General features: G+C 41.9%; 1 protein-coding gene across 1 annotated transcript; it reads right to left on the reverse strand.

The window, feature by feature from the left end:
- Positions 1–11198: 11198 nt before the first annotated feature.
- Positions 11199–48323, reverse strand: NOL10 (nucleolar protein 10). Its single transcript, XM_035109856.2, has 21 exons — positions 48216–48323; positions 47194–47239; positions 46690–46788; positions 43998–44075; positions 42665–42702; positions 41737–41873; positions 41003–41068; positions 40399–40459; positions 39035–39120; positions 38791–38869; positions 36878–37027; positions 32696–32762; positions 31115–31167; positions 22984–23110; positions 22001–22080; positions 21817–21915; positions 20816–20902; positions 18651–18824; positions 16575–16822; positions 12717–12819; positions 11199–11414 (listed from the first exon to the last, which is right to left on the reverse strand). Exons 1-21 carry the CDS (start codon positions 48279–48281, stop codon positions 11295–11297), a joined length of 2064 nt encoding a protein of 687 aa, XP_034965747.2. The 5' UTR covers positions 48282–48323; the 3' UTR covers positions 11199–11294.
- Between the last annotated feature and the right edge of the window lie 2200 nt (positions 48324–50523).

A 50523-nucleotide genomic window follows, 5' to 3' on the forward strand; every position in this document is an offset into this window, starting at 1 on the left:
AAGTCAGAGTGCAAAATTAATGTGTTCCCGTTAGACCAACAGTTCAATTTCCAACATACCCTTTGGTGACAAAACTTGCAGACCCATGAATCTACAGCAATGTCCAGCTAAAGGTTCAGAGCCAATCAGTCTCTGACGCCCAGCCGGTTCTAAACAAAACACTGTACGCCAAATGCCTCCGCAATAAACCAATTGCCACTTTTCTTGAAAGGCCAAACTAAGTATTAATCATTTGTAAATTATCTTTTATTTTTAAGTATGCACATGTCAAACAGCCAACTAACACCAAGACCATGAGAGTGGTAAAAAATACGGGGGGCAAACTCATGACACGTGGAGGGGCTTTCTTAATTTACTGAACATGAGGAAGCTTTAGATTTTCAATTTCATTTTAAAATGAAGGACACATTGGGGGGTGGGGGTGGCAGCTATTCCTTCCATATACTGGGAGCTATTCATCATATACAGATGAAACAGAGAGGGATCATCATTATTGTCCACAAAAGCTTCCCCTCTTCTTTCTGCAATTTCCTTAACTTGTTCGCTTGATCCCATTCTATCTTCCCCTTTGTCTTCTATCATTTATTTGGTTTTAGTTTCTTTAACTCATTGGTCTCTCAGTTTCCAGGTGAATTTACTTCCATCTTTAAGCCTAAAACTCTCTCTTTATCTACCCAGTTATCACTGCATTTATTTTCCTTAATTTCCCCCCTTGCATGTGTTTTATTCCTGTTGCCTTGGATATCTTACTACTTTCTAATTGATTGTTAAAAATATTTATACACCGCTGTGTCATGAAAATATTTCAAAGTGATTTACAGCAATAAAAAACTGCAATAAAAATATATTACAAAGTTTTAAAATTTCTTTTAAAATTGCTCTTCTTCTCTCCGATCTGGATTTTATTCTCTTCAGTCTAATAATATTGCCCTTACTAAATTATCTATCACACAAAGAAAGTCAAACCCCTCTTCCTTCTCCTCTTTATTCCTCTTCCTCTTGATACTATTGACTGTTTTCTTTATAATTATCTTCTCAGCCTTCATTTCTGCTATCTTGCACAGAAAAAAGTTTTAAAATGCTAAGATCCCTCCAGACTGGTGCTTCATTGCGGGTGGATTCTGGAACTTGTCAGGTAATGATACAGTAATTGTGTGCTAATGGTGGATTTGTGCTGGACTGCCAACACATCTATCTACTTCATTAGTTGTTCTGTGATGCTTCCCCAGTGTTACTACATTATTGCTTTCTGAAAGGTCACTCCTGCACTATAGTGCAATAAAAGTGGGCCAATACCCCCACTCCCAAGCTGGAATGTTTGTGGTATTAAAAAAAAAAACCACAGGATTTTGGCAGGAAGCTACAGTTCATTCACCAGCTGGAAATGAACCCTTGCTATGTTTAAAAGTGCAGTGAGATAATAGGTTTTGTGTGTGTTTTTTTTCTTGAATGGGTCAGTAAATCTTTGAAAAAACAAAAGTCAAGGATGAGACGAGCTCTCGTTAGAAAAACGAGATTGTAGGAGAAAGTAAAAAAACAAACAAAACACCATGCAATCCCAGGATAGTCCCCTTAAGGTCATTAACTCAGGTTCATGAAGTGTGGCCACAGATTTTAAAAATACAAATTGCAAAAATACATAGAACACACACAAGCAAAATATACGATGCGAGCACATACCCAAAATATAATCCGAGTGCATTCACCGCCCATGAGCTATATGTCACCCAAATCCACTACATATAAATAGGTTATAAGTGACCATGTATATTTTGGATTCAGCCGAGAGATCATAGGATGCAGCATAAGTAGAGAAAGACCTGATCTGCCATGAGATGGACCTGATGACATTAGAGATCCACTGATACAGCTGCAGAAAGCTCCTTTGGTGTAGACAGCAGTATTCCATTCCTGGTGTGGGTCAGAATGGGGCAATTTGGGGGTGGAGGTAGTTGAGGTCCTCCTCTGTGGGTCTTCTGCTGGTTCCCTCACTGCAAAAAGCAAAGTTACAGGGAACCAGAAAGAGGGCCTTCTCGGTGGTGGAACCCGCCCTGTGGAACACCCTCCCTTCAGATGTCAAGGAGATAAAGAACCACACAACTTTTAGAAGACATCTGAAGGCGGCCCTGTATCAGGAGGTTTTTAATGTTTGTCATTTTATTATGTTTTTATATATGCTGTAAGCCACCCAGAGTGGCTGGGAAAATGCAGCCAGATGGGCGGGGTATGAATAATAAAATTAGTAGTAGTAGTAGTAGCAGCAGCAGCAGCAGCAGCTTTGAATCTACAGACTCCCAAGCTCCCACATTCCCTGACATGCCCCTCCAGACAAAACATACTAGTGAGGATCTGGGAATCAGAGATTTTCAGGGGATCCCGGTTGTTGCTCCTCTTTTGTTTATTTGCATATTTATATCCTACTTGTAAAGGTGAGCATTCACAAAGCAGCTGGCAGTAACTTAATGAACACAAAGCAATAATAACCCGCTTTATTTTCACACCGCCACAGGCAGGTATGCTGATTCGGTTTCAGATGAATAAATGCTAGCAATGGTTTTAGGAAACATATGTCCTCTTGTTGGAAATCCCCGTCCTCCAATACGGAATGCAGTTATCTTCCCTGGACACTTGGTATGTGGAAACATCTTGAGAAAGGAAGCGTGATCCCAGCTGAACTGATAAACAGCTCCCTTTACCTAATTTTTTAAAATACACACGCACTCACACAATCACACCGTCATCATCCCTTTCCGATAGGATTGCCAAATTTTAAGTTTCTTCCCTGATTTGTATATCCTGCAGATGTGTCTCCTTGAATTCCCCACTCTATTAAACTTTTGGCATTATATTAAAGGAAACAAGTATTTACCTGGACCAGAAAGCTAGCCCCTTTTTTACATCAGTAAGAGCTGACCTAGTTTTTGCTGAGGAAGTAAGCCTGTATCAGGGCTGTGCCACTTCAGACTGAAGGTGTGGCCTAGATCAGAGATACACAACCACATGCACCCTGCATAGAAAAATGGTACGTCTGAGAGGAGGTTACACACTGGAACTTTCCTCCCGAATGTCTAGTTTATTATGTGCAGCAAAATGTTGCATGAAGGACAGTCCAGTGAGCCTCCGCAGGCAGTCTGAATTGGTACAACCCAGACACCTCTCTGTGAAAGCTAGGCCACAAATGGACGCATCAAACAGATGAAATGTTGCACGTGAAATGCCAGAAATGATTTTTTAGCCAAAGCTAAGCACATTTATATCACACTGCTTTCAGTAGGAGAAAGCTACACATGTGCTTAACACTTCCATTGAAATTAATGGTGCTGAAAAAGCTTAACTTGGGACAGGATCTTGTCTGCTGTACCTGCAGCACTTCAGTTAAGCCTGTTAAAAGCTGGAACAAAGCCTAAAATATACATAATGATTATTGGCCCATGGTTATTTGCAGCACAGTCCTGTGCATCCTGCTAAGTTCAATAAGAATTAAAGGTAAAGGTAAATGTGTATAGGATTGCAGTCTTCTGGTGCCTCCAAACTGCCACTGTTTTGCTCTCATCTAGTTCTTACCTTTCTTACAGGGAATGGGGAACTAAGATCATGTTACGTAAAAAGAAAAATGAAAACATTTTCCCCAGTCCCATCTTTATTTTCATCTCTCTACTTAATTCTGAATGGAGCTCCATCAATTTGTTTTGTAAATATGAAGGCAAGAAGCTTGGGGTTGCTGTTCCGCTATGTCCACAGAGTTTGGGTACCATGTGGTTTTAATTGGAATTTCTCCCCCTTACCGCCTTATCTGCAGATTGAGGAAATTCAAATAAATGTGGGGAGAACTACCGGCTGGTAATTGGATGAGGACAATGTTGTGTGGACGGCGTGAAAAAAAACACACACACGGGAACCATCGGATCCACTTTAAACTGTTGTACATATACAGTGGTACCTCTACTTATGAATAACTCTACTTACGAATGTTTCTACTTACAAACGGAGCTCCATCCGCCATCTTGGATGTGGTTTAGATAGGATTTTTTCGACTTACGAATTTTTAGATAGGGTTGCTTTGACTTACATTTTTTTTCTCCCAATGCATTCCTATGGGATTCGCCTTACAATTTTTTTCGACTTACGAACGCATTAAATTCGTAAGTAGAGGTACCACTGTACAGCCCAAGCGAGCAGGCAAGGAGCTTGCCCAGTACATGTATTCCAGCTGGTACTCTGTTTGGATAGGTGCCGCTCTGATTATGTGAGGATGATAGCATTTCTGCTGCTATATTGCAGCATTTGTCTGTGTGGGGGGTGAGCAGGTGTCAGGCAGAGAGGTGTGCAAGCAACAGTGAAGCACTGAAAGGGCATGGTTGTGTGTGCCAGGAGGTGTCCTATCCTGCACTCCTCAGATGCAGTGAAAGACACTGTCCTTTCTCTAATCTTGCAAGTAAGACTGGAATGCCAGTCACGCTGCCTTCCTTAGGTGGGATGGGCGCTTTGGGTGTCCTCTTCTCCTTCATCCCAGGCAACAAAATTTATGGGGCACATTTCCAATTTCACTGTTACATATTTTTAAAGTCTCTTTTAGGACACCAAGGCAGTCACATAAGCAGGGAGATTTTGGCAGAGTAAGGCTCGTTCCACATACCAATACATTAACACAGCATTGCCTGGAAGCAAGGGAAATTATTATTTCCCCCCAGGATTGTTTCATAGATGCCTGCTCAAGGGACTGTGATAGGGGTCTAACCATGATAACATACCACGAGGAAGGAAGCAGCTGGGGCTCAGGGCTGCTTCAGATCTTCATAAGCTCAAAATACACCCAGAACTAACAGGCAGTAAATACCAAAGACAACCATCTCAAAACAAATTTAAAGAGTTTGCATTGCACAGCAGGACCTGAAGGCAACGGACCTACTACTTGCCATGGGAAAGCAGTCAGCTGCATTATATAGCTTCTGAGAAGCAGAAGAGGAAGCAGCTACACATGACAGCCACAGGAACAGGCTAGTACTGAGTAGGACCATTGGTCCATCCATTGCCCAAACTGATTTTGAAGTGACTCACAGGGCTTTCAAGTCAGGGGGTCTTTCTCAGCTGTGCCTGGAGGTGGCAGGGATGGAAACTAGGGTTCTGTTTTTAGTAGCATGGGTCTCACTGGTGGCAGAAGGGGGCCTGTGGGTGGAGGGAAAATGAAGGGACAGAGTTTATGTTGTATGCTTTGTATGTGTTCTTTTTATAAAATTAATAAAAATTATTATATAAAAAAAATGGAAACTAGGGTCTTTTGCTGGAAAAAAGATACCACACAAAGATACCGCACAAAGGGGAAAGATAGGTGAATCCAGACAGTCTTGGAGAAGACAGCAAGCCAGCCACCCAAGATAGCTCAGGAACATGAAGAAAACTTGGGAGATGTACACTGTCACTCAAAAAGTAAGCTAAGTTTGGGATACTGGATGCATTACAACAGCCCACAACACACTAAAAAAACATGGAGGGTCGTAGCCAACTAAATTTTACTAAAAGTAGACCCAATGAAGTTAATGGATTTTGTTAATCATGCTGATTACAGTCATACCTCGGTTTAAGTACGCTTCGGTTTGAGTACTTTCAGTTTAAGTACTCCGTGGACCCATCTGGAACGGATTAATCCACTTTCCATTACTTTCAATGGGAAAGTTCGCTTCAGGTTAAGTACGCTTCAGTTTAAGTACTCCGCGGACCGTCTGGAACGGATTAATCCACTTTCCATTACTTTCAATGGGAAAGCGTGCTTCAGGTTAAGTATGCTTCAGGTTAAGTACAGACTTCTGGAACCAATTGTATACTTAAACCAAGGTACCACTGTAATTGCAATTGGTTCAGTCTGAGTGAAACTTAGTTGGATACAGTCCGGCCACTCCAGCAAGAGGTGTTTAACAGTGAGGGGAATGCCACAAGGAACGTACAGGAGGGATGATGGAGCAATCCTGTACCTGATCCTTCACTTGAGCCACTCTAAGCTTATCAATTAGTAAAGCACCTTAGTTCTATTAACTTTACTGCTTCAGAGGTACACTCAACATTCAACAAATCAGTAACATTTCAAAGGTACCGTAATAAATCTGTTGGCTAAACAGATAACTTAATACTGTTGCTAGACATTACTGTTCTGTTTAGGGACAGCTAACATGGTGCCCTCTGGCTGTTGTTGGACTCCAGCTCCCATCAGCCCCAGCCAACATGGCCAATGGTCAGGAATGATGGAAACTGGAGTCTAGCAGCATCTAGAAGGCATTACATTGACTACCCCTGCTCTGATGGCTTATATCTTTCGGCCTTTGATATTCATTTCTAGGCAGTGTCTGTTACCTAATTTTTTTTAAAGGAGCAGATAGCAGCTCAGATGGGCATGGAAAATAGAAATGAATGAGATTTCATTCCTATTTACATGGGACAAAATAAGAGACTGTTTTATTGAAGAATGGAAGCCTTTTTCGGACTATTCAAATATAATATTATGAATATGCAAGCAGGATTTGAAATATGAGCAACAGAAAGAGAATTACGGTAGAAATTATTGTATTGTGATTGTGATATAAAAGAGGGAAGATAGGGTGCAGCAAAGGGATTAAAAAAAACACCCACAGAAAATGGGATGGGACATCACTATGTATTGGAATTATACCGGTATGTGAAATCTGTGGATAGATCTGAAAAAATGAAAACAGAGTGGCACTGAGCTCCAAAGGTGGGGGGCCTTATAAAGGAGGCACCTACCCCCTTCCCTTCCTGCAGTGACCCACAGGAGACCCATTCTGCTCCCATTTGCAAAGGGGTCCCAGGGCCTAATTTGACCTGGAACAAGGCCAAGGTTTACAGCAACCTCAAGGAAGATGCAGCTCTCTCTTTCTACAAAAGAGCTTGGCTCCTTCCACACTAAGCAGCTTACAAGAGTCATAACACTAAGGAGAGATCATGGTGCAAGGTGACAAAGTAGCTTCTTAAGTGGGGCAAGCTGGTGCCGGGTGCTCCACTGGACAGCTGCCTCACGTGGGTGCTTGTAACATCACACGGTCAACCAGCCCTGTGCTTTTCTGGGTTACGGAATGACTGTGACCAATTAATCATGACTTGGAATTAAAGCAGATAACGGGTGATAATCCACACTGAGGAAACCATTAGAAGGAGGGATAAAGAGAAGCGAAACATGGAAGGAGAAGTTTAAGCAGCAACTTGAATGAAGATGTTAAACGCAGAACGTGAGGGTTATAATTTTAGGGGAAGTATCTTAAGCACAAAGCTCTAATTGCCCATCAACATGCACAAGAACCGCAAAGCTGCATCATGACCACTGATTTGACACAAGTGTTGGTTAATGCTCTGGTGGAAACAAATTCATTTATAAAAGGAACACTACCCCAGAGTCTTGGGGTTATTTACAGCATCACCCAGAAGCATTACAAACTGGAACTGGAAATAGTTTTAACGCCAGTCATTACCAATTCATCTCCCACATCACATTGCTCCCACATCACATAAAAGGGGGCTTGAGGCCATTAGTTCTTCCCACATAAGCATATAATCATAGCCACATCAATCTGTTAGTCACAGATGCATAGCCCATGGCAGCCAAGAAGAAAAGCTATATTCATTGATACAAACCTATTCAGCGAGATTAAAGTCTCAAAAGAGGATGTACAAAGGGAGATCTCAGAACCTGAAGGGAAACCATTAAAGAGTTTGGGTTGACACACTGGGTACAACTACCAGACAGCCATTTTAATATCCCTTCCACATTGTACAAGCCCAACGGTCAGGCAGAATTAGACATCCAATTGGTCATTATTTAATTCGGTATTACTTTCACTTTCACTCCGAGTGCGGCTTCTGGGATTTTCTACCTCAGGTGACAAAATAACTTGACCAGCCTTGTGTACTATTCACCAGTGTGGAGAAGAGTGTCACCATTTGCCTTTTTGCCTCAGGCTGTGAGGTGTCTTGAGCTTGGCCTGGGGCTGCAAACACAGAGGGGCTGTCAGGAACCTGGCAGGCCACAGTATTTACAGCAGAGATAAAGCAACTCAGGCTAGGGAGCCAAATGCAGTCCTCCAAGTGCATTTTTCTGGCCCTCAGGACTCTCCCCACAATGCCCTCTCCCCACAATGCCCCCTCTCCCCAGTCCTGCATTACACCAACCTCATGTGTGTGATTTTTGGCTGACTGTAATGTGTCCTTGACCTCCAATAATTTATTTTGCTTACTCTGGAGGCAGGATAGAGGGGTGAGAATGCAAAATTCACATCCGTTGTTCTGCCCATTTTTGCCTTGGACCTGCCCATGACTGGCAAGTAGGCTCTGGAAGGGTGTCAAAAGGGAATGTGGCCTTTGACTCAAAAATGTCCTTGAGTCCTGAATGACAGCTAGGCTGCTTTGTTTAGCTCATCTTAGTGGGCCACAAATAGTGTAGCCCTGATATATGAAGGTGGACCCTTCCATGTGCAGTTTCTCATCATGGTGTGTGGTAGGGCTGGCACAAAAACAAAAGGAAAAACAAACAGAACTACCTGTGTATGCATTTGCACCTGTTAGGAGAAAGCCGCGCCAAAATTTCAGTTGACAGGTGCATCTCACACACACACTTATAGAGCGGGAAGGAAATGGAAGCAGTGAGGTCAGGAGAAAAGGAAACAAAAAATAATACAATCTATAACAACTATGTTAAAACTTTTAACGCATGCAGAAATAAGCATTATGACTATTCACAAGGCCAGTAACTGATATCACAAATATCCTAGGTTGCTAAGTTACAGTGGTGCCTCGCTTAACAAATGCCCTGCTTAACGAAATTTCCGCTTAACGAAAGGATTTTTTGAGCGGAGGTTGCCTCGCTAGACAAATGCGTTTTACAAAAAATTCGTCTAGCGAATCGCGGTTTCCCATAGGAATGCATTGAAATTCAATTAATGCGTTCCTATGGGCAAAAAAAAAAAATCAAAAAAAATTCAATGCATTCCTATGGGATTCGTTAGACGAATTTTTTCGTTAGAAGAAAAGACCCGTGGAATGAATTAAATTCGTCTAGCGAGGCACCACTGTAATTAACTCTGGTCATCAAGTAAAGCCCAATGAGAACTGATCGTAGACACTTTAGTTTTCGTCTTTGGAGTTTGTGACACAACTAGATTTTTTAAGTTGTCGGTGCTCATTTTATTTCACTCCATGTCTTTTTTATTTACCATATTTTATTCGATTTTTACTCTTGTACACATTTGAATTTGTTTTATGTGCTTTTTTTTTTTTTTGCTTGGCGCTGCTTATTCACCATAACAATTAAGATGTGATTTGAGTCACCCACTAGCAGAGGGATAAAAACCCACTGGCACAATTCAACCCAAAGGTGATAAAATTGAACTTACTGACCAGCACAAAACCATTGAATTACAACTTAAGGCTACCTTTGAATTTCTTTTGATTTGAGAATGGCCAGATTCAGGCCAGTGATCTGAGTGTTCTGGGCCGGCTGTGCTCTCCCTGCTGGTTTCTGATTACTGTCAGACAGTTACACTCTAAATAATGTTAACTCTGGTTTTCTATTTGCAAAGATTTGATTAAAAGTTTCCGATTGCAGTTAATAGGGAATTTAGTGTTAGCTGTAGCTAAGATAGTTACTGTACCCTTTATATTATTACCATAAATGTAGGACACACACAAAAAGCAAATGATTTCAAGTGGCGAAAACAAAACCACAAGTTCTCATTTCAATGGTTTATGAACAAAAAAATTATCGCTCTGTAGATGTAACCAGTGATGTTACTTCTTTTATAACAGAAGTAATGTACACACAGAAGAGTGAACACACATTTTTGAAGTGATGTGTTCTGTGTTCCGATTTTTAGTTTGAAACCTCTTGCCCAGGGGCAGGAATGCCTCCTGAAAGCATTCTGGTACTAAGTGTCGCTAATAAATTCCAATAATTAATTCTCATAAATGTCTCAGCTAAAGGGGAAAAGCAGCGAAATGGAAGAAAAGCACCCATTTCTTGATCAGCAACAACCCACACCGATGCATTATTTTTAAGGGAGCTATTTCATAATACCTTGCACTTTTAATAAAGAACACCTTTTGGCTCAAGATGCCATAGGCGACTTCATGTGTGAAGTGGGACTCTCTCCTATGTGTGGGGCAGGAAACTGGTTCGGTGCCAAGGACTGCCCTGAAAACTTACCGTGATGCAGATTGCTATAACACGTTTGATTATTTTAGCGTACTTCTTAAAAGACCTTGTTTTCATTCAGACTTTTTGCAGGATATACTTTGGTGATGGTGGCACATCATTAGATTGCAGGAAACCATTCCTGACCTGCTGAATTGTCTTTTTTTCTTTTTTTATAAGAAGTCCTCCTGTTTGCTGACTCTGGGTCTAACATACACATGGATCGCTTGTTATCCTTCACTAGGAATGGAGAGCTGATGGCTTTCCCAGCTGTTGGTGGGACTGCAACTCCCATCACCTCTGACTCTTGGCTAAGACGGTTGGGGCTGATGGCAGCTAATTATAGTAATAATTTATTTTTTAATACGGTGCCATTCTATATGCACAGCACTTTTCAAAGACGAAATACAACAGGGTGAAGTGGATGAGAGTGTACGTGACAGGAAGGAACATAACAGAGGGAAAGCACTGCGACATCGTGGAGGATTTTGAGGACAAGATGCTTGGTACAGGATCCAGGAGTAGCTAGGAAGACATTGCAGGGATTTAAGGAGGAGTCACATGATCATAGTTTGAGAATTTGAGTTCTCTTCATAGAATCATAGAATTGTAGAGTTGTAGGGGGACCCTGAGGATTCATCTAGTCCAACAACCCTGCAATGCAGAAATATGCAGCTGTCCCATACAGGGATCGAACCTGCAACCTTGGCGTTATCAGCACCATGCTCTCATGAACTGCGCTATCCAAGCTGACAATAATTAATTATCTTTGTTATAGACTTCGGAATTTCTTGTCATATAATTCCCATTCCTACCCCTCTCATAATCTTGTTAAATTTTTCAGTCCTTTAAAGCTGGCGTCTTTTGAAACAGCACATTATTATTAAAATTTATTTTTTTTAAAGGTGGAGTCTACTCAGCACAGGAATGGTTGTATCTGAAACAAACACAAGGTTCTACAATCAGCAGTTTCTCCATTCCAAATTAGCGGCTTTCCCTAGTTTTGTTCTTTCTTCGCCACCCAGTTGTGCCGTGGACAGTTCTTCTCTGTCAAATGTATCTTGAAGAGTTTTTACTTGTGTCTATGAAAAGCAGAATTGTCCCATTAATGGAAGGGCCGCCCTCTTCCTCTTTTACTTTTGAGATGGCCAGCTGAACGCCTGAGTTTTCGCCTTTCTTGATGATGATGTTTCTCTGCTTCCTGCTGCTTTTTCTGTTGCTCTGACTGAAAACAATGTGGAAAATACCCATGTGAATACTGCACTTCCAAACCGTACTGATATACCAAGAGAGATGGAGAAAATATTACTTTATTCTAGTCAAATCCCCAAAAAACACAATTTACTAAGTAGTCACCCAAGAATTATTACTGCTGCGTTGTCTGTTAACTTTATCTTCTAGTTTCATGTACAAGCACATTTAATTATATTTAATCCTGTTTGCTCTGATTTTTAAAATAAATAAATAAATAAATAAATAAATAAATAAATAAGTTCATTTTGGGGGATATATATATATATATATATATATATATATATATATATATATATATATGGCGCTGTGGTTAAACCACTGAGCCTAGGGCTTGCTGATCAGAAGGTTGGCGGTTCGAATCCCTGTGACGGGGTGAGCTCCCGTTGCTTGGTCCCAGCTCCTGCCAACCTAGCAGTTCGAAAGCACCTCAAATTGCAAGTAGATAAATAGGAACCGCTACAGCGGGAAGGTAAACGGCGTTTCCATGTGCTGCTCTGGTTTGCCAGAAGCAGCTTTGTCATGCTGGCCACATGACCTGGAAGCTACACGCCGGCTCCCTCGGCCAATAATGCGAGATGAGCGCGCAACCCCAGAGTCGGTTACGACTGGACCTAATGGTCAGGGGTCCCTTTACCTTTACCTATATATATATATATATATATATATATATATATATATATATATATATATGGAGAGAGAGAGAGAGAGAGAGAACAAGCTCAATTAAGGGTGCAATCCTGTGCCCACTTATTTAGGAGTAAGCCTTATTGAACTGAGCAGACATGTACAAGATTATACTGCAAGGCACTTTGTTTAAAGATACCCATGTTTCCATTTGTTCCCAATTTCCTTCTCACCACCAGTGTGTAGTCATTGGGGATACCACTAACAAAATATTTGATGCAGGGTGGAACATTCCTCCGCCCCCAACTTGTGCCTTGTGTTTGTGCTAGAGCTGTGCTGGGTTCAAACACACACACCCCTCACCATCCCATATAAATGACTGAATAGAATTCCTAGCTTCCTAGGAGAGTCCTCCAGCAGCTTACAGAGATTCAGCAGCTTGCCTAGCTCACTGTTCCTACCCACAGCCAGAAGGAATGAAATAAATTATATAAACCAAGTAGAGGTATGCAAATCTGCTGAAGTTGCACAACACAAACACAGCCCAGCCCTTGAAACAATCCAAGTCGTACCAGAAGGCTGACTTAGCCCTTCCATTGCATTGCAATTAACACTGCATTAACTTACACCATTAAGACTTTAAGCTTACCTTTTTTAATTTAAAGGTAACTTGTTTACTTCCTACAGTGGTGTCATGCACGCTAAGTGCACCAACTCTCTCTTCGAGCTGCAAACGATCTCCGAGTGTTTTTCTGCAGGAGATACAAGAGGGGGAAAGTCAAATCTTAATTTTTTTGTCGGCATATTAAAAGTACATAGAGGGGAAAAGATAACTACCTCTGTGTGCACACAAGTTATTTCCTGCCATTCCAAATACGATCACTAAAACATTTTCTGAAAATTTCACTCTTATTTTCCCAAATATTACACACATACGAACATGAGTTTTGTATGCTCCACACACGCTGTATGTTTAAGATTCATTTTTACAGAATGCATAGGTTTTCCAGCAGAACTAGTATATGCAAAACAGACTACAAAATACGCTTTAAAAAACCCAGAGCTCTACATAACCACACTTCTAATCTTTTATATGCCACATAAATAAATCTCTTTTCTGTTTGGACAAAACAGAAAGCAAATTTTAGGTGAAAGAGAAAAAATCAAGTGAAGCAGCCTGAAGCATAGTTTATATACCAACATTTGTACCTCAGATAAGAGGATACATTAACACTAAGCAATTTTTGCACAAATCTTTTAAGAGGGACTCTCACATGTAATTTATAGGGTACAAGAAGCTAAGACACTGCAATCCTGCATTTCCAAATCCAGGTGCTAAGTTTAATCAAGGAATACCCCTAGAATATGTACATACCTGTTTCTGCAGATGAATGCAACCCCTATCAAGAGCTGGCCATCTACCCAATTCCGAGATCCAAGAATCACCAAGACACACCATCTCCTCCTTTATCAGGGTTCAGTGTCCATTTACTGGCCTGCATCCAGCTCATTACAGCAGCCTGGCACTAATCTAGATACAAACCCCTACCCCAACTAAGATGGTAAGAAGAAGTAGAGCTGGGTGTCATCGGCATATCGGTGGCACCCTACTTCAAATTTGGCTTCAGCAAATGGTTCCCTACAGATGTTAAACAATATTGGGAGCTGGTAAACAACATGGGGACCTTTGTGGGACCCTGTAGTTCCAAGTGCCATAGAGTTGGAAGAGAAGAACACCCCCATGCTGCTTTCTGAAAGCAGTGGAACCACAGTAACCCCATGACCCTTACTTCCCACCCACAGAGCCAATTCAGTAAGATATTGTAGCTGATGGTCTCAAAAGGTACTGAGAAGTTCAAGAGATTCGATAGGATCAGACCCCCCCCCCCAATTTCGCTTCTGAAGGAAGTCATTTGCCGGGGCGACCAAGGCAAATTCAGTTGTGTGTGTAGATAATCTGTCTTCTCTACAAGCTTCTCTACAAGTTGGCTAACCACCAACCTCTTGAGCACTTTGCTCAGTAAGGGCAGTAGCTTTGCAAACTGCTAGAATACGGGATACTTTTGCCATTGCCACCCCCCTCCCCTTGTCTTCTCCCCTCCGTACCACTGTTTATTGTTCAGTGTGTGTGTGTGTCTGTGTGTTTTACGGTTGTTAAGGGAAAACTTAATACAGTATTAATAAAAGCTTTGAGCAACACTGAGTCAGGAATATGATAAAGCAACACCCAGTCTTATATAAAAGAGTCATAAATCTCTTCAAAATGCCATAATAAAAAGCAAAATGTCTAGCCATTAGGTGGATTGGGGAGACATTAAGACAGTTAAGATTTGGGGTGGGGGGTGGGGACTGGCCCTGTTAGCACCTTAACAAAAAAAAATGTGCCATAAGCTTCTCTGGATCAGAGTCTACTTCATGCCACGATACATTAAATTAGTTACAGGGCTCTTGTTGTTTTTGCTACAGCAAACTAATATGGTGGCCCTTCTTGGAGACTGAGGAAGTTACGTTACATATGCTACAACAAAATGAAAAAAATAAAGATATATATATATATATATATCTGGCATCTACTAGATATCCTGAAGAATACAACATTTTGCCATTCAAGAATGCCATCCTCAGCTGGAGTAACATGATTTTATACACCTGAAGGTGGGACTTTACTCTCTGAAAGGACATTCCATGCAGCCACTAGGTAAAAGTGCTCTCATTTGGCTTCCACTTTTTAAAAAACCTAAGTAGACCACATGAAATTACTCTTCAGTTTTGCCAATATAAAAATTGCCATGTTTCTCTTTCTTACTGGTTCTCAGCCACAAGAAACCTGTGTGTTTTGCTTAACTTTTGAGACAGATATAGAGAACTTTCTAGATGTTATATGTTTTAAGAATGAGGAATCAGCCGTTGTGTATTTCTTCATCCCAATATCCCTAGATGTAACTGCAAACCTGCCTAGCTTGTAGCAATACCTTAAGACTGATACTAAAATGCAGACTTTAATGGTTTCTATCACCAAGCCAGTTTTTCTACTTCCCTTAATAGCCAATTTGATGAAGAGTTCTAGAACTTGAAAGCTTTCTCACTATTTTGTGACATTACGGTTGGTCTAATAAAAGTATAGCCCTCTTGTGAATCCTGGAATTATGAGTAACCAGAAGTTCTTCTTTCTGTGTGACAGGTTTCATGGACAGCAGACCAACTAATTAGCACCTAGTTTTTCAGGTAATTATTCGGCTAGCATAAGGGGGAAGAGAAGGAAAGGCCCATCTAAGCTCATCATTCTGTCACCAACAGTGACCAGCTAGATGCCTCCTGGGATGTTCCCAAGCAGGGCGTGTTTGCTCCCAGAGTTCATAATTACAGGAAAACTGTATATGGTGGTTCTGTTCTTGAGTACCATGGCTAACAGGCACTGAGACACCTGTTTTTGCCATGAATTTGTCTAATCCCCAAGCTAATACTCACCATTACACCTTGCAGCAATTAATTCTATAACTATAGTAACCACGATACTCCCTATTGTATCTTTGCTATTTAAAGCAACCATATTCAGAAGCTGTTTCTAGAACAGCCTAAACCTGTTTCCTTCAAAACATGCAGGTGACCTGAAGAATACTAATAAAATCCTTTCACTTAAAACTTAGGTTGATCAAAGGTGCTATTATGATAATATGAAACATAGTAATGTAAGATATTACAATCATAGGTAATAAGTTGTGGGGATATATATATATATATATCTATAAACTTTGTTAATAATGATTATACTCCAATATAAATAATGAAATCTACTGAACTTTCTTCAAGACAAACTTCACTAAGAACTATTGTTTAATGCTAATAGCAAGTTCCTGTGGTAGACAAAACTAAGAGTGAAAAATTGCTTGTCTTAACAACAAAGAAAAAAAAACTACCAAGCCCAAAGACTAAAAAGTCAAGCCCTGTTCTAACAAATTCATAAGCAATTCTAATCGCTAATGGTGTTTTTTTTGGGGGGGGGGCAGCACTGGTAAGCTTCTGGTGTAGAGAAATTAAATTATCCACCAATTCTAGCAAAAATTTGGATATGGATTGCAAAAATTTGATTGCTGCTTATAAACAGAACAATATGAAGTTGGTTAATGAGGCAAGGGATGCAAGAAAAGTTTGGAGATATTCTTTAGACTGGTTCAGACAGGCTGACAGCTAGCTGGAAACAGGTCTTGTGACCAATCCGCATGGGTGCACATTAGGGTTTAAGGGGCTGCAATCCATTCACAATGACACAACACACTGCTGAGTCTCTCTGGGTGTAGCCCTATGTTGTATTTTTAGACAGCGGACTGGTGTGTGTCCAAGAGGGGCACCTCCTTTGATCCTTCCCCAGCACCATGTCTGGCTGTAGAAACAACCATCCCCAGAAGAAATCAGTGCAACATCCAAATGAGCCTCTCAAACACAATTCAAGGGGAGGGGATGGAATTAACTGCAAGCCCGGTGAATGAAACAGAGGTGTTAGCCTTACTTCATTAACTTTTGCCTTTTGGCGGTGTCCTTGAAACTTCTAAATTCTTCTCCAGCTTTAATCTCAAAGAACTTAGGTTCCAGGACTGTTTGCTGATCCTCCTTGAACCACTTCTGCTGTTTTAATTTTTCCTCTTGGCGTAGAAGTCTGCGCTGTTTCCTGACCTCTTCAACCCAACCTTTTTCATCATCTGAAGTCTCAGAACTTTCTGCATCACTTGGTTTTCCTTCTGGTTCTTCCTCTTCTTCCTGCAGACAAAAATAACTACTTTAAAAAAAAGAAAGAAAAACAGCAACAAGCCACCACCCCCCTCCCCACAACACACTAGTTAATGTTCCTTAGAAGAACAATTTATCCAATTAGAGTACGTGACACTCTACAGATGCACTCTTTGGAGAGGGCTATAATTCTAACGGTGGGGGTTGGGGTGGTTAAATGGCATGGAACACAAGGGAACAGAAGGCATTTGCAACAGTGTTCTTCATAAAACTACATTATTAAATAAACAGTTCTAGTTCGGATATATACAACTCTCAGAAAGAAAAGGAGCAGAATAAATTTAATAATTTGGATGCAATCTTCATAGAAGAGAGGAACACACAGCAACAAAATCTCTTTTTGTCAAATATTCACTGATCCCATCCCCAGTCTCGCCCCCACACCCGTAGCATGTGATTTAGCCTGGCCCCATTTGAACATCTCACAACAACAACAACAACCAACCATTACTACTGGGTTACAAAACCACTTAGATCACAGTTACACAACTACCTATTTGCCTGCCTATAAGAGGAAAGGGACATTGGCAACCAGCTGGTAATAATTAAGATCTTCTGAGTCCAGAGTAGGCTTCTTCAGGAACAACTGAACCACTCCCTCACTCAAGGAGACACTGAACTATTCCTGGACCCAGCTGGTCAACCCCTCCCTGCTCACTGCAATGGGCCCTAGAAGGACAGGTAGCCACAAAGTGGGCAACACTTGGTCAAGCATATTTGTCCACATCCTCAGGCCTCAAAAGCTGAAATTTTTATTTTAAAATGCAAGACCAGATAGAAGTAGTCCAAATATGAAAAGAGAGTTGGAGTAAAATCCCCAGCTCAACCACCATTCTCATGTCTACCGGTATTGAAAAAACCAATTCAAGAGTTGGTCCTGCTACATGGATTAGGTCAGGCAAAGGCAAACTTGGCCCTCCAGATGTTTTGGGACTACAATTCCCATCATTCCTGATCACTGGTCCTGTTAGCTAGGGATCATGGGAGTTGTAGTCCCCAAATATCTGGAGGGCCAAGGATTAGGTCAACAAAATGTTGGGACAGCTTCCAGAGTCCTCAGCCTCCTCTGTCAAGGTAGCACTGGCATGAATGCTGAGGTCTTTCAGGACCAACATCCTGCGGTCCTAAACACCAAATCAGAGAGAACCTCTATCAGTTCAGGCTGAGAAAGGCAGAATCCCTTATCTGGCACAGCTGCCCAACACACCAAACACAAAGTGGAAATTGTGACCCATCTCAACAGGAAATCTGGAGAGGGAGAAGGGATTATTATACATGACAGAAACACCACCTCCTTAAGTCCTCAAGCTTATCCTGGCACTGAATTGAGCATTCGGGGGAACACAGCTGAAGAGATCAACTCCACCTAACTCATCCACCCAGGTTTGGGTGATCCAAGCTAGTTCAAGCTCATTATCCACGATTTATTGAAGCACAGAGTTTTTAGTATGTATATTCTTGCATGCTCATAGACATTTTAAAGCATAGCTGACTTGCACCCCGAATGCAGTGCCTCTCATATTCAGCCCTACCTGTGCCTTGCATGTTATCTGTGCTTAGAGTATAATTATGGAACATTCATCACATGTTATGTGAGGGAGGCAAATACTCCCCTTGTTGGATTGCCTGGATGTGTACCTGAGGGCAGGGTTAGGTGGAGAAAATAAGGCTATACAGAGTCCTATTGGGAATCCTCTGTATAAGGGCACTGAGTCCCCAATGTGATTGGATGGTGTTCACATTCTTGCAAATGTATGTTAGAGAACAAAAGGCAAATCCTAAAACCTCACAGATTTACCTCTCCTAGGGTTTCTTGGTGCTCCAAGATCTTTAATTTCTGTTTCCTTTTCTCACTTATTTTGGAAACAAGTGGATTAAGCAGTCTGAACTCTTCACTCTTCTCATCCACCTGGAAATCTGGGTTCTCAAACATGACTTTGAAGCGATCATCATTAAGAATGCTAGGCATTTTCTAGAAGGAAACAGAACAAAAACGAAGTCAAGAGCTGGCTATAAAGCTTACAACTTTCTAACAAACCTGGTTTGCCGTCAGGTTTCACAAAGCAAGAAGGCCTTCTGTAAAATAAAGGCTATATTTTCTTCACCAGAAGGGAAAGGGGAATAATTAAAATTGTCATTCTGCCAAGAGATTCCTTTGTCATTCAATGAACAACACTGGACACCACACACCAAACTTCATATTGCATATAGCACATGTTTCATATACTAGACATAACTATTGAAGTGAAAATATCCCAAAAAAGTTTAAAAACATTGGATGGAGACAAACTGTGACCAAGGATGACTCACCAACAGCATCAACCTAAATACTTTTCATGTACCACAGAGCCAAGTCATGGGAAGGGTAGGAAATACTTTGGATGTCTAACTATTTTAAGCTGTTGTCTAGAAATGTGAAATCAAAATTTTCCAGACTTGCTTATGATATGATCACAAGCTACTAAAATAGGATGGCAACCACACATGGAATGGAAAATACATCTGCCCCACAAAGGATGTCTATTGTAACTCTTCATGTACCTGTCAAACACACATGTATCCATGCCTGTTTCTACATATGTGCATTTCTGCATATCTCATCTGAGATATTTCAAAACTAAATAACGTTTGAAAAATCTACAGCAAGAAGAAGAATAGCTATGTATATCAGGCAGACATGGTGTTGGCAGCCTGCACAGACTTCTTTGAGGAACATGAAAAGGATGGAAGTCGATGCCCACCTGGTGCTTGGCAACATGTCTGTATGAACCATTAAACAGACATTGCTGGAAAGTTTGGAGCCAAATCTTTTAGTCACAGACACCATTAAATTAAGCAAGTCTAGTATGGGAAAACTTGGGCAGCTGGAATGTCTCACTTACGAACTTCAGCAAGCGTGGCAGCTTCATCTTTAAAGTGAGCCATATTTTTAATTAAGATTATGACGCTTTAATGAGTAGCTTAGTAACAAATGCTCAATTTTTTTATTAGTTAGGAAAATGCCATTTGACTGCTGCCGTTGGAAAAGTACTAACACCTGGGAATCGATCTGGTCCAACAGCATGTTTGTACAGCTGCCCAGAAAGGAAAATTCTTTGAGCAGCTATGGCAGGTCTAAAAATATGCAAAAAGAACAACTAAGAGGAATATTACTAAGGCCAGCTGCTTTATGGCCCATCAGGGAAACAGTCAGGTGCTGGCGCCATAAATTATTTTACATTTAAAGTGAGAAAGCTGTAAAGGCCAAGTTTAAAATGTCAGACGAGCCAAGGACGTAATGCTTATGTGATAAAAGCTGCTGCTTCTCCCACCCACTCATGCTGCCTAGGTTTTGACTTTCCTATGCAGAGAAGCTGGGTTGGAGTTAATAGTGATCAAAGCAAACTCAGGCTATCACGCATGACAACTTTTATCACAATATTAACTCCACGTCAACTTCTGCATCTTGGTACTCTTGATAATTTCCTCAATTACTGCACACAAAATTTTGCCTTAGCTCAATGGTAATATGCTTAGTAACAGGCTCAGGTTAGAAATATAGTAGACACAGAGGCTTATGAGCGAGGTAACCTATTAGTACTATTCAAGTGCTGATTAACTGCAAACAGGTTATGTTCTGCCAAGTCAAGTAAGCATATGAAGTGACCTTACACCTGTTCGAACTATTGGCTCATTAGTTCCAGTACTGTCTACCAAGGCCGGGGCTAGGGAAAATATCTTTCCTAGCCCTGCAAGCAGAGACCCTTTAACCAGAGATGTCAGAGTTTGAACCAAGGGCAATCACTGCAAGGGACATTATCTCTCATGGTTCTACAGCTCTCTACCCAACTGCATATAGAAATACGCTTACCCTGAAAACAGAAGCACTGATTCAATTTGGCATGTCTAATATTTGAAGGCCTCTCCCATTTTACTATTGCTGTACAAAAGCAATGGCAGAAACAGGGAAGGATATCCTCTTACCTTTTGCTTCTTTCTTCTTGTATTTTGTGGCTCTTCTCCTTCCTCGATCAACTTCAGCGCAAGCTCTTTATTAACCTTGGGAAGTTTCTAGTGAATGAAAGAAATGTTAAAATTATGGGCTACTGAACAAACCGCACTTAAGTCAAAGGACATTCTGCAGCCGTGGTTTGTTTCAGCATACTCTGCTCCGCGTCCACCGCTGGCTTGTTACCCTTAAGACTTTGCGGTGCCCAAATGCTGGCACTGCCTTCCATGCCCCCCTCCCCATTGCCCTTTTTGTTGCTTGGCTGTAGGAGCAAGGGTATGGAAATCTTCTTGGTGGTCTTATACAGCTCTTGTCAAACAGCCATTCTCCCCTTCCATTCCTCCAGGAAAGAAACACCCACACTCCTTTGCGGCTTGATTCTTTTATCTGTCAACCATCGGTTTTTACCATGTATTTAGACTTTTGAGTTTAGTAAGCATTGCTTAAGTTGGTACCACCTTCAACCTCCTTTCCCCTACACTCTGTGCTGCCGGGTGCTTTGAATTTTACTAATGTATTTTACTAATGCACACACAAGCAGCTTCATCTGTTAAGTTGTAATGGCTGTCAGAAATTGAACCTCTTTTAAATTAGATGCTTTGCAAGTATTTACTTTGGTTATTTCTCCTCACTTAATCAGAGTACCATATTCTGACAATATAGGAGAGGCTGTTGATCACGTGTGACATCCAACAGCGTCCTCCCCCCAGGGTGAAAGATTTCTGCACGGGCAATGGTAACCTCCTTTCTTCTTTTCTTCCCCCTCCAAATCTGCTCTGGAGGGGTCAGGGACCCTTCCAGAGGAGATAAGTAAATGTGCATAGCAGGGGGAAGAAAGGGGTCCGTGGAACACTAAATATCACCCAGTGTGTCTCAGAGCATCACAAATGTACAGGATTGGTAGAGTAACTCCTCCATCACTCCATAATGGACTGTTTATGGAAACTTCATTGAACAGTTAAAACTGCACCTTTACCTTTAGTTGCACTCTTTGTGCCCGCGTTTCTTCAATCTTCTGCCTAATTTTCTCTCTTCTGTATTCCTCATAGGCAAAAGGATTCACCATCATTTTTACCTGCAAACACAAAACAGTAAGTGGCGAAAAGGAAAGAACTCATAAGATGCCCTATTTCTAAGCAGCCATATTTTGCCCAGTTCACCTTGTGATACAGTCGTATGTCCATGAAAAAGCCATGCATATATGCTCGGAGAAGTGGTGATCCAATAAGATGAGCCAGCCCTGAGGTGGAGAGGGGCAGGGGGAAGGGAGAGAGAGAAAGAGACACGACAGAAAATATTAATGTATCAGGAAATATTTTGGCTACATCACAGAAGGTATTTTTTTTTAAAGTAAAATAAAATTGGGCTTGTAATTTTCTTGGGGGATGGTTGTACATAATCATTTGCAAAAATTGTGAAAGTTCCCATTTTGCAGGCTTCACACATGTTCAGAACCTGGCAGACATTGGAACGTATTTACACCTTCACTGCATACAAAGGTTCGCCCATTTTTCCAACAACATTATTGGGAGTGTGCCATGTGTGAAAGGAGCCCTTTGAATGGGTTGCCTTTCCAACATGGCAATAGGGATAAAATGTACACTTGATATACGTTGCCAGGCAAAAATCTGCAAACTGTCATGTAAAATTTCTTGCTAGCTTGATGTAGGCTTTGTAGGAAAAAGGAAAAAGACGAGGAGTCGTGTGTTGTACCCACAACTCAGTCATCGCGTCAAAAAGAGATGGGCTAGGATAGGCAAACCAACACTGCTGGCCTCTCTCTCTCAGCAGCAGGAGGCAGCAACTACAGCAGCATGTAAACAAAATGAGTAACTGAGAGCAGAATTAATGAAAAAGAACAAGAAAGAATAAATTCTTGCATCTTTCAAGGCAGTAATGTTTAGTAATGTTGTTTAGTCATGTCCGACTCTTCGTGACCCCATGGACCAGAGCACGCCAGGCACTCCTCCCGCAGTTTGGTCAGACTCAGGTTGGTAGCTTCAAGACACTGTCCAACCATCTCATCCTCTGTCGTCCCCTTCTCCTTGTGCCCTCAATCTTTCCCAACATCAGGGTCTTTTCTAGGGAGTCTTCTCTTCTCATGAGATGGCCTAAGTATTGGAGCCAGGCAGTAATACTGTACCTAAATTGTCAAGGTCTTTTCTTGTTACGAACTTGTAGTCATCATATACAGTCGTCTCTGGGTTTTCCTCCAGCTCTTCTGTCAAGTTATCAAGAAACGAGCACCATTTTGGAGCAGGACCTAAAACCTGTAAATGCACCAAGGTTAGTCGTAACCACTGTTTCTGTGACATTCCAACAGCTGTTATAACATAATTTGTCATTATTTTAACCAGAACACTGAACTTCTAACTTTGCAGACAAGAGGACAGCCAGATGAGGAAGCCTGTTTAGACTGTACAAGTCCTGGTAAGATGCAAGTCTGAACAGTATAAGTGAAGTACAGTCAAACCATTAAGCTATAGTAATTGTGTGGCAAACTGCGGTTCAAAAACAAATACAGGGGATTCAGTCCACCCACTATATACAGTGGTGCCTCGCAAGACAAAATTAATTCATTCTGCGAGTCGCTTCGTCTTGCGATAATTTTGTCTTGTGAAGTGTGGTTTGCTGCGGCAAAAAACAAACAAACCGCCAAAAACCACAAGATGCCATTTCTTAATAGAAGGTGCATTAATGAAGGTATTCACACAGACATGGCAAATTCATGCAAATAGGTTTACCACATATTGCTAAAAGAGCAACACAATTAAATTAAAAAAAAATGATTTGTAGGTATGTTTTTCAGTCGTCTACTAGACTCATGTAAATCCACGTCAATCAGCACAATATTTATTGCAGCACTCCAAATCATTTATGGTGATGTAGGGTTTGCTGATTTTAACTCCCCCCCCCCACTTGTTGGAATCGAATAGATTCCAGTATGTGCAAGGTGTTGCGGGGGGAGGTGGGGAGGTCACAGAAGTTTTTCAGCTCCCTGATTTTAGAGGTCAGGGGGTCCTCCATAAAAAGCCTGCCATTGCAAGCCCACCCACCCCACAATACATATACAGCTTTCTCAGGATCCCAGTCAAGGCTACATGCAAACAGGCCCTGCTGGATCCAGGTCAGCAACTTCAACTTTTTTTTTTTTGTAAAACCTCCTGAAGGTTGTGTGTAGATATAGATAGACACAGATAAAAGTAGTTTACATACAGATCCCGTTCACCCGGTCAAATGCACTGCTTAATAAACAGATACTGTATGCATCAGCTTCAGACATCCACACATACCAGTTTCTGCAAGCAAGTGAAAAACCCAGCAAACTGCAGGTAACCATAGCTTCCTGTTACGCCCCAAACTGAGAAAGTGTGATGAATGGCTTCTAAACAATCCAGAATATATCAAACCATGGTTTTAAATTTGGGTTCAAGATTGTGGCTTGCTTGGAAGCCATTACTTATAATTTCCCTGTTTGGATGCAAAAGGAAGCTACAATGTTAACGGCAATTTCCTGGCTTGTCTGAAACTTGTGCACATCTTGACCGATTAAGCGAAGATTTGGCCACACAAATGTGAAGACTGTGGCACTAAATGCACATTTTCATTGTGCTGAGCTTAGAGCTGATCCTCCCATGTTTTGGAAATGCAATGTTTCATTCCCCTTTCCTCCACTTTGAGATGGACGCTAATGACATCATATGCCGAAACACTCAAATTAAACATGGGGGACAGGTTGAATACCACAATAATACATGGAATATGGATGAAACATTGTATGGATTCATACAGCCCCCCGGGAGGGGGGGGTCAGTTATGACCCCTGATGCATAGCTGCCAAGTTTTCCCTTTTCTCGCGAGGAAGCCTATTCAGCATAAGAGGAAATCCCTTAAAATAAGGGATAACTTGGCAGCTATGCCCTGATGCCACCCTACTGATGTATCACAAAATTAGGTTTCCATTTCCTCCAAAATTCAGACCGACTAAACCCTTTTCCACTGTTGATATCAATCTCTCTCCCACTTCATGCGCACACAGTCACACCCGGTGAAGCTAGATTATTTGAGTAACCGGAGAGTGCATCAAGGTAAACATCAAAAGCCCTCTCCCCGAGGGAAGGAAACAGGAAATAATGGCAAGTTCGGAATACCCAAAGCACCTACAAAATGGAACGTTAGAGGGTCTGCTTCCTTTTTAAAATTGTTATCAGTGGTGATAATTTAAGTGAAAACAAACAAGGAATTCTAAAAGGTCACGGTCACTATCCAAATACACTACTCGATTAACCCAAAAAAGTATATGTATCTTTGCTGTGCTGTACATATATGCTCTGAATACAATGGCTGAGACAATGTCCACTTGAGCTACTGTATATTATGTGAACAACTGTTCTACATTGGGGAGGGGTGTGGATTCACAAAAATGTCAGTATTGTAACACGTGGGAAAAACAGTAATCACAAAATATTACTTTAAAAACTAACATGGTTTCTGGATATTGAATGTCAGCTGTTTCTAGTGGACATTATTTTCCAATTCCAAGCTGTTTAAAAATATTTCATTGGCATCATTAACGTTTATTTATTTTGTGTATCCACACAATGTTTGGGGGAGAACTACCAATGACTAAAGATAAGTTGCATTTATACAACAGGCTGAGTTAAAAACTACTCATCCAAATATGCTGCGTCTGTTAAATTTAACTGCTGACATTTCTTGCGAAGTAAGCTGTTGTATCTCAGTGGACCACAATTTGTGAGGGTTTTTAGTGCGTCGTTGGTGCAATCTTAAAAGAAAAAGGTAACAGGGGGCACTTGTACCAGAGTTGCAGAAAACTGCCACAACGGAGAGCTACGCATATAATGAAACAGGGAGATTCAGACATATCTTTGTCCCTTTCAGAATCAGAAGAATCTTTATTTGCATCAGCCACTAGCCATAGCAATAAAATAAAATGTACTGAAGATAGAGGTAAAAACATAACTATACAAAATACACTTTGGAGGTTTGCATCAATAATCAAATAATAGATCTCATTCTAACCCCCCCTGCTAAAAACCTTGCAGTTTTTGTCCACCCCTTTTTTTGCTTTGCTAAATATCCTTGACTACACATAAAACCCCTGCTCCTCATTCTTTCCATAACAACGTCCTTGACATTGAATCCACCCCATCACAAATATCCTGCTATGAGAAAGTGCCCGAGCTAAGCATATTGTAGTTTTATTAAATTTATTTTTCAGCCTTATATGATAACCAGCACACATTTTTAAAAATTAAAGCTGCCCACCCTAGCTTTATACTTTCTGGGTCACCCTTAGATCTCTTTGAGTTTGGTTGCATGTGTGTATTTTGTCCTCTTCCAGTCACTGCTAATTATCTAGAGATCAAACTTTTTTTTTCCTTTTAAAGGATTATGGATGTATTGCTCATCGTCTGAGCAAGCTGCTCCAAGGAAGAGGATGCATTAACAATTTGTCAGAAGCTGACAAAGTAAATTGCTCCTTAGAACTCTAAACAACACATAAAGGTCTTCCATAGATAATTTCCACTCATTTCCTTCTTGCCGGGCATCTTTTATTTCCCTTCTCTACAGCTGTCCTAAATAAGCATCTCTGGAGGCCCGTGAGTGTCCCCATTATAAGATTCCTGTTTTTGTCCCCCACCCCTAGTCCAAACACTTAATAGGCATTAAGACATAAAGGTTTCAAAAGAGTACATATGGCCCGCCTTCAGCTTGCCAATGTCTTTCTTCGCCTTCTTCATGATAACCTGCCTGCAAGTCATCTACCACAGAGGTGTGTGTGTGTGTGTGTGTGTGTGTGTGTGTGTGTGTGTGTGTGTGTGTAAGAAAACAGGAACGCTTGGTAGGTCTGAAGTAACCTACAAGTCATACATTGCCTCCCCAACCCAAGATTAAAGGGCGAAACCTTCTACAAAAAGACCCACCGGAACTCCTCCATATTTCACAGGCATGCTAGACTGGCGTATTTGGGTCTTAATATATTCACATCCATGCAGTGAAATATCACATATTTACTCAGAATATAATAGGATTCATTGTGAATAAATAACTTGCCAGAGAAATTATACAGGCCATTACCGACCATAGGCCATTTACATCTGGGAAATGGCACTGGATTATTATTTTTTAAAGGCAGATTTGCTAAGCTTTGGTTTGGGGGGGGGCAGAACCGGAACCGGGGGGGGGGAGATGAGAGAGGGATGTTTTGTTAATTGTCTTATGCAGAGGTCCCATAAAAAGGTGAGTGAACAAAAGTAGTTATTCCACAGTAAAGGCCCAGTTTGGAAGCATCTCAGGTCTCCAATACCTTTGTAAACAGCACAAGACCTTTCACTCCAAAACATTTAAGTGGAACGAATGAATCCCATGGGCAGTATGTGGTCTGCCCCTGAATGAGGCTGCTTGGCATCCCTTGGAAGTCCTTAACACTCTGCAGGCATAAGCAACCCATTTCCTCCACTTCCCAAGCTCTACAGCAGGGATGGGGAAACCTGTGTAGTCCTCCAGATTATGTTGGACTACGGCTCCCATCATCCTTGACCACTGGCCATGCTGGCTGGGGGTGATGGGAACTGGAGTCCAACAACATATGGAGGGCTACAGGTTCCACATCCCCGCTGTAGAGCTTTCTACTGTGGTCCAGGGCAGAGTTATTCTACTTGAGCCAAATTGTAGCAGCCATTTACGAGCTGGATCCTATTCAATAATGCAGTGGCTCACTTCTAACAGCAGTATCTGTGCTTCACATCCGCTTATCGCGCGCACAGACACTTCCCAACGGAGCATCCAAATGTGTTAAGAGATTCTACCGGATGGCCCCCACAAAATTACTTCCCGAGTGTCACACATTGGATGGTTTCCGCACCTATGCCCACACGCGCGCATTTCCTTTGAGGCAACCTGTTTTGATGGGAAGTGGAGGATTTCCTTTGTTGTGAATAAGCCCAACGTGCTACTTTTGAGATTGAAAGTATTTATCTGAAAACAGATAGGAAACCCATGCTTCCTGTTTTGAGAAGGAAAAACAATCGTCCAACAGGTTACACTTAAAAATACTAGCAGACAAACCACAGCCTTCAACTTGAAATCCGTATTACTATCTGCAGACACAGATGCAGAAGAGAGACAGAGACCTAACATTGCATGAGCGTAATTTACAACGTTCGTGATATTTTAAAATCTGTATGAAAATGCCCTTAGGATACGCCCATTAAATGGTGCGTCCATTAAATCCCACATCTGTACCTGCTTTAATAGTTTTATACAAGCATTCATCTAAGTTGTGGGTGGAAAGACTAGGGTTTTTAACGGGGGGGGGGCAGGAAAAAAAGAGAGACATCTTGTGAAAACATAATTTAAACATTGACTGTTTTGTACTTCACCACTATAGAAAAAGTACTACCAAACAATAACTGTTATCAAGCTTCCCCCCAAGTGGAAAGAAGGAAGAGTTATTAACAAAGCCATCAGCGGCTGAAACAACTTTTCCCCTGAACAAATTATTTTAGAAACAATCATGGTCCTTCTCAGCTAAGATCTTTTAAAAGCACAAAATAAAATGGTACAATGGAAAGTCATGGTAATGTCCCGCAATTCTCTTTCACTGCCCCATCATAGCCTTTTCCCATCCTTAATATGAACTTCACTCAAGGCATTGGACAGTTCAGTGCTCCAGCAATATTCAAGAGATTCTTTCCAGAGGTTGCAGGGCTGTAATTCCCATCATTCATGAGCATTAGCCATACTCCCTAGAGCTGGTGGATATTGGGAGTCCAACAACATCCAGAGGGCCACAGGTTGGCAACCCCTGGCACACCGTTTGGAAGGCTGATTTCAGCCATCTTCCAGCATCCTGTTTATGGAAAACAATTCAGGTTTCCACAGCCAACATAACACAACACAACACCAACCAGAGTCGTTCTCTAATTTTCAGATCATTACATCCCCATGTTGTGTCCTGGAATGAAGTCCAAGAAACAAGTTGACAAAACATGCAACTAATTTGTATTAGCTTGTCTGTGGTTTCTCCCTTTTAATTTATATAACTGTGATCTTAAATTATTGTAAGCCATGTACACAGGCACTAAATGGGTATGGCGGAAATTGCGCAATCCAAGGGAAAACCTTAGCTTCCTGGTCTTATATGCAAATTAAAGTGGAGCTTTCTGCTTAAAGGACCCAGGTGGCGCCGTGGGTTAAACCACAGAGCCTAGGGCTTGCCGATCAGAAGGTCGGCGGTTCGAATCCCCGCTACAGGGTGAGCTCCCATTGCTCGGTCCCAGCTCCTGCCAACCTAGCAGTTCGAAAGCATGTCAAAGTGCAAGTAGATAAATAGGTACCACTCCGGTGGGAAGGTAAACGGCGTTTCCGTGTGCGGCTCTGGTTCGCCAGAAGCGGCTTAGTCATGCTGGCCACATGACCCAGAAGCTGTACGCCAGCTCCCTCGGCCAGTAAAGCGAGATGAGCACCGTAACCCCAGAGTCATCTGTGACTGGACCTAATAGTCAGGGGTCCCTTTATCTTTACCTTCTGCAACTTGAATCCACTAGTAAGCACCTTTATACTTTTGCACTTTCTAGCCGGGGTCCATAAATCATAGTTTTGGGGGGGGGGGGGTTGTATCTGGTGTAGGAGGTGGAAGACTGGATTTAGTTACAAACCTAGGAAAGCCAAGGAATGCAAGTATGGCTGCAGGCAAAATAAATGCAAACCTATCTTGAGGAATTTGGGGGATTTCACAGCACTCCTCTTCCTCATAATCCTAAAGGGAGGCTGTGATTGGCTGCACTAAAATTCTATGATATGCTTTCAAGTTCTATCAAAGTTCAGCAAAGGGAAAAAAAAACCCAAGTCATTAACCATTTACGGTACATTAATGTGAACTGGAAATAAAACAGCACCTTCTTCCCTTTCTGCACATGCCAATTTGCACTTACTCTGTGAAACCAAAACTGAACATGGTCTTTATTTTATTTTTCCTCCTCTCCTCTGGAATATTTCATTAAGGCAAAAAAACCCCGTGCTTTAAAATATTACCTGACCACAATTGCATGCCCTCAACCACACTTTGGCCTTCTGCTTCTAAGACTCCCAATTTATGCCACGTCACAAACCACTTTTGAAGCTAGGGTGGCTTTCAACACCAGTTTGTATTGTGGAATGGGAAAACTTGCAGCCTGGCCAATGCAATGGATGGTGGGAGTTGTAGTTCAAAACATCCGGAGGGCACCAAGTTGAGGGAAGGCTCTCTCAAGCCTTCCAAAAACGACCATTTTGTCGCACTGGCTGCATTTGGACACCATAATATTCCCATTTTATCTTGATGGGAGTTAGCCATAGCGAACCTTGGGTTCACATGTTTCCCCCTCTCAGGCATGGCTGGGAGGAGAATGGAAGCTTCTGTGACCGTTTTTGATTATATACATCTTGGTTTTATATTAAAACCTTAAACTGTGGTTATAATCTTGATTATGGTTTGTTGAAACAATCCAGTTTTGTAATCAACCATTTGAAGCTGGCTGGTTTCTAACAAATCATAATTAAGATTAACCACAGTTTGATGGCTTCAGAGGAAGCAACAAATTGCAACTATATCTGGACATTTAAGCTTCTTAATGCCTTTTGGCCACACCAGAAGAAAAGGGTTAACCATAGTTTACCATGTCATCTGAACACAGGAATTTGAAGCTTTGAAAGAAAGTCTTTACTGTAAGGCTCATTAATAAATTAACCTTTATTGCAAGGCTCATTAAATAATTAATCTTTCACGAGCTTCTTTCTTTTAATTCTGTATACTGCTGGTTGCTTTATCATTGTTTTAATGATATTTTCATTGTCTTGTTTTTTCATTGTCTGTGTTTCAATAACTATGATTAAAAAGTAACTCGCTTGATCCCAGATCTAATATTTATGCAGGTTTAGAGGCATAGAAAACTGATACTTTCTCTCCCAGTGGTTTTTTCCTGTTCTGCTAATTCAAAACTAAACTGTAATGAGTAAGAGAAAAGCTTTGAGGTTAGTTCAAAGCAATTCTGCTCTTTTAAAACCAATGTAGTTGCATTACTACAACAGGGTGAGAGTGAAATGTATCCATGATAAATTTCTGGTATATACTTTTTAGTAGCAAGTTTACACCACAGACTCAAACATACGTGTTAAAATCAGAACTGTATTACAATCAAAAACAAAGCACAGGGCTACTTCTCAGTGTCCAGAGATCATAATAGCAGAGAAATTTTTGCTTTACTTACTGGTATGTAGTAGATGCTCATTTTAGGAGCTTCATTGGCCGTGAACAGCATTCCTAAAGATTATAAGAGAATCTTGTAAAAGACAGGACATCCCCTCCCATTTTTAACTTTCAGAAATTTGAACTGCACACACTTGGTGAGAACATGAAATCCAAAGCTATTTCGAAAGAGAAATCGGAGAGCACTATAGACATACAGTGGTACCTCTGGTTGCGAACGGGATCTGTTCTGGAGGCCCGTTCGCAACATGAAAAGGCCGCATCCTGAAGCTCCGCGTCTGCGCAGGCGTGTGACGTAATTTGGCGCTTCTGCATATGCGCAAAGCACGATTTAGCACTTCTGTGCATGCACGTGCGCCGAACCTGGAAGTAACCTGTTCCAGGACTTCTAGGTTCAGCACGTCCATATCCCGAAAAGACGCATTCTAAAGCAGACGTAACATGAGGTATGACTGTACCAGCTCTGGCTCAGTAAAAGCTCCACTCTTTTTGAGTGCCCAGAGCTGTTCCTGTTTCCCCTTCTTCTCTTACCGCACACACCCTCACCCAGTCAAATGCACCTGCCATTTTATGCAGAAAGTCACCTTTCCAGACCAATCCTCAATGCAATCCAAGTATCTGAAAAATGGGGGGGGGGTATTTTTTGTTCTCCCTCGAAAGCAACAACAGATGCAGTCCTCCCATGAAATCAGTAGCAAAATGACCACAGATTTTAAGGGAGCAGGAATGAAAATTGTCAAATTTTCTGTTGCAGAGTTAATTCTTAGTAGCTCCAGGTGGTTTATATGAAATCTAGTCAGCTCTAGTTGGTTTAATAATTATTTCAAAAGTTTCTAATAGTTCTGTCAAGAAAAAGAAAACAACTTCCTAATGGAAGCAATATTCCTATAGACTGAAGGTGTGCACTCTTTGGAGCAGTGGCAGGATGCAGATACGATAGGGAGAAATCTGAATTAAAGAGATTCCTAGAGCTCTTTTGTTTAAACACGCTAATCCTGATCACTGTTTACAGGAAGAGGGACACACCTATTAAACCACAGAGCAGACTAATCAGATTATATGAAGAAATATTTCAGACTGGTTTGAATAACCTCCTCATTACTAAAACACTGTCACCTGAAATTATGCTGAGGAATGAGATCTTGTAAGTGTTTCATGATGAAGCCAGAGGATGAAAGAATGAAACATCCAGTTTTGACAAGGATATGATTTTTATGGGAAACGAAGGATTTGGAATTCAGGAATGAGCTGAAGTGTGCAAGATAAAACAATGGGAGACACAATTGACTACTTGCTGTTTTTTGGATATAGATACGGTAGTATTCCGACAGGAACAACCTTTTTAGACAGGCACTATTCTGCTTGTTCCATCACAAGCATTTCTGCCACACATGCACACTATGCAACAACAGGACAGGGCCTCACCCTGGCTATTGGAGTGAGGGGCCCATCAGTGGCACATGAAGTCGGGTGCTGGCTCTGGAGACCAAAATAAACCACACCCAGGTAGGAAAGCTACCAGAGGCAATCATTTTTGGACCAGCATGGTTACCTATCACCCGGTGAAGAATTTTCCACATACCTGAATTAGGATATATGCAAACATCATTAATATCATGTTCAGGCTCCAAGGATGTGAATACCTTCCCCTGAAACAGAAAAATATGCAACATAAAGGATTAACCCAGCTCTTTTAAAAGAGCCAGTTAGGCAATATAATAACCTCTCCATTGCATGCAAAAAGCTCCAGGTTCGACTCCTGCCATCTTCATTTGGGCTGGAAAGGACTCCTGCCTATAACACTGGAGAGGTGTTGCTAATCAGTGTTGACAATACTGGGCAGCTTTCCTATGTTGTTTAATTGGAGCGACCTTAATTAATTGGAAGAAAATGTTTTTAATCAACCAACTGATTCATCCATCAGAAGTGGTAGACCTAACATATTTCATGTCTCGCCTATCCAAACAGATTCTGAAGGCACCTTACTCCAACTGAAAAATACACAGGACCCACCCCCTTTAAAAAGCAAGGTTTCATCAGCCAAGCAAATATAAACAGTCTGAATCACTCTCACTTAAGCCTGCCTTTACTGAAGACATTTTCAAAGGAATCTTACGTAATTTTCACCTACTAATATTCACTGTCTGTGAAAGTGGTCAGCTCATGTGAAAGTTTTATTTCCTGCATGGTAAGGACTGAACTGCAGAATAGGAACTCTCCAGACCACAGCTTTCCAAACTGTGTGTCATGACACGTTAGTGTGCTGGCTGCACTGTGTAGGTGTACCATGCAAATGCTCCCTGCACTCTCCCCACCGGGGCTGGAAAGAGGTTAGTTTAACCTCTGGCTAGCTAGTAAAACTGAATTACTGTGTCGCGAAATGATGCGTGCCTAAAAAGTGTGTTGCCAACATTAATAGTTTGAAAAGCTCTGCTTTTATCATATTTTTAGATGTATTGTGATTTGGCTCTACTGCTGCAAGTCCCCCCCCCCTATGCTGCAACTGTTTAGATATATTTTTAATATTGTATTTTATCTTTTTGAGCTGCTACGAGAGCTAGACTATCGGGCAGCCAATAAAAATACCATCAATAAATCAATTAATAATTTCATGGAGTGTAAGGCTAACCATGGCTACTAGCCATGATGGTTATATTACCATCTGTGCTCAGAGGTAGCATCCCTTTGAATGCTAATTGCTGAGGATCATGAACACCGAGAGAACTATTGTGCTCACTTCCTGTTTTTCAGCTTCCCACAGTGAGTGAGACACTGTGAGCCTTTGGACCAGGCTTCCTCAAACTCGGCCCCTCCAGATGTTTTGAGACTACAATTCCCATCATCCCTGACCACTGGTCCTGCTAACTAGGGATGATGGGAGTTGGAGGCCAAAAACATATGGAGGGCCGAGTGTGAGGAAGCCTGCTTTGGACTGATCCAGCACGGTTCCTCTTATGCTCTTAAGCAGGCATCCCCAAACTTCGGCCCTCCAGATGTTTTGGACTACAATTCCCATCATCCCTGACCACTGGTCCTCTTAGCTAGGGATCATGGGAGTTGTAGACCAAAACATCTGGAGGGCCGCAATTTGGGGATGCCTGCTCTTAAGCATCCTTATTTGCTCTCTAACACTTTCAAGATGTGGGCTACAGTCTTCTCCGTTCAGAAGGCAACAGTGCATGTTAAGACATGCAGTTCTTTAGCCCAGTGCTCTGCAGTTATGATGCATCCGTCTACAACAAGCTCCATTTTATTTTATATAAACTTGGGTGAGGCCACCCAAATCGCTTCAGGCAATTTCCCGCTATAGCTATTTGGGCAGAAATGCTGAACATCCGAGTTCTATGCAGCCTCTTCGTTATATAAAAGAAGACTGATGAAAAATAAAGCGAGATGTTATGAATGTTTATGACCTGCAGTATACCTGGACTTTGAGAGGTGCAATAAATATGATCCAGTTGCAAGTAATTCAAGAACTGAGAACTATAAGCAAACTGCTCTTAAAATTCCAGGATATGTGCATTGTGTGTGTGTTTAAGCATAGGCATCCAAGCCATACGTACTGCACCACTAGCATAAAACTGCCTTCCATTGGCAGCCAGGTCCTGTATATCAGTGCTCCCCAACCTTTTTATCGCCGCGGACCAGTAGACGTTTGATAATTTTACCACGGCCCGCTGAGGGGGGGGGACGTTGATTGTTTATATTTTATTTAGATTGTTTTGATTTAATAATTTTAATTTAATTGTATTTAAATGTTCCTTGGGCGGCCCGGTACCAATTGATCCACAGACCGGGACCGGTCCGTGGCCCGGGGGTTGAAGACCACTGCTGTATATTAAAGAGAAGGCAATTGGCTGATTATGTCTTTGCATATGTGAAAGAACGAAAATCGGCACCTTCACTGAGAAATGAAACAAGGCCCACATGGTGCATATTAGGTGAATGGATTTGCAATTGAGTTGCAAATTGGGGCATTTAAGAAACTTGTGTGTAATAGTGAGAGAAATGACTGCAAGGCTCATACAGTGGCCTCCTCCTTCGAACAGGTGCCAGTGAGGAGGGCCCCCCCCCCACACACACCCCTTATCGCAAACATGCAATCTTTTGCTGAGCTGGGACAAATTTCCTACCTGCTGCGATAGGAATCAGCCTCATGCTTTTTGTGCTGTGTGTGGACATGGCCTTGCTGGACCGCTAAGGAAAGGACAAGTAATGGATTTCCCTCCCTTCCATGGGAAGTGTGTGGATTTCCCATTCCACTGTAACATTTTCCACATATGTATCCCGGGGGGAAATCACTCCAAAAGACTCACGTAGAAAGGAAAAGAAGCTTGGTCACAACCAGCCCTGATTCGCAAGTGGGGAGGGGGGTAGAAGATCTGCTGCTTTGAAGCGAGCATCATGTCGCCTGACCCAGTCGTTCACTTCTGGGCATTACGGCTTCTGCTTCTTGTTTCCTCCTTACCTAGCTTTCGCCGTCCGCAGCAATTATCTCCCATGTACAAGCAAAATGCACTGCGATTGCTTTTAAGGCCTTTTTATTGTTTTATCACCTGTTGTTCGCTGCCACGGACTCCTTTGGGAGGAAGTGCGGGATGTAAACTTGGTAAATAATGAAATAATGAATGCTAAATCAGGGCTGGGGAACTGGTGGCCTTTGAGATCCTGTCGTTCTCCCAACTCCCATCAGCCAGGGAAGATGGGATTTTGGAGTGCAGCAACACCTGGAGGGCCGGGTTCTCCATCCCTGTAGGTGAATCATGGCTGTTGCTTGCCTGCTGCGAGTGGCACATGCTGGGACAGCAGCAGGAAGGCCCGTATCCCTGGCTCAGACCGATGCTCAGTCTCATTAGAGCAGAGGGAAAACCACACCAAAGTCCAGGGGTGGGCAGAGCAGCTAGGCTGCATAGGCAAGGAAGTACAGACTTAAAATGGCCATTGATATTTGGGGGAGGGGGGAGAGATCTGGCCTAAACCTGTTCCATGCTGAATCTTCAATGATTCAGCTAATTAAGCAGATAAAAGGGTACAAAGAAGTTTGTTTCCTTTTGCACTCCTCCCTTTTTTTTCCTTGCGTGGTTAACAGCGTCACCTCCCCTCCTGGGTGCTTCCTTTCCCTCCCTGTTTAATTTTGCCACCCCACCCACTTCTGCTGCCTTCCGCCTCAGTAATTAACAGGAGGAAGGGTCTTCCCCCACCTCCACACTTTTGGAAAACAAAAGAGCTGGATGCTCCCCCGCTGCAGGCAAGTCTCTGTAGGTCCTCTCTGCCACACACCCTTCCTCTTTTCGCCACTGATTTTCAGCCAGAGACAGTTAAAGGAGACAGCGTCAGAGAAGGAGAGGCCAGTGGGAACACATCACCTTCCAAGGAAGAACAACTGCATCTGCCTTGCAGCCAGAAATCTCCTCATTTGACACTCCACAAGCCACTTTGAAATCTTGCAGGTGCAATTTGGAGAGGCAAAATATATTGATTCTTGTTGCCTAGGACTGCATGACGGACACATTCCAACATAGAATTAAACACATCCTCACAAACATGCACTGGGCTGCAGTCTATGGGTTGGATCCAGATTAAAGTCACATGGAAGGGGGTTGGCGGAAGGTGACTACCCTTCTCCCAGCCCCACAAAAGCTTCTCCCAGGGAAGACACAAGTTTTTTGGAGTGATACCTCTGGAAATATTGGAAAAAAATTATAATGGAATGGGAAATCAAAGGAGAAACTCAAAGGAAAGACAAAAGGAATGCAAGACTTACTGTGTCCTTGTTCCATAGTTTTATGATTCTTGAATCAGCAGAAATAATTAAATCTAATGAATTGTGGAACTGGATTGACTTGATAGGCAGGCCATATTGGTGATCCTTCACTATTAATGGGCTGTTTGATCGGAGGTCATAAAAAAGAACCTGGAAACAAGTAAAGGTCACCGGATTACATGTTCAATATTCAAAAGACATTAGAGGTCTAAAAATCATGTTAAGTTTTCAATAGGTAAATCATTATCAGCTAAGTATAAAGGATTTCCACAGTATTTCTGAAGAGGAATGAATAACAGCGTCATAGAATCATGAGATGTGTTTACTCTGTAAGAATTAAGCATGAGCCTTCAAACACTGAGATCTATAAAAAGAAAATATCTCTATAGATGAACAGAGCAGAGAAGCAGTGTTAAGCTTTGTCCTGGTTTGCACATCATGGTAAGACAGAGCAAAGTGGGTGTGATCTCTTCTTTGGGAGCCAGTACATTCACATTAAGCCATAGTTTGGCTTGTGTGAGAACGCAACTTTTAGCTTTTCTTAAGCATAACTCATGTTTGAACTTATTTAGCATAACTCACATTTTTCAACCTGCAGGACAGCAGAAAAGCTGTTGAACCTCCAGATCTGCCAAACTCTCATCCCACTGTATGCTTTACAAATCCCCCATTTGTATGTCGGGTGGTTGAAAAGAAGGGTGTGTGTGTGGAATTGGTCAGGTTGTAACAAGCTAATCTTAGAATCATCCAGTTATGAGTCTGGCCTTGTACTAATGTGCTACCATATAAAAAACATTTATTTTTCATTCACTCTTAAACATTTGAAGAAATAAATCCATCCTCCTCTGCCATTATTATTATTATTATTATTATTATTATTATTATTTCATTATTTCCACAAAAACACCTCAAAGCAACTTGCAATACAGGAATCAAGACTATGTTGCTATGAGTTCCCCCTTATGGGGAACCTTTGTAACAAGAGCACATAGTCAGCAAACCACCACCAAACTGGGCATGCAACAAATTGCCGTAGTTTTCCATGTATAACACAACCCCGTGTATAAGACGACCCCTACTTTTGGGAGCTGAAAATTAAGAAATCAGTATTTTAAAATTGTTCAGGTTTTGGGGGAATTTGCCCAAAAAGTTGTTGAGCTTTTTTTACTGAACTACAAGTCCCATCATCCCTGCTCATTGGCCATGCTTGCTAGGGCTAGTGGAAGTTGTAGTTTGGCAATCTCTGGAGAGCCACAGGTTCACTATACCTGCCCTAAAGAAGAGCATAGCATGAAACAAATGAGCACCAGTTGCACTGGAACTGTAGCTTCCTTGGGAAGCTGAAGCAGGAGGCAATTTCAACTGCAAAGCATCAACAGGGCCCCCCATCACACAGTGTCCCCTACTGTGACCACATGCACATGCAGCTCAAGATCAATTTGACACATTCCACAGAACGTATGGCCCACAATTTATATGCCAATAGAAGACCTGGACACAGTCTTCCACAGCAGCCCAGTTTGCACATAATGGTAAACCATGGTTAATGGTTTATGATGAACACAGTCAATTGCTCTTGCTTTACTTTTACCCTCTAGCCAGCAGCAGCAACAAACCACAATACCCGGCTTAGCACTATGTTCAAACAAGATTTTGTGGTTCGTTTCACCCAGATAAACTTTGGCTTAACCTCGTGGCTTGTTTGGAGCGAAACAAACCACAAACCTTTGTTTGGATGTAGCACTAAGGCCCTTGCTAGAAAGAAGATCTCAACCATGTTCAGAGTAAACCATTATTTATGATTTACATGTGAATGCCACCAGTGACATTTAAGAATCTGACTTAATGTAGCCCTTGCTCAGCACAGAAATGTAGCACAAGGCCCATAGCAACTAAGCTGACAGCATAGCTACCTGCCCCGTGGATGTTCCAACAGCCATATTCAATGTTCCATCAAACTTCAGGGCCGAAATAGATGGCAGACCATCTATCCTGAAAGAATTTGAGAAAAACCTCATTCTAGTTAATTGCCATAATCATTAACTCTTAAAGCTCAGCACCAACCAAAGGATGGTACGTAATTCTGAGAATGTAAGAAAATGTTACTTAAGAAAATGTTACTTAAGATAAGAGGCAAGGTAAATATATTTTCCATACTCCTTATCAGCTGTCACACTGCTTAAAGCGCAATCCAGCACCCCAACTCTGTTTCTTGTTCTAGGGTCCCAGCATTCCACCTTCCCCTGAAGAAAGCAAAGAAAATACCATTTAGTGATTTCAAACAATTCACCATGCTTTCATCAGTTTACTCATCTGCCGTTCATTGAAGCCACTTATTTAGCATTCAGTCTCGAAAGATTGATTCCTATGCTTTCAGTTGTTGGTTTTTTTTGCATTTAAAAACGATCTTCACATACTTGCAATGAGCAATTCCTTATGTAACCCGGGGCTGGGGCGGGCTGGGATGAGTCAACAGCTGGGACTACAGACATGACACATGTTGCAGCATGTGAACCAGCTCTATTACATACCAGAGCTGGCAGAGTCTGCTGCTGGTCTCCATCCAGGTTAAAAATAGGGAACTCATAGATTCCTAGCATAGCCTCAGCAACTCCCCACAACCAACCACTTTCTTTCTGCCTTTTTGTCACTTTAGAGAAGATGCCGAGGGAAGGCTCCCCCCTTCCCAATGTAAATAGGCACTTTGAAAAAGAAAACTTTGACCCTTGGGAAGATGGGGTGAATGTGCCCTTGCACATATCCATGGCAGAAACAACATTGCTAGGATGGCAACTATTGCCTCGTTTTAAACAGGGCCCACGTTAAACCAAAGGGCACAGACTGGCAGTAAACCATTGTCCCACCCTGCAATTATGCCATGCCCACTCCTCAAAAGCCTGCCAGAGCCTGTTGAAACAGCAGTTTCAATGGTGCACAATGCAACTGCATCACAACTCAACTTTCCCTAAACTTACAGAGAAATCTATGCGTGTCTACTCAGAAGTAAGTCCCAAGGAAATGAGAAAAGAACTGCAATGTTAGTAAATGTGATGAAAATATATTCTGCTGAATTTTGGTGTGTGTGTGTGTGTGTGTTTACATTGTTGAATTTCTCCTGTAATAAATTGGCACAAGAAAGAGTTGCAACAAAATGTTGCAGCGTGAGATCTTTCTATGTAGGACTGCTGTCAGCCAGCCATGCCTTTTCTACAACACTCCATTGCATTACCATTCCTGCCACATTTTCTTCTCTCCAAAAGTTAATCTATTTTGGAGTTCCTCCCTTATTAGCGTCGCCAGCCTTGAAATATTCTCTGAACTACTCCAACGTTGATTGGGTTCTTCCAAGCCTGATGTTACCTCCTCCTTTTTCAGGGAAGGAGCTATTTTGGCTTCATAATGAGCCACACTCAGAGAATGAATTTGCTATTAGTATATAGGGTATTTGCAGTCCTGTGTCAATGATCTCATTTTTTAAAGAGAAAATGGTGCTACATTTCTTAGCAAGGTGAAACATTTACCTCAACCGTGCCAGTGGCAAATAAACCATGTGCAGGATTTATGTCACAGACGTGATTCTCCCTAGAGGAGAAGGAAAAATAAATTTAATGACTGACAGGGAGATAAAATATTAAAATAAGCAAGCTACTACCATCTGAGAAATGTTCTAAAATCAACCCAAACCTATAAGGCTATGAAGAGTGAATGCGATTTTACGTGCAGTGTTTCTTTGTTCAATCACTATATTTTAATCACTCTATTTTGGATCTGTTAAGAAGTATAACTAAAAGCATAGCTAACTGCTATGCAAATTTGAAACAAGGAACAATTCATCACAGATAGCAAGTCTATTGGTTTATCAGTTGTACCTATTTCAAACTATTTGCCATCTTCTTCTAAGATACTTCAAAAATATCCAATAAGGTATTTTCTTGACTGAGTGACTTAATGAATGGAAACATTAAAACCTTTTTTTAAATGGTTTTAAAGTAGACATTATACTTTAAAATATAAACATAGCAAACACCCCCAATTTATAAGTGACATTTTTTTAAAAAAAAAAAAATCAATCCTGTGGCTCCACCTGCTGGAATAAGATGCACCTAGTACACTGAAGATACTTACGAAGCATCAGTCTGTAAGGAATTCAGGTACCTTCCTTGTTCCAGATTTAGCCTGTATATTTCAGAGCTGCAGCAACAACAACAACAACTGTACTTACACATTTCCTTTTTGATAAGAGTAAGTGACAATAAGTGTATATATTAACATTCATATAAATGTATGTATGTCTAAATATGCCCAAGTCATAAATAAATCTACTCTTTTCTTACATGGCAGCAGCAAGTAATCAATTCCAACCCCTCCTTCCCCCTATTTTCATTTAGTGTACAAGCAACACCCATTTTAGGCATGAATGATATGTGTGCGATTACGTACACATGTACAACGCCAAACCTGGAAGTGACCTGGGAACATCATAAAGACATCATTGAAACTTTACTAGAAGGGCGGGGCAGAACAAGGTGTTTGCAGGTTTTTTTAACTGGTTTTTGATTTCACACAATTAAATGCTTTTCAAATGCCTTAAAATTCCCAAAATAAACTTAAAATCATCACTAAATTACAATAAAATTGAAATGGCCCACATATGTTTCAGAAACTCAATTGCTTTTTAACAGAGCTTCTCAACAATTCAGCTTAACCACTTCCTACAAAATATTTCCCTCTACTCATTCAGAGTTCTCTTCCAATATATTTATGAATGTTTAGTAAATCTGCTTTCGTAGGATATTCATCTTAAACACTACATAAAAATGTATGCACAGTTAAGGAAGGACTTGGCGCATCTTAAATACCTTGCTCCTACGAAGTATAAGTCACATGATGGATAATGATATGAGAAATCTCTACCAAACTTTGGTATTCTTGTCCTGTAGTAACGGCCATGTTGGGAATGAAATTCTACGTATCTGTCACACAGCAAAAAGACTATCTGAAAAATACACAGCACAGGATTGAGATTTGGAGGGGAGTAATTCTCCCGCCTTGCTTAACCTTTAAAAGAGGGGAATAATTATTTTCCTAGAGGCATAATCAAATGGGCTCAGATCCGGAACTGCTGTTCTGCAAATGTGTCCGATCTAGCGGAGGCTCCTACTCCTCAAACTAGATGCTTTCTGAGGCAGAAGTGAGAAGAGAGGCCATTTTCTCCAAAGCTCCCTGCAGCAGGCGGAGGGCCTTCTCAGCAGTGGCGCCCTCCCTGTGGAACACCTTCCCTTCAGATGTCAAGGAATTAAACAACTAGCTGACTTTTAGAAAATATCTGAAGGCAGCCCTGTTTAGGGAAGTTTTTTTCAGTCCATGGAAGCATAACTTTAGATAGGTTTGACTGGTGTAAACAAAATAATGGCAGGTTGATCATCTATGATACCTAATTTAGTAACTATGTGAAGTCTGTTTCATGTGATCAATGACACATCAGGAGAGATATAACTTATACATTGGTAAGAATGTTTTAGTGCTACCTGAGTACTTTTTATTTAAAAAAGATGTACCACACTATGGAGGATAATTTTTTGTTTCAAAAAACCACAGCTAATTCAGCTTTTCAACAAACAAACAAGACATTCAAAAGAATGTCAGCAGAGGATAAAGAGCAATTTTCCTTCAGGTTTCTGTTGCTCAAAGAAACGGTGGGTAATTGCACCCTACAGCAAATGGATCCTTTTAAACATTTTGAAATGCAAATTCTTCTATAGCTATAAACATTAAAAGGAGACATACCTTTGAGTAATCATCTGACAAAATATCAAACGTAATGACTGTGGAGATGAAAAACAATTATAAATAGGAGTCACTAAAAAACTCTTAAATAAACCACACAACCTCAATTCTCATCACACAATGCTCTTGTCTGCCTGTCTCTCTTCTTCCCTTAAAGCCAAAAACAGAGTGTGTAATGAAACAAGCAAAACCATCAGCAATGCTGTTTGGAGTCTGCTGCGAGTGCTGTTTCTGTCCATGCCACCATCTCACTGGGATCAAAGAGCCCACTGAAGCGGACAGTGATCAATTATTAAGTCCACCCTCTTGCCATAGGAGGAAGGTTTTCCGTTGTTACTCATTTTGGGTTCAAAGATCCAAGGGAAGTGTTGGGGAGCTATTGCAACCTCCATGGCTAACTTCTATTTGTCTTACAGGATCAGTAGCATATAAACCAGGGATGACCTTCCAGGTGTTGTATCCCTGGCTATCGACCGTGCTAGCCAGGACTGATGGGAGTCCAAAAACATCTGAATGGCTACAGATTCCCCATCTCTGTTAAAAGCCAGGAAGAAAGCAGAGCTACATGCATGAATTAACATGATGGCAGCTGCTGCTGGCTCCAATTTCAAGCAACACTAAGCTTGTGACAGTACACTCTTGGCAGGCACTATAGCTTACCACCATCCGTGCTACTTGCTGCTCCAGGTAAGCAACGAACACAAGCCAATATAGTAGCAAGATATCCTGCCAAGGACTGATCATTATCTCGATTTCACAAAAATGCAACCCCCAATACACTCTCAAATTTCTTTAGACCGTACATACTAATGTGTAACTTTTTGCATTCATGTGTATACTTAACATACATTCCAAAGAAAGGCAAATGGCACATGCTCTACTCTAAAAAAGCACACCCTGATCTACATAGAAAGCACAATTGGGGCACAGGATCTGGTCACTTCACAAGCAATTCTGTACATCAGTCTTCTCCCGCCTGGTGCCTTCCAACTCTTTTGGATTACAAATCCCATCAGTCTCAGTAAGCATGGTCAATGGCTAAAGATGGTGGGAACTGTAATCAAAAAGATCTGGAGGGCATCAAGTTGTAGAAAAATGCTACACACACTTATCTGTGAATAAGCCCAGCTGTATTACTACTTAGTTATTGTTCATACGTTTGTTGGTTGCTTTTTTTTTTAAAGTCACAAAGCAACTTAACTCAATAAACATTATAACACTGTACAAAGTGGGATTTCCCTCCTAATAAAGATGCAAAGGATTGCACTGTTTTCTACTGCCCATATTAGTACGTTTTATATATTAGTTTCCATCATAATTAGGGTTTACTTACCATCAGCATCTATGCATCTTTCAAATTTCATCGATAGCTGGTAAGTATCGTAACATCGAATCCTTGGTTTGTAGGTCCCTGTTCAAAACACAAAATAAAATAGTGTATTTGACATGTGAGAAAAATTGCTTTAATACTGTACTCTTGAATTGATTTGTCTCACAGAGAAAATATGATTCAGGTCTTGAGAAAGTTTCTGACCTGGACATGAATGGTTGTTCAAAAAGAGCTGCAACTCTGCAGCTAGAAGTGGTTTTTTTTTTGTTCCTTCGTGACAGTAACACCAATCAATCAAAATAACTTATTTTTAGGATTGTGGCACATGCCACTTATACTTCATTCAATTTAAAAAACGTGTTTGTATAGAAATACATATATACGTACTGTATATAGAAATACACAAATTCGCAATGCCTTATGCTGCTGAACTCACAGGAATTCCACCTAACTTAATTTTTAACAGGACCCAGTCCATTAAAAAACAAGATTCCTATTAACTGGACAAAATAGCACATTAATAGCAATCAAATACTAACCCTTGCTGAGTCTTATTTCAGAACTGGAATTATATCTCTATGGAATTCTACAGAACAGACAGTTAAATTCCCTTACATTCTTTTGAAAATTATAGGAATCAAGTATGCAACAAAGGGCCACACTGACAAGGTTGCTATGGGGTACCCTTCCAATAAAGGGGGGGGGAATACAGTCATATTATTTCCCAAAAGATCTAGGCAAAAAAAGCACATCGAACCAAGCTTAGATATAGATATCTATCTATCTAGCTGATTGGGAAAACCTATATGTAGATGGATGCTGGCATGTGTAACAGACTGATCAAGCAGCTGGAGCAGCAGAGGTAACATTCAGCAGTTTGGGAGGAGGAGCAGACAGGCCAACCCTGCTCCCTTCAGTGTGTTATTTTTAGGATCCTGATTTAGCAGGGAGATCCTCTATTGTGCAGCGAGCCTCTACAAGCAGAGGAGGTTACACACTGAATACCTTCACTCTTGGACTTATGGAAGACTCTCTAAACCAAGCATGTCCAAAGTCCGTTTCAGGGGCCTAATCCGGCCTGCCGGTCGGTTTAAACGTGCCCCTGTGGCAGTTTATTTCCTAAGGTACAATCCCCCCAAAAGCTCAACAATTCAATCATAAAAAAAAGCTCAGCAACTTTGGTCGGTCCTCACACATGCTCACTTCATCAAATCTGGCCCTCTTTGAATAAAGTTTGGGCACCTAAACCATGGGTAGGCAAACTAAAGCCCGGGGGCCGGATCTAGACCAATCGCCTTCTAAATCCGGCCCCCGGATGGTCCAGGAATCAACATGTTTTTACATGAGTAGAATGTGTCCTTTTATTTAAAATGCATCTCTGGGTTATTTGTGGGGCATAGGAATTTGTTCATATTTCCCCAAAAAAAATAAAGTCCAGCCCCCCACAAGGTCTGAGGGACAGTGAACCGGCCCCCTGCTGAAAAAGTTTGCTGGCCCCTGCTCTAAACTATGCAGAGGTGATACTCTGGAGGGATGTGATTGCAACACGCAAGTGTTGTAAATGAGCAAAAAGGGCTAGAAGATAAGTGAGATATGATATTGAGTCCAGACTAAGTTAGTTGTGCTTTGTTCCAATTGTAATCAAACCAAATTGAGCCATAACTAACTTGTACCACTGACCTGAAGGAGATCTAAGCGCAACAGAACAATCCAATAGCTCCCAGCCTTATGCTGAGTTTGGAAGGGGATCGTCCCCTGCCAGCTGCCAAACATGTTGAAAGGAAGCCTACTGCTGGGATTCCTGTCAGTGGGAGGCAGCAGAAACCCCAAAATGTGGTTGGATCCTGAGGCAGTCTCATTACCATTACATGATGGCACTAGACCCAATTCGAGGCTGATCATCCTGTCCCCACACCCTCTGCTGCTATGAACAGCGAGCCTGTGGATGCTGCAGTAACACCATAAAGCCTTATCACTGGGAGGGGTGAGCTTGGATTGAGACATAACTTATTCTGAATCTAACTCAGGGGTCCCCAAACTACGGCCCCCGGGCCGGATGCGGCCCAATCGGCCTTCCAATCCGGCCCGCGACGACTCCCGCCGCCCGCTGCCGCCGCCCGCTCTCACGGCGCGCGGCGCAGCGACGATCTAAAAAATCGCCGAAAATCCTTTGTGCGCATGCGTATGGGCCTCTCCCGACCCGGAAGAGGTCATTTCTGGTGCACTTCCGGGTCGGGGGAGGCCCATACGCATGCGCACAAGCAATTTTTGGCGATTTTTTTCCCGCCCGTGTGCGTGTGCGCATGCGCACAGGCGCGCACTCCCCCGCCCTCCGGCCCGCTGCGCGCGCACTCCCCTGCCCTCCGGCCCACCGCGCGGTCGGCGCGGCGGGCACCGGCCCGCCGCGCAGAAAGTCTGGGGACCCCTGATCTAACTCATTGTTTGCAGGTCCCCAAAGTCCCAATTTAATGCTACAGAAGCAAACTGTACGCCCTCAAACAAAGATATGCTTCCTGCCATGTGATCCTTTGCCAGCTACTAGCTTTGCTGTCCAACAGAAGTTTCAATCTCAGAGCCCAGTCTTCCTCAGCCATAATATATCCAATGCGAGACTTACTAGTGCTTTACAACTCAGTGCAGACACATTGTTATAGCTGGCAGTAGACTGAAAAAACCTGAATGTTCACATACTCACCAGTTGCCATCACGTACTGCCCATCCCGTGATACCTTGATCTTGGAGCTAACAGCAGGCATGTCAAAATCTTGGATAAGTTCAATTCTCCTAGAAATACCTTTAAAATAAAAGAGTTATACGATACGTTGCCTAACCAACACATCACAATAAAAAGTTTTCAATTCCAAAAGTACTGCCCAAAGTACTTTTTTTTAAAAAAAAGCTTAACATGGGGAAGGGGAAAAGGGGTGTCCCACTGTTTTTGTACTCCATCTCCCACCAGCCCCTGCCAGAACAGGCAATAGTCGGAGAGAATAAAAGCTGTAGTCCAGCACCATTCAGAGTATCACTAGTTTCCCATCCCTGGCTTAAAGTTTAGCACAAAACAAACTGTTGCAGCTTTAAGGTGAGATCCAAGCAACCCCCTTCCAGCTAAGCACCATCAGATGTCTCTTTGAAAACAGAAATGACATCCAAGCTAATCTTGCAGTGCCCTTTCCATTGTACAATGAGGGTAACTCACCAACATCTTTCTTTTGCAGTGCTCTCTTCTTTCTATCAGAAAGCCACTGTAAGAAAAAGAAAAGAAAACAGAGGGTTAGTGTTAAATGGGCAATAACACAGACGGTGATATATACCGGTAGCCTTCAAGATAAGATTGATAAGCTAACCATTATGCTTTATAAGCCCTATTTCACATTTATTTAAGGAAGCTAAGCCAAAGAGCTCTCAGAGCAGTCTATATGAGGTTGAAAACAAAATGCAAACAAACAATTATGCAGCAAGGTAGTTAAAAGTTCCAGTATTAAATCAATATAAAACAGAGAAAATCACTTTGAAGATCACTGTGCTGTAGCAGAGACCAAAAGACACACTTTGTGAGCATACAAATAAAACAATAACAATTATGATGATTTGTGAAATGCATCTCAGATTAAGCATTCAGATGTGCTGAACAGTCACTGACCTTAGGCACCCAGGCACACCACTAAAATTTCACAATGAATATTTCAGAATAAATATGTATAGAAACCAACTACGGTACAAACAGTCACCCCCATTGGTCATGAAACTTTAAACTCCCCGTCCCAACTGTTTTGCTCAGAAAACCCCAGAGTCGGTCACGACTGGACCTAATGGTCAGGGGTCCCTTTACCTTTATGGTATGCAAAATGAAGCATGGAAAGAGAGGAAGGGAAGTCACTGATATGTTAAGCATGTTTAAATGAGTATTTTAAATTGTAAAACAGAAAATTTAATAAAAATTGCATACAATTAAAAAAATAAAAAATAAAGAGGGTGCAGAAAGCAAGAGATGCTAGCAGTCACTTGGGATCATTTACAAACCCCTGTTGGTACATATTCATTTTCTGCGCATCCATCGGGAACTGGAAGAGGGGTGGAAGAAGAGAATAGCGAGAGAAGGGAAGACACGGGATGCGTGGGAAGGAGCTCGCCAGTGGGTGGGTGGGGGGAGGCAGGAAGGGCAGGCGAGGGGGAACCGACGGGGAGGGAGGGAGGCAGGCGGGGCTCCGGTCTTCTCACCTCAGGCAGGCTCCGTCCGGCGCTCAGGCTGTAGATCTTCACCTCGTTGAGGCTGGAGACCTGCATGGTTCTTTTCCTCCTGAGCGGCGGCGAGAGGGCTTCACTTCCGGGGTCAGAGAGGAACACATCCGGTCATAGAATTCAGAGGCGGAGAGAACCCTAGAGAGGCAGAAATGCGATCACAAGTTCCACACTGGCAGTCCTAGCTGTGGCGTACCCTCCCTCCAACATTTTTCTCCAAAGGAAATAGGGACGGCTCCCTTCCAAAATGGTCATTTTATTGTTTATACTCCACGCATCTGACTGGGTTGCCTGCACCAGCCACTCTGGGCAGTTTCCAACATATAAAAACAATAATACATTAAGCGTTTTAAAGAAACCATCCCTATACTGTACTCAGTGCTTTTTTTTCTGGGGGGATGCAGGGGTACGCATAGCCCTAAACATTTTGTGAATCTTTGTACTTTTGTCCATTTACTGTATTTATTGCCTTCAGACAGCTTGGGGGTCAGATAACTCCATACCCTCCAACATTTCTGCAATGAAAACAGGGACATCCTAAGGAAAAATGGGACATTCCAGGATCAAATCTGAAACTGGGACGGCTTCTCTAAATTAGGGACATCCCTGGAAAATAGGGACAATTGGAGGGTCTGCTATCACCATCACTATATTATTATTATTATTATTATTATTATTAAATTTCATCCTTCATCACAGGGCAGTTTACAGTATAAAAACACAAAAATACATAATATACTAAAGAAACAATAACACCACACAGTTTGAAAGGTTGTAGATTATTTAATTAGCTAAAGGCCTGAGGGAAGATGAAATATTTTTGCCTGGCACCTAAAGATACATAAGGAAGGCACCAGGTGAGCCTCCCTGGGGAGAGCATTCCACAAGTGGGGAGCCACCCCAGAAAAGGCCCCTTTCTCGTGTTGTGGCCCTCCAGACCTCTTGCAGAGGAGGCATGTGAATAAGGATCTCATACAGAATCATAGAATTGTAGAGAGTTGGAAGGGACCCTGAAGGTCACCTTTTCCAACCCCCTCCCTTCAGCCGTGCCTGGAAGGAGGGGGGAGCTCAGACTACCAACCTTCTGGTTAACATATGATGATGGCAGGGTCAAGGTCAGTTCATATGGGGAAAGGCAGTCCTATAGGCATAATAAGGTAAAGAATGGGAGCAGGTGGCACTGTGGTCTAAACCACTGAGCCTCTTGGGCTTGCCGGTCGGTTGGCGGTTTGAATCTGTGCAACGGGGTGAACTCCCATTGCTCAGTCCTAGCTCCTGCCAACCTAGCAGTTCAGAAGCACACCAGTGCAAGTAGATAAATAGGTACCACTGCGGCAGGAAGGTAAATGATGTTTCCGTGCGCTCTGGCTTCTGCCAACAGTGTCCTGTTGCACCATATGTGGTTTAGTCATGCTGGCCACATGACCCAGAAAGCTGTCTGTGGACAAATGCTGGCTCCCTCAGCCTGAAAGCGAGATGAGTGCCGCAACCCCATAGATACCTTTGACTGGACTTAACTGTTCAGGGGTCCTTTACCTTTACCGTATAGCCATAATAATTTAATTGGCCTGTTGACCTGCCTTATATATGGAGGCAGACACTACAGTATCGTCCCACATGACCATAGGATTAGGACTTCAATCAAGGGTGCTTCTCTGGGGTCATAAAGAAAATATTTGGAATCACACATAGCAGTATTTTTATCTCCCTCCTTTCTCTCCCCCCACTCTTTGCAGTGCCTTCTTTCAAATAAATATGTGAGGTAACGTGATATAGTAAACAAAGGCACTGCTGAGCATGTAAGGGGTGCCTTTTCCTGCCCGCTGAGTGGAGTTACTGATTTCTTGAAATAAACCTATAAAGAATTGGTCAGAAGTTGGGGCTGACACTCCAGTGGTGGAGGCAGGGGACATATCCAAGTGATGTTTTGATGGATCTGGGGTGGTGGAGGCCTGTGGTTTTTGGTGGGTCTGAGAGTGGAGCTCAGCTCCATAGTCATTCATATTGAAAATTTCTACCAAATCAGTCCACTGTTCCATTAAACCCAATGCGGTTGACAGTAACTGGCAGTGGCTCTCCAGGGTTTCAGGCAAGGATCCCTCCCAGTCCCAGCCCTATTTGCAGAAATCAGGGGTGCAACCTGGGTCCTCTAACATAAAAAAAAGTGGTCTCCTTCTAAACATCGGTTCTTAAAGTGAACAGCTTAAATACAACAAAAACCAATCGTGCTCTTAATCGACTGCATAGCTGCCAAGTTTTCCCTTTTCTCACGAGGAAGCCTATTCAG

This window comes from Zootoca vivipara, chromosome 3 (genome assembly GCF_963506605.1).
Source record: "Zootoca vivipara chromosome 3, rZooViv1.1, whole genome shotgun sequence".
NCBI classification, from domain to species: domain Eukaryota; kingdom Metazoa; phylum Chordata; class Lepidosauria; order Squamata; family Lacertidae; genus Zootoca; species Zootoca vivipara.

Excerpts from the sequence above, each read along its gene's own strand:
- NOL10 (XM_035109856.2), bottom strand. The coding sequence starts at position 48,281 with ATGCAGGTCTCCAGCCTCAACGAGGTGAAGATCTACAGCCTGAGCGCC. Across the intron at positions 46,789-47,193 it reads ACTGCAAAAGAAAGATGTTG|GTATTTCTAGGAGAATTGAA; the intron begins GTGAGTTACCCT and ends TTTATTTTAAAG. Across the intron at positions 12,820-16,574 it reads AAAAGGCAAAAGTTAATGAA|AAAAACACTCGGAGATCGTT; the intron begins GTAAGGCTAACA and ends TATCTCCTGCAG.